General features: G+C 44.0%; 4 protein-coding genes across 10 annotated transcripts in view; 3 read left to right on the forward strand and 1 right to left on the reverse strand.

Moving 5' to 3' along the window:
• LOC135184475 (uncharacterized protein F13E9.13, mitochondrial-like) overlaps positions 1-11,498 on the forward strand; it is a 39,185-nt gene extending 27,687 nt beyond the window's left edge. For 3 of the 4 annotated variants that reach the window (XR_010306054.1, XM_064160289.1, XM_064160293.1), the window contains one exon: positions 1-1,409. This exon is cut by the window's left edge. Coding sequence is in view for 1 of the 4 variants with exons in the window: in XM_064160294.1 (XP_064016364.1) it covers positions 10,594-10,788 (195 nt within the window). In the remaining 3 variants the exon portion in view is untranslated. Of the gene's footprint in view, positions 1,410-10,593 lie in introns of those variants that run through there. The other variant, XM_064160294.1, reaches the window with a different exon arrangement.
• Positions 11,499-17,708: 6,210 nt separating this feature from the next.
• LOC135184476 (protein C19orf12 homolog) lies at positions 17,709-26,352 on the forward strand. Of its 4 annotated transcripts, none has more exons than XM_064160296.1 (3): positions 17,709-17,937; positions 24,206-24,381; positions 25,091-26,352. In XM_064160296.1, exons 2-3 carry the CDS (start codon positions 24,222-24,224, stop codon positions 25,354-25,356), a joined length of 426 nt encoding a protein of 141 aa, XP_064016366.1. In that variant the 5' UTR covers positions 17,709-17,937; positions 24,206-24,221; the 3' UTR covers positions 25,357-26,352. The 4 variants fall into 4 exon arrangements, with proteins under 4 accessions (XP_064016366.1, XP_064016365.1, XP_064016367.1 ...); XM_064160295.1 differs by having other exon boundaries at positions 17,712-18,088; XM_064160297.1 differs by lacking the exon at positions 17,709-17,937 and adding an exon at positions 18,111-18,256.
• Positions 26,353-26,450: 98 nt separating this feature from the next.
• Positions 26,451-34,530, forward strand: LOC135184477 (protein C19orf12 homolog). Its single transcript, XM_064160299.1, has 4 exons — positions 26,451-26,559; positions 27,396-27,605; positions 29,892-30,068; positions 33,605-34,530. Exons 3-4 carry the CDS (start codon positions 29,909-29,911, stop codon positions 33,868-33,870), a joined length of 426 nt encoding a protein of 141 aa, XP_064016369.1. The 5' UTR covers positions 26,451-26,559; positions 27,396-27,605; positions 29,892-29,908; the 3' UTR covers positions 33,871-34,530.
• A 9,466-nt stretch (positions 34,531-43,996) lies between these two features.
• On the reverse strand, positions 43,997-51,487 carry PLEKHF1 (pleckstrin homology and FYVE domain containing 1). Its single transcript, XM_064160300.1, has 2 exons — positions 51,312-51,487; positions 43,997-46,284 (listed from the first exon to the last, which is right to left on the reverse strand). Exon 2 carries the CDS (start codon positions 46,270-46,272, stop codon positions 45,451-45,453), a length of 822 nt encoding a protein of 273 aa, XP_064016370.1. The 5' UTR covers positions 46,273-46,284; positions 51,312-51,487; the 3' UTR covers positions 43,997-45,450.
• Between the last annotated feature and the right edge of the window lie 18,920 nt (positions 51,488-70,407).

Genomic DNA, 70,407 nt, shown 5'->3' on the forward strand with positions numbered 1-70,407 from the left:
CTCCAGGTTTTGCATAGTTGCTGTACTTGTGTCTATTCTGTGCTAAGTGGAAAAAACTTAGAAAGAGATTGTGAAAATAAACAGTTATTGCCCACAGCTCAGTTCCCTGATGTGCCCACCTGAACTTTGTTCATGGTTCTTGCTGTTCACTTACGAACCAGGAGAGAGAACAGAAGTGTCCGTTTGTGTAGCAAGATGACATTAGAAGAAGGTTCAGTATCCCCTTTGGTACAGGAAAGATACCTAGTAAAATGGGAGTCTCTTCAGTGCAACTGTAAATTAAGCTCACTGATAATAATAGACTTTGTGGTCAAAATCAATATATAAATCTCAATAAACCTTCATTCCATGGATAAAACTTAAATATTCTTATCTGGACCTAACAAGACATATTGTCTTACCTATTTTGGTGCTGAAAATATGTAAGCTTTTAAGACTTATGGATGATTTCCCAGTAGTTTCTTTGCTGTTTCATGTAGGCAGCTGATCCAGTTGCTAAGCCATTCTTTCATTTCATTATTTTGATTCTGTAGACTATGTAATTAGAAGTTGGAGTCCAGTTGGTGTTTCCTGCAGCTATTCCAACAAACTTCTCACTGGGGGAAAAAATGAGAAATATAAAGAAGTTACTGGCAGGTCCTGGCATAGCAGGAAGGCTGAAGGAAACCAAAATATTTGGATTTAGTAAAATCTCAAAGACCATGACAAATTGCTGTGTTGCATGGTTCTCTTGAGAGAAGTGTGTGGGGATGTTTGCTGTACTTTCAGGGTTTTTGCAGCCTCTTCAGTTAAGACTATGAGTTCACACTAAGGTTATGTTTCCAAGATCATCTCTGCTGCTATGTGTGCTTAGGGAGACATTTTTTCCTAAACAAAAGATGAAGTTCTGTGGGATAATTATGGTAATAAAGGATGATATCTGTAGCAAAATCCACAGCTCCTTGATGTAAGAACAGATTTAGATGTATGTATCTTCAGAAAGAAGCTATTAAAGGCATGCATTACAAGAACTTTGCTTGCTTCATGTACCTTTGCCTTTACATCCAGTCAGTGTTTGCTGTGCAGAGGAACTCTAGAAGTTGTGCTTAGGAACAGAACTGTCTGTGGCTTTTTTGTCTTTCACATTTGTAGTGCTCAAGTATGTGACCTAAATACTAAATTGTTCAGAAAGGCTGGAGAATTGGGCTCAGGTACTCTTTTTGTGGGCTAACATGCTATGGTGTGTACTAGAATTGAACTTCCACTCCACAGTGCAGCTGCAGAAATGCCATCAGAATCTAAAATCTTCCAGAGAGACAGAGCTGTATTCCTGCTTTAGAGCTGTCAGGGAAACCCATGGTGATTAGCTCCTTGCTTTTATAAGAACCAGTGCCTGTACTGGGGCTTGCAATAAATTGTTCACGTTCAGATATTATTGGAACTTTTCTCTGTTTCCCTGCTCTCCCTCCCCCTTCCCCCCTTAACTATTGTTCAACTCGTAGCAACAGGGATTATTTGATCCTTTGAACACTTGTTTTAGGGATTAAAAAAAACTGTACCACTTAGGATGTCTGCTAAAAACCTGTGCTCAGGCTAATAACTTTGATCACATTGTTCTAATATGGAAAAATCTCTACTTGGACAGTGTCGAAGAAGTTGCAGTTTCCTGACTGCAATCATATTCTGACTTCATCTGTCAAAAAGACTTTGACATTCCCTCACTCAGGTCCAGATAGGCCTATTAAATTCTTGACTTGGATTATTCTTCAGCTGGTAAAGTTACTATTTGCCTATGTGCTATCTCAGGCCTTGAGGCACTGAAATATTTCAGTCTTCATAGATGGCTCCCTTTCTGCCCTATGCTTTGCACACAGACAGAAAAACATTGGTCTTTCCTGTCAGCCTCTTTAGGTCTGCAGCAGATAGGGGAAGCAGAGGCAGCAGCTGAAATGAAAGCAAGACCAGATGGTTTCTAGCAAAATGTTTAGAGTATTAAATGCCTTTTCACCCTAATCTTGAAAAGCACAAATGGAAAAGCCTCTATTTCTTTGCTTAGAGTTTGAAGCTTAAAAGTAGTAAAGGTAAGAAGAGTCTAAGGTGTTTCTTGTTAAACACTTAAGGATAGGAAAATATGTGAGAGTAATTACCTTGATTAAAAATGTTGATCTTATTGACAGATAGGTTTCTTTCAAGATGTCAGAAGGGGATTTTGCTGATTTGGGGTGTAACTCTCTGTGTTTAACTTCTCTTTTTCCTGTCACTGTCAAATTTTCATTGTTTCACAAAGTAAATTCAGTGTCAGACAGCAAACAGTGTTTCATCATTTGATTTTTCCAGAGACATCACTCTTCTTGTGATCAGTGGGACAGAGATGCTGTTTGGTCGTGTAGATCACTGCGTTACTGAGAGCTTTGTATATTAAAATGCAGCTTCTACTTCTGTCCTACTACCTGTGCAAATGAAGAAGGAATACCCAGTGTAATGGGTAAGAGTTGATGTTTCAGTGGGTATTTAGGAATATTTTATTACTTAGTGAACAGCATTAAGTCTAAAAATGCAAGTTAAATGTACAATTTTTTTTTTAAACTTACATATCAAAATTTGCTAAATCTGATAAGAAATCAAAAATTCAAGGTAGAGTTCTTTGACTTTGTGTTGCAGTCTTCATGTTAGCTGTGCCATGTCATACTGCTGTCAGAATAGGGTCACAAAACAGAGGGCATTGAAAAAATGTTTTATACAAATGTAGGAGGAATCCTGAATTCATCTGTAAACACAGATGAGAAGGATGGCAGCGCAGTAAGGACAAGAAAAGATGCTCAAGTTTCCCACAGTTCCTGCCTCATTGTTTATTCCATCTTCCTGCTTTTTCAGTTTGCCTCTCAAGCCTTTCTTGTGCATGTACATAGATTATAGTATGCAGAAGACTAAGAATAAGCTGAAGGCAAAAACTGACTTAATGAATACATTCTTGTGCTAGAGAAAAGATTTTTTGTCCACAGATGCGCAAAGGAAAAACAGAAAAGCAGCTGCCCTTAGAAATGGAGTAAAAGTAGAGATGAGTGCCACGTCACGATGCTTTAGTCAGAATCCAATGTGTTTGAAGACTTTGAGGGGATCTGTACTGTTGTACAGAGATGTAACCAAGAGGAGAAACAATATAATTCTGGAAAAATATTGCAAGTCTCGTGTCTGAGATTCTGTCCTGAATAGTGCTGACTTTTTGTCACCTATCAGCTGGATAATAAGGATAAAAGGAAATCACTTTCAACCATTCTGTTATGGTTGATAATAATCAGTTGCATGTCAAAGTCTTTTGTTTTGCTTAACACCAAACTACAGAGTTATACTTGCATACTGTCATCTTTCAGAGGAAGACCCTGAAAGGCACTGAGATCCTCATTTCATTAGTTTCCATCTCTTCTCTGCAGGTAGTTTGTATTTTCTGAAAGCCTTTGTGGCAGAGACAGCAAAGAAATTTATGTGGCAAGTGGGAGAGTAGGTGAGATGAAGTGGAGTTGAGGTACTGCAAACAAGTGAAGGCTTCTTGGGTCACCTGGCCTGCAAAATTAGGAAATAAGAAGTGCAGTTGATCAGTAACAACTTACTACATTACAGAGTATCTGCAGGACACCCATGAGGTGGTGAGCACTGGAGTTTAGGTGAACTGAAATGGCTTATTTTTCTCTGTAGACTATTTAAAGTATCAGCTGAAGCATTCATGAGAGCAAATGCAGTTGGTAGCATTTGGCCTGTGAAAATTACAGTTTGTAATATTTTTCTAGTAGTGATTTGAGATCTTAAAGGATTGTATGAGTTATATTTCAGTCAGACACTGAAAACTTTCAAGTTGCAGGGAAGAATTTTTTTTACATAGCCTTGATCAAGTAGCCAAAAATAATACAGGATTCCTCTGAAGCACTAGCTGTGGCTACAGCAACACACCCAGTAAAATAGATCAGTGGTCCAATTTGCTTTGACAACTCCTGTGTAACTAAAAATAGGAGAAATAGAAGAGAAAATTTGTAGGGGTGGTAGTAGCTTGTATGTTTCTATAATTTATCAAGATTTTAGAGCATAGATTTCCTTTGGGAAATATTAGTTCTTAGGTTTACAAAGTGCCTCAGTTGTAAATACTCATAAAAATGACAATTTGGTAGGTCGTATTTATTCTTAGGCGGGTCAAAGGACATTAGCGTATTCCTACTAGATAAATCTGCCAAGTAGAGAATTTCTTTATGTTCCCAAATCACAAAAGTACCTCTTGTAGTCAAGGAGAAAATGTCACATTATTGCCAATCAAGGACAACAAGCAAGTATATCGATTTCTACCTAATAATTTTTGCTCTGCTCACTAAGTTTTTATCACTGAAACTGGACACATCAAGGGATTGAATTTAATATATACATATAGTGCTGATTTATTACAGGAGGGGAAATACAGTCTGGCCTTACTTCAGCTCAATATTTTAACACTTATTTTATTCCTTGCATGGAAGCTTGCAATGGCTTTCTACAGACAAAGCATATAACTTTCAGATATCCCTGGATGTGCACAAATCTTCAGCTTGCATACATACACTGGCTGTGAGATGTACGTGCATCCTGCATTTGGTGGTCTTTACAGTCTTGATTTAATTTAAGACTTTTTACATGTGCAAGTCTGTAGTAGGGTTGTCATTTCAGAGAGGCATAACTAATGGTAAACTTGGGGAGAGTGCAGTGGAAATTGGAGTGCATATAGAAACAAAAGGTCTAAGTGCTACTTGCTGAGCCTGGTCTGAAAATGTGTTGGCTTTCACCTAATCTGTGTGTATTTTACCTCAGCTGTGTATTGTTATGCCTTATATACAAGGGCTGTTCACACTGGAATCATAGAATCACAGAATCAACCAGGTTGGAAGAGACCTCCAAGATCAGCCAGTCCAACCTGTCACACAGCCCTGTCTAGTCAACTAGATCATGGCACTAAGTGTCTTATTTAGTCTTTTCTTGAACACCTATGGGGAGGGTGACTCCAGCACCTCCCTGGGCAGCCCATTCCAATGCCAATCACTCTCTCTGTGAAGAACTTCCTCCTAACATCCAGCCTATACCTCCTCTGGCACAACTTGAGACTGTGTCCCCTTGTTCTGTTGCTGCTTCCCTGGCAGAAGAGACCAACCCCACCTGACTACAGCCTCCTTTCAGGTAGTTGTAGACAGCAATGAGGTCACTCCTGAGCCTCCTCCAGGCTAAACAACCCCAGCTCCCTCAGCCTCTCTTCATAGGGTTTGTGTTCCAGGCCCCTCACCAGCTTTGTCACCCTTCTCTAGACATGTTCCAGTATCTCAACATCTCTCTTGAATTGAGGGGCCCAGAACTGGACACAGTACTCAAGGTGTGGCCTGACCAGTGCTGAGTACAGGGGCCACACTGTCCTCCAGGCCACACTATTCCTGATCCAGGCCAGGATGCCATTGGCTGTCTTGGCCACCTGGGCACACTGCTGGCTCATGTTCAGCTACAATGTACCAGCACCCCCAGGTCCCTTTCTGCCTGGCTGCTCTCCAGCTGTTCTGTCCCCAGCCTGTAGCGCTGCTTGAGGTTGTGGCCAAAGTGTAGAACCCTGCCCTTAGCCATGTTAAATCTCGTCCCACTGGCCTCTGCCCAATGCAGCAGAAGGCTAGCATCATCCTTCTTGGTCTCTTCTTGGTAAAACTTGACATTTTGTGATTGTTTTTTGTTGATAACTGCACAACACTGCAGAGGATTTGTCCCACTCCACAAATGCAGTGTCTTTGAACTCTCTGTATGCAGTGAGAACCATGGCTAGTGGTAGAGGTGCAATCCATGAATAACTTCTTGGAAGGCAAGTGTGTCTGAAAACTGAATGGAAAAATCTTCACCACAGAATTAGAGAATGGTGGAGGTTAGAAAGAGCACATCTAGGCCAACCCCCTGGTTCAAGGCAGAGTCAGACAGAACAGGTTGCCCATGGTTACCTACAGGGTAACCTGTGTTTCAGTGGTAAAGGATAAGGTCCTGAGTTAAAACACAGGTTAAGTGAGCAGGAACAGCTAATTTCATTACAATAAATGTATGGAGCAAGTACCAAGAGAGCAGCCTGTTCTGTTATCATGTAATTACAGGTTCTGCTGTCCTTTTCACCTGTCTGGGCGAAAGACCTGAATTTTGATAGCTCTTTGGCCTTTTAAGAACTGGCAGCCCTTCTGTAGAACAAATAGCTGTAGAAGCAGCTGATGGATCTGCTGCTCATGTTGATAATGGTGTGGAGAGGACCTAGGCTGTATTATTTTCTGATGGAGCAGTCAGAAGGATGTATGTTGAGTTTCTTCTGACGTGTCCTTCCCCAACCAGACATTTTGTCAGGAGGTTATATTCAAGGATTATGTCAAGATTTCCAGATGTCTAGTAACCCCAGCCTTTTCTCAGCATGTTAGCAAATCCTTTCTACCGTGCATGAAGAGCAAATCTGACACTTGCTGGGAATGCCCACTGCACGTGGTGTGCACGCATGCAGTACATCTGATATGGCTGGGGCTCTTGTGCTTGTGCCGTCCTGTGGATTTTCACCAGCACAACAAATTGAATGTATCCCAAACATCTTGGGTTTACTGTACATGTTAGACCATCTGTACAACACATGTGCCACAGGTCTAGCGATGCTTTAAGGGTCTGACACTGCATGCACTGCAGCTTCTGGTGATGCATTTCAGTATGGGAGGAGTTCAGAACACAATCATGGGACACTTGAAAATCAGGATTTTCACTAGGAAGCTCTAGGAAGAATTCTTCCATAGGAAGAAGATGACTTTTGGTTCTTCATTCTTCTGACTTGTCCTACTGTCAGTACACTTTCCTGTTGCACAGATTTCAAAAGGATCTGAGAAGGCACTGGTTTTCAGTTCTGGGGGGTCTCGTGTGTCTTGGTTGGAACACATTTTCTTTATCAATGGGAGTTCAAGCCAGAATACAGAAAGCTGTAGTTGGCAGAGCACTGATGAATCATGACTTCCTTCTACCCAAAAAGTCATGGTGCTTTTTTCCCTCCGAACATTTAACTTAACTTGCAGGGCTGACAGAAGCTGTAGACCTCTTTTTCTTTCTTTCTTTTTTTTTTTTTTTTTCCTTTCCCCAAATATCCATTTGCCTTTCCATTTATCTCCTTTGATCTATAAAGTATAGAACCTGATGGATGCCCTAGGTAAATCAAACATTTTCTGTCTGCCAAAACGGTTTTGCAAATGCTTATTTCATGCCATTACCATTTTTCTATTTCTAGCAGTAAATCAAAAAGTATCAGCCATTCATCCACTTTAAAAGTAATGCCTTGCCTTTGCATAATTACACATACCCAGTGGAGATCTGTATGCACAGTAAATCTATTCCTTTAAAAGGTTTCGCCTTAAGTACCACAGTGACATAAATTGGTGTAGCGCAAATTTATTTATTTAAAAGGTTTAATCTTTTAACTGCTTGGGTAACTGTTACACTTCCATTGTTTGATTTGGGCAGGGAGGGCTTTTATTAATGTATCAGATTTAATTCTGCAGCAGCTGTTTATGCAGAAAGGTCTCACGACTGACGAGGACTCGCAGCAATTGGTGTGTGTGTAAATTTATTTTCATTACAGGTCTATTCTTAACTGGTGTTCAGGGGTTCTTCACTGTATCTCCAGTAGATCCTTGAGAATTAAATAGCTTAACAAATGTAATGAGCAAACTTGAGAGAATTATCACAGGATGTCAGGGGTTGGAAGGGACCCAAAGAGATCATTGAGTCCCAACTGCCCTGCCAGAGCAGGACCATGCAATCTAGCTCAGGTCATATAGGAACGTATCCAGATAGGCCTTGAAAGTCTCCAGAGAAGGAGACTCCACAGCCTCTGTGGGGATCCTGTTCAGTGTTCTGTGTCCCTTACAGTACAGAAGTTCCCTCTTGTGTTGAAGTGGAACCTCCTGTGCTGCAACTTACATCCATTGCTCCTTGTTCTATCAGAGGGAGCAAGTGAGCAGAGCCTGTTGTCCCCCCCGACTCCCAGCCCTCAGATATTTATAAACATTTATTAAATCCCTTCTCAGTCTTCCCTTCTCCAGACTGAAAAGCCCCAGGTCACTCAGCCTTTCCTTGTCAGGCAGTGCTCCACTCCCCTAATCATCATTCTAGCCATCCACTGGACCTTCTCCAGCACATTCCTGTCCCTCTTCAACTGGGGAGCTAAACCTGAATGCAGTATTCAAGATGAGGTCTCACCAGGGCAGAGCAGAGGGGGAGGAGAACCTCCCTTGATCTGCTGGACACACTCTTCTTAATACACCCCAGCCAACCTGGTATATTTTCAAGTGAAGTAGAAAGAAAAAATATTCTTAATTGTTCTTCGTAATTTTAAGGGCAGGACTCTATGATGTACTTGTCTGTGTGACAGAGACTGGATTAGTAAGTGACAAAGACTCGGCTTTGAAACTTCTGCCTTAGAATATGCTCATGGGAGCTGCTAAGTGGGAGTGCTGGAGTCTGCAGCCTTTCCCACTGAAACAGCCTTCCCCCTGTTCTGCAGTTGGGAACTAAAGGAGCCACCTTAAAGGCTGTGAGAGTACCTCATCTTCCATACTGGTGCAATCTTTGTCTTCCCATGCTGTTTGCATCAATGCTAATCAATGTTAATTATGGTAGTGGGGCCTGTGATGTACTCATTATAAGAGCCATCCTATTTCTCTGTGCTTGTACAGTCTGTAAAACAATAGAGCCCTGATTGGGGTTCCCTAGATGCTACAAATAGTAATACAAATTGTTGTAATAATGAATACGTGGCTCATGGTGTAATACAACCAAACTCCGTTCATACAGCCTACTGAAGCATCACATGGTAATTCTGTCTGCTGCTACCACTACCTGTGGCATACTGGATATGTCTTGACAGTTGGGGCCTCAGTGCAGTAAACCATTTAAGTTCTTGTTAGTCTTTAAGTAGATGCATGTTTCTAAAATCTCCTTTCAGTCTGTGGTTGCTAGTGCAAATGTATGCTTAAAGCTAGGCGTGCGCATAAAAGCTCTTCTGGCTCAGCACCCTTGTTGTGCTAGATTTATTACCACTACTCCATGACTATACTGGAAGTTGATGGAACAATGTACAAGCATATATGTTTCCTTCATAGGCTGAGGGTTATAGATGCAAGAGTGGGAAGACGCTTCCTCCCAATATCTGAGCAGCTGGTTGGATTGCCACCTCCTGGAAGTGGGTGGAAGCCAACAACTGGGAGCTGACACTTTCCTTCCTCCAGAGGCTAGTCTCCTTCCCAGTGTCACTCCTTGCTGGGCATTCTTGTACTAAAAGCTGATACCTACAGGTGCAGTTTTCTGCTATGAATTTGCTTCAATTATACTGTTATCCATGCTGGGAATTTCAGCACCATTGTTTATATGCATTAATTGGTATAAATAATTGCTATTCATCCCCTGACTCTGCATCTGCAGGCCTTGTGACTTCCAGTGATTTAAACAGTCTCATAATTGTTTTTCAGAGAAAGTATTCCACAAAGCATCCCATATTGCTTGTTACCTGGTTTGTTATGAATATTGGTTCTAGTCCATTTTTTCAACTCCCAACAGACTGCATACCTGGGTTTTAGTTATCTGTGTGTTTGTTAGGTGTTTGCTTATCTGCCTGACTTCAGTTAGTTCTCTGTTGTGTATCACACTGTGTCTACCAAGCCTGTGGAACAAAAGTCTTTTACATTGTTAAGGTGTCATATTTCCCTTCTTGTGTGTGTGTTGTTTTAAAATGAATTTGAGTCAGTGCTGAGTTGCTTCTGTGTTTGTACTTAGTGTAAAATATTTGGTATAGCAGCCAGATTTTTCAGTTAACTTTGCTTTACTGAAATTTCATGATCTACAGCACACCCTAGTGTGTGTTATTTGGAAATCATAAAGTTCCACCTAGTAAATTTTACTTCCTTTATGGTGAAGCAAAATGTAGGATTCCAATAAGCTAAGTCCTGGGAATTAGATGCCTTGTATCCAAGATGGGAAGCAGGTTGAATCCCTTGATTTATGGAACAAAAAAACAGCCTTAGAAATCAAAACTATAAGACATTCTTTTATGAAGAAACCCTCTGTATCATGAATTTATCTGATTTGCAATCTGCAACGTTGGACATATTTTACAATAGACCATAAGGAAAAGCAGCCTGGGTTGTGTGAGAAAAGAGTATTTGTTATGTTCCCTTTTAGACTGGAGAGAGCATGGAGACAGAAGCCAGATGTAAATAAAGCATTGTGGAGGAAACCCACAGGCAATATTCACAGCTCAGAGCCTAAGTGACTGTTTGCTGTTTTATGGCCAGAACACTAGAAAAGTTTTCCACCTTTTATAAATGGTAAAGTCACTTGGTTTTTCAAGTGTTGGTACCTGTATTTTGTTTTCAGCAGCCAACAGGTCCTATGATATGATCCCGCAAAAGGGATGTGCACCTGCCTGACTTTTTGGCTATCTTATACTCACCCTTGTCTGGATTAGGATCTATATTTCAATAATTTGATTTTTTTTTTTAATTCTCCAAATGCACATAATGGCAAGGGTTCTGAATTGGATGCTGTCAATCCCTCCAACAGGGAAGAGAAGGGAAGAGAAGGGAAGAGAAGGGAAGAGAAGAGAAGAGAAGAGAAGAGAAGAGAAGAGAAGAGAAGAGAAGAGAAGAGAAGAGAAGAGAAGAGAAGAGAAGAGAAGAGAAGAGAAGAGAAGAGAAGAGAAGAGAAGAGAAGAGAAGAGAAAGCAGGTTTCAGAAGAACTGTGAGAAAGATATTTAATTACATAGTCAGGAAAGAGGCAGATATTTATCAGAGGTGAAATCAAATTGGTGATATGTGGATAATGCAGAAAGGAAGTGAAAACAATGTGAGCATCAGAGAAGAGCCTAAGCTTTGTAAGTTACAGTGATTGAAGTTAAATCTCATGAATTCTCAGAGAGAAACAGAGAATTAATCAAGAGAGATGAGAGTTAACAGTGTCCTAACCTCCCAGCATGTGAAAGCTGTACCCAGTGTACACTGCAGATGCCGCTGAGCACTCAAGCGGCTTGTGCAAGTTCAGTGTGTCTGTAGAGTTCTTGTTGTCATTGTTCACTGTGTGTGCTTAAGCCCCAAACAGCTGAGCTGCCCAGAAAAAAAGCACATTTGGCCACTGAATGCTGCATGCCAGCAGACAAGCAGTGCTGAAGCTATTCTTGTTTTCACAGAGGGCCACAAAACCCTAACAAGTACAAGACTGCATATACCCTTGACCATCTTGCAGCTCCAGCTTGGCTCAACTGAAAGATCTAATCCTGTATCTCTGTTAAATCTACAAAGCATTAATTGTCTATGTAAGACAAAGTTAAAGGTGGAGTTCTCCTTTCTGGCTCACTCACATATGAGAAATACCTAATATTTTGAGGAGACATAAGTTTCTTCTCAGACCTCTGGCATTTCACTCTTTTCAGATAATTCAATCATTAATGGAAATAAGCATTTTGTTTTATGTAAATAAAACCCAAAAGTTTGCAATAGCTTATGGTTTTTATTTCAATTACATGCAAATCACTTTGTGAAATGTAAGGGGGAAAGCAGCACAACTGGAACAGCACAATTGTTTCCAAGAACATTCATTTCAAATCCACATACAATATTTCATTCATGCTTAATTATTTCCCCAATGCTAGTCTAAGCATTACTAGTTTCCTTTGTCTTTCTGCTTTTGCATGCAGTGTGATTAGCAAAACTGCTTGTGCTCCACCATCTCCTGCACGTATGGGGTTTAGCCTCATTGTTCAAAGGGTGGAGCAACAAGCAATATGAACACTCATGCTGCCAAATTTGGCACACGTGAGCCCTCCAAAGTATACAGATATCACCCATTTCATTTAAATCCCTGTCCATATTTTGCATTGATACCATAATGGCAACTCCATTGTCTGGGTGTATTATGTGAAGCAGCTTTTCTCCCATTGTTTGTGCACTGTAATCCTTGAGGTTTCTGTAGTCATCGTGAGCAGCTTACTTGAAAGAAATCACTTAGCTCTCACAGATCGCTCCTCCTGAACCTGCTGGCAAAAGAACAGCCCATGACTAAAGCATGAGACCTGTGATCTTTCTGAAGAAAATCTCTTCAACAGAGTTTATAATTCGTTGCTTTCACGAGGCTCTGTTCTCAGGGTTTGGACTCAGTGTTATCTTTCGTCCCCCATGGATTTTTCTATGAGGCATGATGGGAGTGTAGGCTAAAAAAAGACTTAATAATGATGGCCATGAATGTGTACCCTAACAACATTTTACACACACTTCAAATACTGGCAAAGGGAGACATCTACTGTTTGACAGAAATTAAGGACAGTTGTTTATTCTAATTGCAGCAGAATCTTAGCCTTTTATTCTTCTTTGGTACAGAGAGTGGCACATCCTGCTGTGAGTCTTTTCAACAGACTTTTGAGAACTTAATGCTTGTCTGCTTAGGGCAGAATGAAAGATCCCCTGGAATTTATCATAGAGAAGGGGCTGCCCAGTTCTTTCTAGCATTCAGTCATCTTCTTGATCAGTGCCTTCTCCTCTAGTGGCACTTACCTCTTATGGTTGTGTATATGCATGCTGTTGTAGGTAAAGACATTTAGTATTATCTGTTCTTTATAAATTGTACCTTTTACTGGTTTTAATTGCACCTCAATTTAATCCTGAGACAGTAATTTATGACATTTTAAAGGCAGTGGTTCCCAAACTGAGGTCTGCAGAAAGTCAGCAAAAGGCTTCTTTGTAATTTGCAAAGTTTCCAGCTCTTTTTTCCAAAGTCTAGATCACATTATAGGACAACTATAAATATGGTATAACCACTGCTCTGCTCTTCATTTAGCTTAGCAATAGCTCTTTAGACAGCCCTGTTGTATCCACATAGGCATTATGTGTGGTCACAAAAGCTGACACCCTTGTGATTGCAAGTGAAACAGAGCAGTGACCCAGAAGGCAGTATTAATGTTATTATGCTAAACTGCATAAGCCTGAGAATCTGATTGTAACACACTGGAGAATCTGCAGTGACTTTTGGAAGCTTTGAATCTGATCCATTATTGTAGAGAGTGATTCAAATTCACCTTTGCATCTTCTTGCCTCCAACGTATCATGTGAGAGAAGACAATCAGACAATCTGTACAAGCTGGCTTCTTACCTTCCACCTTACTGCCTTTCTGACTGCAAACTCCACTCTTGCCTGCCGTGTGGTCAGAACTCAGACCCAAGAAAGCTGAAATAATTACTCTGTGGTCCCAGAAGAACAGGAAACTTAGTCCAAAGTTTTGTAAAATTTGGGCACTCACTCAGCACCCATGAAGTTGGTGTAAGGTTACAAGTGAAGTCAGCCAAGGACCCTTGACTTAGTGAGACTTATGTCAGCTTCTTTGTGCATACTCTTTGTGTCTACAAAGTAATGTATGTTTGGGGTCAAAATTATATGTAGCTGGACATTAACTGTTTTCAGACTCCATATGCACCAAGTTATGGTACAGATTTCTCACACCACTGAATAATATCAATCATGGAAATAGTATCAAGCAGACACTTTCAAATGTCATCCTTCTTGATACTAGAGTATTTTGTTCGATAGCTGATTTTACAACACACATTTTAGATCTGACTTTGAACTTCATCTACTTTATGCTAGCCCTTTAATTAGAGTTTAGAGAAAGCTTGGATTCAATTTTCTTAGATACATTCTGCAAAAGAATGAAGAGTGGAGGAAATGGTTGTAGGAGAGTCTCCCATTTTTAGCTCCTCTCTGGAAACCTTGGAGGTATTTTGTGAAGGTATTTTTTAACTGAGATTTAATTTCCTCTTCAGCATTCATACATGATGTAACATATAAACATGTAAGCTAATTTTAGGACTCTCTTAAATTCAGATTTGCTGTCGCTTTTCCTGAAGGGGTCACAAAATGGCAACTCTCTACCAGTAAACTGAATTAGGCTGCTCAGAAAGTAAAAAAAGCAGCATAAATTACTACCGTAATAAGAAGCTAAAATAGCAGAAGATGTTTGCAGTTAAGGAGCTCACTGGGATAGTGCTTGCTAGCAATCTATGTTTTATTCCAAAACACTAGCCTATATTTTTGGATCGTCTTTCAGGTCTGAGAGGGTACAAGGCCATTAACAGTTTTGTAACCTTCTGCACCAGCAGTCCATCTTTTTGGCACTGAAACTGATTTTGCTCAACTTGGCATTTTATCACCTGAGAGTGTGCAGGGAGACAAAAGAAACACTTTTTAGAGCAGCAGTGGAATGATTTAGTTCAGTCATACTGTTCTTCAAATTCAAACTGTTTCCTGCAAGCTGATGAGGCAAAAACTCCTATTTGCTTAATGCCACATAAGGTACATTGAAAGGCTGAGAAGAGACAGATGTGCTATATCTTCACTTCATATGCAAAAATCTGTTATATCCTTTATTTGCATTCAATTAGAAGTCAGACCCTGATGAATATCTAATGCAAGAAATGGGGAAAAGATTTGCCATCAAGCATATGCTTTGCTTGGGTGGGATCTCTGTAATCTACTGTTGTGTCTTCCTACAGTGATTAGGTCATTTTTATTGCATTGTTTACACCTGTGGTACAGAGGTGAAGAATGTTATTAGATGAAAATCAAAGTTAGGTACCTGGTTTTAGAAATGTTGTCTTTTTTCTTCATAGAGAGTTTTGGAGAAAGTGCTGTTTCTTTCAAACAGCCATTCTGCAGTTGCAAAATTTCCCTTACCAAGTGGCTTTGTTTAAGGATTTAAATGCTATAGCATTAATTTTATATTAATTTTCCTTTTCAGTATAGATTTGTTTGATTTTCCTGGTAATCCAGAGTATAATAGCAGGAATTCATAAGTTTTAAAACTGTATTGCTGTCAAGAAGTGAAGATTCAGATTATAATAGGAAGTAGAAGTAGCAGACGCTTTCAGAAGAGATGCTGCTACCCTGCGACCTGGGAGTTTATGGTATCTAATGAGAGAGAAAGGTAATACAGAGCCCTAGATGTTAGAGATAAGCAAAGCAGCTTTCCTTCACTGCAGCATAGTTTTCCAGACTTCTGTGGGAATTTAGGGAAATCTCTACCTTCCTAAACTTGGATATGATTAGACACCTGCTGTATTACATTTTATCCTCTTTCTTCTCTCTGGGCCACTTCCATCACACATTCTGGGGAACAAGTAACATTTGTTACTTTTGTTCCTCTTGTTTGGATGTGATAATGTAAATCAAACTATCCTTACCCATATCCAGGTTAACACATTGAAACGAAAGGGAAATCTCAGAGTATTTTTAGGTGCTTTGGAGACCTAGGCAAGTAGAACTGTATTACTTGCACAGGCTTCAAGTTCTGATTTCCCCCACCCGGCATTATGATAATAGGAAATGTAAAGTTTATTTAAAAAATTAAGAAGTGTAGCTAGGTGAAAAGACAGAACCAGCTCTTGTCACATACAGTTGCCTAATCCTTGTGTTTTCTCCAGGAATCTTTGACACAGAAGAACATTCAGAGAAACAGCTGTTCTCTGTCCAGCAAGATTAAATGTCTTGTTTTAACAAAAGCTGTCACAGTTATCTGTGAAGGTAGCAAGTATTTCTGATAACTACATCAAGTGGTTTGGGGCAGTTTCTCCAGAATGACTTGGGTCCTGGTGGCTGTTTCTGAAGACCCTGTAAGGAGCAAGACTGAAAGCCAGAACGCATCATTCTGTTGGTAGCAATAGCCTATCTCTGGCTGAAATCATTCCTAGTGCGCCTTGGCCTATCACCTAGTATGTCAAAACCTCTGAAAATATGCAGTGAACCCAGCACACTGAGGTCATGCTGAACTGGCTTGTGGTTATTTTGGGGTTTGCTGTATGTTAGGGAAGGGCTTGGCAGAAATCTGCCAAGTGTCTCCTCATGAGAATGCCAATGCACCGATCCTGTGGTTGATTTCTGATGCTTGCTTTTAACAGGTGACTTGAGGATTTGGGGCATGAAAGGGAATTTATTTTCTTAGTTTTTCAAAGGATACCATTCCTAGGAACCTGAAGAGGAATGTGTAAAACATCCTAATGAAGGAAATTAAATAGTGAATCAATGCTGATAAAGGGGACAAAGACAACTACGACACCAGAATAGCAATGACATCTAGTATTTTTAAGAGCCCAGCATACCACAGTGGATATGGTGAGGTTATTGGCAAGATCTGATTTACAGCAGGACTACTTCAAACTGCTCTTACTGCACCGGCAAGTAGAATTTAAAAGGTATGTGAACATTTATCTCAGGTACTAATTACTTGTTACGAGTAGACGCTGAAATGCATAAACCCACGCTGGAATTACACTGACAGATAAAACCAGACCACACGGTGCTGTACAGAAGAATACAGCCGGCAGAGCTGTCCCTTCTTGTATTGAGGATAACTTTTTCTCGAGCAGGCAGCATGGAGCCGAGCCCCTGCAGCGGCGATGGCCGCGGCGAGCTGCAGGCAGCCAGCAGGTGGAGCCACCGGGCAGCAGACGGGGCGGGAGCACGGGAAAAAGGCCTTCCCGCAGCGTGCGGTGGGATGCGTTGTGCTGACTCATGTGCAGCGGGCAGTGCTTACCGAGGGGAGTAACCGCCGTACCGTCAGGTGCTGGCTGGTTATCGTGTACGGAATCAAATCTTAATCCATCTGATTGCAATAACCACGTTCCCACTAACTTCAAGACTCAGGGTTCCTCTAGGAGTGTAGCATGATTCACAGAGTACTTAAGGGATGCGCTTTGCACTGTTATTTTACATTATCTTTTAGCCTACATTTTCATTTTAGTAACTAATATTGTTAAAAAACAAACCCAAACCACCCAGCCCACAAAAACTAATAAATAGCTGTTGATGCAGCCCCAATAACCTGCATTAATTGTTAAGCAGGGTAGTGATGCTTTGGTTTAGTGATAAAAATTCCTTTCTCTTTGATGGTTGGCAGACTTCATTGCTTTTAATTTTGCTCCTTGTAAATCTGCTTACAGCTGGAATCTGGGGTGTTACTTTTTAAAATGAACATGGCATTCTGGGTCTTTGCTCATTTTAGGAATTACATTTGCTTTTTACATCCCAATCATAAAAATCAAGAGCACCAGCAGACCTGTAACATTTTGAGTTGTTACACAGAGAGTTATTTTATGTAACCATATAAAGCATGGGGAGGTTAAGAAGTCCCCAGCGCAGCCACAGGAAAGGGACAGAAATTGTGAGTTATATTCTGTTTTCCTCATCGTGTTTTTCTATCTTCTCAACAAGAAACGACTGAGGAGAGATGGCTTACCTTAAAACAGAAACGAGCTAGCAAACCTCAAGACCTCTGTTAATAATTAATTCTCGGGGAACGGCAGAATTTTGAACATTAGGCAGTAACTTTTGGAAGAACTAGTGTTAAGGAGCAGTATGGTATTTCAGAGCCACATGTGAAACAGCTGTTGAACGCTGCTTCAGCGCACAGCTTGTCTGGTTATGACTGGTGCTCTACCAGCCTAGCATGCTGCAGTTCACCAAGCTGATGGCTGAAAAAAAAACTGGAAGTATACAAAAACATTCCCAGATTATTTTCTCAGATTAGGGCCAGGGACCTTAATGGCATTCTGTGGCAGGCAGTCCCTTCCTTCCTTTTGTAGCTGCTCAGCTGTGCTCCCGAGGTGCTCTCCAGAGCAGCATGCCTGGCAATGCTGTGACCCTTTCGCACTCTTCACAAGGGCCGTGCCCGTGCACCGCAGCAGCAGCAGCACATGCTCTCCGGGGCCTGTCGGGCTGTTCAAACGAGCACCGAGCTCCGGAGCGCGGGTACGCCGCGCCCGGCTGCAGCGGTGTGCGGATTCCGCCAGTCAGCACTGGCCCCGCGGGCTCTGCGACGGTTTGCTCCGAGTGCCACTGCGGGGGCAGGCGGCGAACGGAGGCGGCACGTAAGCACCTATTGCCTAACACCGCTCCGGGTTAGGCGTTTTCCCCGCGGAGCAAGCGCGGGAGCCGCTACAGGAGCCAGGCTGACTAGCGGAAGAAGCTGGGCCCGTTCTGTGCGGCCTGCCCTCGCCCCGCTCCCCGGCCGGCACGGAGGTGAGGCGGACTCAGCGCTCCCTCGCAGGGCGGCCACCAACCCCCGGAGGCAAACGGCAGGCCCTGGGGCGGCAGGCAGGAGGCCTGACTGCGCTCCTTCTCGGCGCCGCCGCCGGAGTCTTCTTGCTCGGCCTCCTCCGAACCGGGCGATGCGCGGTGTCGGGTGAGGTAGGCGGCCGGAGGAGGCGGAGGGAAGGAAGGTCCGCGGTTAGGGCTCGCCGCGGCCCTGCTCCAGAGGGCCGGGAGGCGCGGCGTGCTGGGACCCTTTGGCGGGGCGGGCCCCGCTGACTCCTTCACTTCCACCGCGGCCCGCTGTCAGCAGGGTTTGGCCTTGGCTTTGCCTTCTTGGGGCCGGGGAAGATTCCAGGAGAGGTCGGCTGCAGCTGTGTCAGCCGGGCTCTGTGGGGAGCGGGGTCCGTGGGCGGTGTGGGGCGAGAGGCAACGGGAGCCTGGGCAGGGCTGGGCGCCGGCTGAACCCAGGCAGACCGCTCTCTATCAGAGCCTGCGGCCGCCCTGGGTTGCAGAGCATCGCTTGGGTGCGGCGAGCCTTACAAATCTTTAACCTTCGCTTTCTGTTTTCCCCTAGTTACACTGCGGCTGTATCATCCTTTCAGCCATATTAATCCAGGAACTGGCGTAGAGAAATAAATTAAAGATAACTGAAGTGTAATTAAATTCAGGCTATTTGAAAGAGTTTAGAATTCCGGTTTTTGTGCAGCCTATTTTAGTCATAAATAAATTTTAAATCGTTCATAACGTTGAGCTGAAGTTCATACGAGGCTGGGCTCTAAAGATAAGATTTTCAGAAGGTGATGATGCGGGAGCAGAAATGCAGTTTGGGCCAACAGCATTGCATATGGGCTAATGGTGAGACCAGTACTGTGTAGTGACCAGTGCTCCTTTGCCTACTGGAGTATCTTCATTTCCTGCCTGTCTACCAAGTGTTACCCAAATAGTGAATGTCTGGCCTGTTTAATCATCAAGTCAGGTCTTTATGCTGTTAGGAAGTTCTGTTCTTTAGCCTATCTCAGTTGCTGTGCACTTTGCAATTGGTTTAGCCCTGACTCTGATCTCAAATTTGTTATAAAACAATTCAGATGACAGAGCTGTTTCTTCTGCCTCATCTGCACAGTAATTGTCCTGGGTTATCTTCTGGGTATCTGTGCTTGCATAAGTATTTGTTGTCTTGAAGTTTCAGATCACATTAGATGCTTTCTTGCAATTGTGTGGAGATTCTCATCCCATGTTCTTGCTTATCATCGTGTGGTGTCCACCAAGACAAAGCTGGTTCCTAGTGAGAGGATTTGGACCTATGTCTGCATTGTTCGGTAGATTTGGAGTTTGTCTTGTAGGTGACTTTTGTTCAATGTACGTGCACATTACAGTGATGTTTACTGGAGAGCATACATGTATATATGTGTTACCTCAATAGGAAATTATAAGAACAAGTGAGGACAGGTCAGAAGTAGTCCAGGCTGTGTACTGGTTAGACTATCTCTTGTGTGGACATTTGGGAAGGCATTAATTTTTCTATGAGTGGAACAGTCAGCCCATGGTCTAAAAATACTTTTGCCTGTGAAGGAGGGAGTAGGGCAATGGGATGGGAGTGTTAAACAAAAAAGAGATAAGATTACATTCCCACTACAGGTTAATCTGGGGACCATCTTTGGTTGTTTGCATTAATAGGATTTTCAGTGAGTTGGGTATGATGTGATCTTTTGGGCTTTTTTTTTTTTTTTTTTGTCATTCTCTCTATGGCATTTTTCCTTTTCATAGAATCATAGAATCAACCAGGTTGGAAGAGACCTCCAAGATCATCCAGTCCAACCTATCACCCAGACCTATCCAGTCAACTATTTCTGAATGTGCTTGTTAGAAAACCCCACTGGTTGTGGCTTCAAAGATGAGATACAAACACATGATATTTATCATTCTCTTTGGATAGGTAGAGCCAGATATTTTTTTTCCTTGAACTACTGAGCATTTTCAATGGCACATGCAATCGGCAGGAGCTGTGGGGACTCAGCCTCTCTAAAAGCCAGGCCTAATTTTAGTGGTCATTGATGTTTCTAATCCTCTGTTTGTACAAATCCAGTAGTTTACATTCCTAGTGTTTCTTAATGTTTGGGTGGATTCTGTAGAAAATAATTTGGAGCCAGAATCAACTTGCAGTTTTGTTTATTTATCAGTTACACAATCGAAATTGATAAATATTTTTAGCTGTTGTCTGTTTCTGCCTCTGACACCTAAAATTTGCAGCTCCTTCTAATCTGTGACAGGATTCTTGTTCCCTTGTAGTTCATTAGTGTTTTCAAATATGCTTAACTCTCTATTCTCCTCACCTAGTAATTGTGATCATTAGGTTTATATCAACTGCAACTTTGTGCTCTGCATTCTTGGAGTTGGCTTCTTTACAGACCTCACCAATCTGTGAGGAGCTGGAGGTTTGCAGCAGCAGAACTTTATAAGCAGTGTGAGACTAGTAGGCTATCTAGTGATATGTTTTTTGGTGGTTTTTTTTTTTTTTTTTATTGCCTGTTGGTTGGGATTTGTGTTTGGTTTGTTTTTTTTTTTTTCATGGCTGCATATCACACTAGCAGGTCAAACTGTTGTGTAGTCTCTGTGCTGCAACTTGTTCATGTATTGCAAAAGTGACTTGCTTTCAAGGCCTACAGTGTATGGCTAACAAAAAACGCTCAGTAAAAATTGTCTGATTGAGCACTTTGATTCTTTGTCAGAACCTGATATTTTCAAAGAAATTCATGACCATAGATGCCTTTGTAAAAGGTCTGTGCAGTGCTGGTCCACTAGTTTGTGTCTGCATTGAATGTAGGAATATCCAGGATGATTACTTTATGTGTATGTGGTTTGAGTTTTAATGGCTCACACTTGTGCTCTCTATGTACCTACTATTTAAAAAAGCCTCGACTTGTGTGTTCTGTACATCAGCTACTATATTCACTGCAATTCAGGACAGGACTTAAAACATAGTGAATATGCTAAGAAATCATAGAAATACTTGAAGGAGTTGAATAAGGGCAGTTGACCTTCTTGTAATTTGTTTGAGAATTCTTAGAGTGAATTCAAAATTAAGCAGGAATGGCTCTGCTGTGCCAAGAACCTTTTTCCACCAAGCCAAAACTTGGGAACTTGTGAGTAAAATAATTTAGTATGGAAAAAAAGACCCAAAATTGCTTAAGTTCATAGAATCACAGAAACATGCAGGTTGGAAAAGACCCTCAGGATCACCAAGTGCCACTTAGAACCCTACTGTACAAGATTCACCAGCTTCAGTGTGATTCCTGTTTTCATTATGACCTGGGAGGTTTTTTCACTCTTTAACGAATTTGCAGTTTAAATAAAACATATTTTATGACTAGATTCATTCAGAGAAGCCTCAGGGCAGCTGTTCACCTTTGCACTGCTCAAGAGGCCCCATCACTCTAAGGAAACTTCCAAGTATTGCCAGTATGGTGGATGGAGTAATGCAGGTGGATTTCTGTGGACAGTCAACTTCTATGCGCTACAGGAACGTTTTGGGTTTCTTTCTCTTGAAACAGAATTTCACTTACAATCAGATGAGTTTAGGAAATTGTGGAGGTCAGTCTGTTTAGTTGATGGAAATCATAATACTGCTATTAGTGAGAGTGGTGTTGTCTTTTCAGCTTGCCAAACTGTGTTGCTCAAACATGCCCCAGAGCCTCCACACAGAAGAGCTTTGCATGAAGTGCTTGCTGGATTTAGCCCAAAGAGAAGCAGCAAAGTAATTTCAGCACTTAGGTGGTGGGGTTAGTCCAAGGTCATGCTAAGCAGGCGTAGTACAAGCATGAATCCATTCCTATCTCACTTAGAGGAGGACCTGAATCCTGTGGGTTTTCTCAGTGCTGATGTGAATGTTACTCTGAATAGCAGTCTGCTCACCTGTTGTAAAGAATGTAAAAACAAATACTTTATCTTCTTGGTTTTTAGCAGCGTTGGGCTTGGCAGTGTTAGCTCTACCAGTTGTATATTTTGGGGTGGTTTGTTTCTCTTTTTTCCTACTTCTCTAGGATGAACAAGAGCAGCCATTCATTTATTACTCTGAGTTTGAATCATGCTGGATAAGATAATAGCCAACTCTGGAAGCAGAGTGTCACTCTGCTGTCAGTAACCAGCACACACTGCCTTTCTGATACATGCCTGTGTCATAAGCCTGCCAAAAACCCAAAAGCGGTGGTGGTGAAATGAAGAACTTTTGTTTTCCTTAGGCTTGCATGAAGATGAAAGAAGTAGTGAAAGAAGTGCAGCTGTTTAATGAATTTCCTACTGTGTCTCTGCAGCTACAGAGTGTATGTGGTCCCTTCAAAAAATCCAGATTTTTGTTTAGTGTCAGCCATACTTGGATACTGCAGTGAGGCAGCTGATGTTAAGTCAGACATTTTAGTGTGAAAGCATTCACTTTCACAATAGTTAATAATTAATAAGAAAAACTGTGTCACACATTGGTAGAAACTGTTTTAGAGTCTGAAAAAGCAAACACCTGTTCAGTAGTGCTAATATTATACATACAACAATAAATCTGCATTTTTTGTATATGTGTTTATAGTTTCAAACATATTTGTTACCTTTTGTTTCCCTGCAAGCCCTTTCCTCACTCCATGTGCTTAGTGAGGAAGCTTTTTGTTACTGTTGTGCCAAGACCTTGGGCCTTATTTTCTGAACACGCCTCCAACTCTGCTATGGGGATGGAGTTTCTTCATTTCACTTTATGGGATTTCCACTCATCTCATTGGTCTGAGTTAATGTGTTTCATTAGGAGTGAACCTATTTTTGAAAGATGAGGTGAAGTTTATTTTTAGTATCTCTTCCTATTTGTCTATCATTAAAGCAGTTGCTAAAGTCTAAAGTCTCCGCTTGCTTTGCCAAACAGAAAGCCACAGATGGATTTTTCAGTGCTTGGCATTGTATAACACTCCACTCTAGCAGGGCCACATTGGAATTCCGTTGTTACTTGGAGGGGACAGCATGTTTGCAAAGATCTGTCTCAGGCTGCAGGATGGGTGCCTGTGGAAGTTGGAGCATAGTAACTAAGAAGCTTAATTCAAGTGGCTGGCTTATCAGGAAGCAAATGGGAGAAACAAAATAAGGGGTAGAATACTGTTCTTCAGGTATATTTATTATGTAGAAATTCCCCAAAGGTGCTCTGTATTACTGATTTTTTTCACCAGGTCACACTCCTGGGGTGACAGCAGCAGCATTATGTAGCCGTGCTCCTTGTTGCCATCTGCAGAAGTGAGTGGGCTTAGGCAGCAGCAGCAAGTGAATGAGATGAAATAGGTTTGGTCTTGGAGGGATTGTGCTCAGCGTCCAAGTAATTGCCCCACATTGAGCCTTCTCACTGTGTCTCATCTCGCTGTCTTTTCATCTCACCTGTCTGTTCAGAGTCCTGCCTGTTGTACGCTTACATGCCTGTATTCCCAAGGCCCAGTTTCTAGAGCTCCCTGTTTATTCCCAGTCCCAGGTCTCCTACAACTCCTGAAATCTGTTCCATTCCTTAGGCTTTTCTTGAATCATCGAGGCAGCCTCTCACCTTCAAAAATCAGTGTAAATGTTTAAGTGTGTAACAAAACTGGGAAAACTCAGATCTGAAAACAGCAAGTGATTTGTGGCAAGACTTAGGTATTATCTCATTGTCCTGACAGATTTGTCAGTTACAGTCTGTTGGTTGTGGTGGAGTGAGGCTTTGCTTTGTCTTTCCCAGAGCTGACCACAGCGGTGAATGCACACAGCAATTGCTCTAGGCAAAAGGCAATGTACTGTAGAAGAAGACAAAAACTTTAAGTCTCATTTTGGATACCTGACCTTGTTGGGTATTCTGAGTTTGTCATAAAACCATTTTTTCTGGTGTATGCTGTGGTTTCATTTTCAGATTCAATAACCTTTAACTGTTTCCAAGTAAGTTTTGCTTTCTCTTTCATTTCAGTGAAAAGTAAGTTTTTTTGCGTATAGTAACTGTGTCTCTTTCAGTTTAGACTAACAGACTCCTGAATTATATTCCTTCCTAAAATCTAGCAGTAGAGACTTAGTTTCTGTTGCTGCAATCAAAATATAAATTATATTGTAAAAAATCTTTTCCAGGAGCTAACTCACCAAGATGCCCATCAACATCGACAATGTGATGCAACTTTTCTGCCATCTCTCTCAGGAGAAGGGGATGAAAGCTGCTGTCAAACACTCTGGTCGGGGAGCACTGCTGGCAGGTGCATCAGCATTTCTTGGGGGTCTGATGGGAGGTCCACCAGGAATTGCTGTAGGTAAGTGTCTTTTGTTTTAGGAAGAAAATGTATTGTTAACTCCATGAGTACAGAAACTGGGAAATCTATGTAGTGGGTGTGGGTTGAAGGTGGTCAGCTGTAGAGGAACTTTCTGCTGTTATCTTGGTGACTTGAAAGGCCTCTACTTACCAGAACCTTTCTTGGCCCCCCAGAGTATGTGGGGTGTTGATTTGGTAGATGAAAGCATGAATGTGTGCAACCCCAGAAACTGATGAGTTTGGTCTCTGGGAGGAATTTCTGAGGGGCAGACTTCATGGAAGTAGGAGGCTGCAACATGTGGTACTACAGAAGCAGAGAGCTTGGGCCCCTCTGGAAATCTGGCAAGAGACTTTTATCAGCAGAGAATGCAGTTGTTCGTTGGGTGTTTCCCTTGGGCATGGTTTCACTGAATGGTAGGGCTTGTCCTTCAGACACCAGAGCCCTGTGGAGGGTTAATTTGTTTCTGGTTCCTAGCTTGAAGCTATTGCCTTTGATTGTGTCAGGAGTTGCTTTGTGATTGCTGTGGATGTAAAAAGCTTTACAAATCCTTCTTGGTGCTTTGAGCATCATACATAAACCAGGTTAAAGCAGACACATGCACAGCTCTGCCCTGATTTCTAATCAAGGTGGGAACACTGCTGATGAAGGCTGTGGATAAAGGTTCATGTTTTAACATTAACAGGTAAAGACTAACATTTCTCTTTTCTAGGAGGAGCATTTGGTGGAATTCTTGGTGCCTGGATGACTGCAGGCCAGTTCAGGCCAGTCCCTCAGATTCTGTTGGAATTGCCTCCAGCTGAGCAGCAGAAACTCTATGATGAAGCTGTTGTTATTCTCAGGAACTTAGACTGGACCGATGTTGCTCAACTGACTGCTCTTGTAATGGGAAATGCTAGTCTTCAGCAGAAACTGACAGCAGTGCTGATAAATTACTTCTCCAAAGAGTTAAGAGCAGAGATACAATATGGAGAATAACCCTTTCCAGAGCAAGCTTTTTTCAGTGTAATGAAATGTAGTCCGACAGTTGCGATTCTTCAACATAGCAATTACTAGTTCTCAGTACTAATCATGAATACAGACTGATCTAAGTTTTATTTTGACTTCTGCATTTGGGGTTTGTTTGGGTTTTTTTTTTGTTGTTTCTTTTTGGTTTTGTAAGGATAGTGTTAGATTACTGGATTGTCCTGACAGTAACTCGCTGTGTAATTTTAAATAACTCTGCACTGGAACTGAATTTGGAGTCACTGAAGGAAATTAAGCTTCTTTTATGCTGATGTGCCACGAATTAAATTTTCATTGTCATTGTGTTTTGTTTAGAAGATTTAGTCCTATTTATGTAAGTGCTTTAAATTTCATGTCTGAATGACATGCAGGTGCCAAAGTAGCTAGGGCACTTGCAAGAATTTTACTTACTGTTTCAGGCAAGTTACAATAAGTAATGTTATTCTACTGTGAACTCAAAGGTCTCAAGTCTGACTTTATTCTTTATCATGTATTTATTACAGTTTTCAAGTTTTTATTCCTTTCTGCTAGAAGTGAAGCCAATACCTAAGCAAGTTTTAAGCCACAGTTAAACATAATGTACTCAGTTATTAGTTTCTGGTGTCCTGAAGTGTTAAAGCACAACAACAATACTCTTAAAAACTTTAAACAAGGGGAACTGAACTGTCCATCTTTATACTGTCCCCAGCAGTTCTCAGTTTTCATTTAAGTATTCAGCCTTGTAGTGGACAGCCTGCAGCTGGCACAGTGGTGGTGGTGGGATATGCCAGCTGCAGTTACCACTCCAAGCTCTAAATGCAGTGTTGCTGAATGTCCCAGCCAGTTGTTCATTATTTGTTTCAGAACACTTGTAAGACAAGTTCCTAAGTAGAGAAATGTGTATATGTGCCTTTTTTTAATGTGTGAAAACAACTAAAACTGTTCTGCTAACTTCATTTTCCCCCTAAAATAAAGATATCTCTCTGTGTACTGAGGTTTCCAGAATCTGGTTTTAAATGGTGAAGCTTTAAACTCAGAAGTTGCTATTGTATACATTTGATTAACTTACTTCTGCAGGTACCATTTGCCATTAATAAATTCCACGTGCTTTCCTGCTTGGAGTGCAAGGCAGTGATTATTCTTCTCATGGTTTGAAAATACTTTTTCAGTCATGAAAAAGATGAATGGAAGTGACTGGTAAGTGGCAATTCCTTGTGCTGTCATGGTTTTATAATTGTGAGCCTGAAATAAGTGCATTTTCAGTTCATTAACAGACTGCACATGCTGCAACTGGCTTTTGGAGACTTTACATACTCTGTATTTCCATTTAAAACTGCTATTTTTATGAATGCTGTTTCTTTTATTTGCAATTTTCTGATTATTTCACAAATTAAATTCACTCTTTCCAAAAATAACATACAGCAGCAGATGATCAAATGATACAGCAGCTTATAATCAGCTGCTCAAACACAGACATGAAAAAAAGTTGGTATCTAATTATAAAGCAGCCCACAGGAAAGATGTGCTTTCTGTTAATTTATAATAATATCCAGTATTTAAATGAGTACAAGCTTCAGACATCAATATCATGACTCCCCATTTTACAGGCATTCATAAATGTGGGTCAACACGTAGGTGGTGAATTGATTTTTGTTACTCATGTCAGTGTAATAGACATGACTGGAGCATAGATTATATGAGTTGTATCTTGTCTTCTTCTGCGTTATCTGTTTCTTAGGATATTCTTTCAAATGCTTTTTATTATGCCCTTAATAAACAAGTTAGAACTATGATCTTTTAGCCTTCACTGTGGTGTAAGGTGTCGTAAGGATATCAACAGGAAGTGGGAGTTCTGCTTGAACCAGTGTAGGTTGTGTTAAACCACACTGCTGCTGACCTGAGAACTCGTGTGCCACTGAATACCATGTCATTAGTCATAATAAATTTAACTTCCACAGATTTTTAGGTGATCAAAGTGGAACCAGGAGTAAATTAATTGAATTCTATTTGTTTTCTGTCTCATTATTCGACAGGTTTGATGCTTGTGGAACTTGGAAGGTGCCAGGTACTTATTTTCAAAATGGTAACAATAGATTTACAGTTTAGTCTGAAACACATTTTACTGCTGGTGAAAGAAGAACAGACCACAGCTCAGGTGTTCATCTCCAGTTGGACATAGGAGTTTGGACATTGGAAATAACCACTTCTGATTGTGGAGACCCTACCAGAGGTGGATGAACATGGTATTCCACAGTAGATTTGTTGTTTGTGTTTGGTAGTTTATGACAGTTCACACTGTTGAATTCTGTGGAAAAATCAAGTCCTACCTTGACTGCTCTCATTACAGCCCTATGCTATTGTATCAAGATCACTGTGACATTTGTTCCATGGCTTTATGCAGGGATTTGGGTAGGTTAAAAGGTCTCTTCTAATTCAATCATCTGAAGAAAAGGCTATCTGCATGAGAGTGTAGTAATACATGTCTGTGGCTGTTCTTTGGTGGAAACTTGGCTGTCCACTGCTCTGTCTTTTATTGGTATTGGAGACAGCCAGAAGGCAGGGACGCAATCTTCTGAAATCTGTTCCAGCTGCTTAATATCTGGAACTGAGTGTGAGGTGGAGTTATGACCTAGGAAACAAGCAGTTGCGGGAATCAGCTGAAAGAATCACTATGTACATGTTTATGTAAAGAAACCATCTGGGATGCTGGGTATTAACCTGGTTTGGTTGTGGATGTGGCACAATCAAGCTAGGTTTTCGCTGGTGGATTGTATATATTTAGTGTAAAATTGCCCCCCACCCCTTGTTTTTTCCACAGAATGTAAAGGGTTGGAAGTAACCTCAAAATACCATCTAGTCCAACCCCCATTCCAGAGAAGGATCACCTAGAGTACATCACACAGGAATGCATCCAGGCGGGTTTTGAATATCTGGTCCACAACCCTTCTAAGCAGCCTGTTCCAGTGTGGGTTTTGTTTGTTTGTTTTCAAGCTATCTGATTTAAAAACAAAAAGCAAATATGATTATAAAGTGTTCTGTTAGCAAAGAGGGAATCTATATATTTTTTTTCCTACAAAAAGAAAAGCTGTCCTGAATTCGGATAGATTAGTAATTGAGATGTGCCATCTAGTGGCCATCAGAGAATTTCTTAAATTCATGTAAAGGCAGCCTCATATGGATAACACTTTACATTTTTCCAAGGAGAGTAAGCTTAATTTCTATTTTCGCTCTTAATGCAGTTCAAATTCATCAAAATTAGCCATTTTATTATATTAGGAATACCAGGCTAGCCACAGACTAAACTAGAACTCGTGTACATTCCCTGTTTGAGTTTTTATCACCTTCAAATCTGGAGCTCGAAGTTTGGAGAGGTTCTTGCCTCCTCTGTGTGTCTGGCCATGTGTAACTGCTGCTTAAATGGGCCCTGCAGGACTGAGGAGTACCAACCCTAAAAGTTCTGTCTTTTGATAGGCACTGCCACAGCACAAACTTCCTAAAGGTCCTGTCTAAGCGGCATCAGAGAGGCTCCTAAGTCCTTTAGAGCAGCATAAGAAGGCAACAAAGGCCCTGAACAGGCTGATAGAGTGGTACACCATAGTTGCACACTATGATGCCCATGGTACTGCTTAATTAGTTGCTATGGTTCTTGTAATCTGGGGACTTTCCTTGCTGATCTTGGTGAGATCCTTCTGCAGTGGAAGGTAGTTCCATGTGATGCTTTTAGCTGACCAATGCTGAATTGACAGCAGGCAGTGAGAACCTTCCCAGCAGCAGTAATCTGTCCAGAATGTGATGGGACAGAGAGCTGCTTTGAACCTCAGAGCTGAGGGGTGTATGAAAGACCTTTGGACTGAGGGGGCCATGTAAATTGAACATTGGCTGAGCTGTCTGGCTTCTAGAGGCTGGTCAGTAAACAGCTGTCAGGCTGGTGTTGAAGGCCATTGTTTCAAAGGAGCTGGAGACTCAGCGTGGTTTCTCTGAAACTTGCTGCTGAGCAGACACTCATCAAGTGCCTTTCCCATTTATTCCCAGTCCAAGGTCTTCAACTCCTGAAATTTATTCCCTTCCTCAGCATCTTCTTGTTTCATATAGGCAGCCTCTTGCCTTCAGAAACTGGCATGGAAATGTTTAAGTGCATATCAAAATGAGGAGAAGTGAAATGTGAAAACACCAAGTGATTTGTGGCAAGACTTAGGACAAGGAGAAAATACATGACAGATTTGTCAGTTGTAATCTGCTGATTGTGGTAGAGTGAGGCTTTGTTTTGTCTTTTTCCCAGAGCTGTGCATGATGCCGAACACTCCTTTTGTTTTCTGAGTGTGTCATAAAAGAATTTTTCTGATCTGCTCTATTGTTTTCTTTGCATATCCGGTGGCTATTTCGAAATAGGAGTGGGTGGCTGGGAAATGAAAGCGAAAGCAAAATCAGTTTTGCCTTTTTTAGCTGTGCCTCTTCCGTTTTAGACTCACAGACACATCAGCTCGGTTCAGTTTCGGTTGCAGCAATCAAAACATAAATATCTTTTCCAGGATCTTAACTCACGAAAATGCCTGTTAATGTTGATGATGTGATCGTCCTGTTCTGCTGCCTCTCAAAGGTGAAGGGGATGAAAGCTGCTGTCAGCCACTCTGGCAGTGGATTGCTGATGGCAGGTACATCAGCATTGATTGGAGGGCTGTTGGGAGGTCCACCTGGATTTGTTGTAGGTAAGTGTCGTTTGTTTTAGGAACAAGAATTGTTGTTAACTCCCTGAGTGAAGAAACTGGAAAGTCTTATGTAGTAGGTGTGGGCTGAAGATTTTGAGAATGCATGTATCTGAGCTTGAACAAGCTGCCACTTATATGTTGGCATTTTAGAAAGGAGGTGCGAGTGTGTTAGTGTTTCCTTCTAGGAGTTAATAGCAACCTGACTTTGGTCCTGTGTGATAGATGGGAAGTCCTTTATAGGTCTGAGGTTATTGCTGTCTAGAACTACCTGAAGGGAGGTTGTAGCCAGCTTGGGGTCGGTCTCTTCTGCCAGGCAACCAGCAACAGAACAAGGGGACACAGTCTCAAGTTGTGCCAGGGGACACAGAGGCTTGATATCAGGAGGAAGTTCTTCGCAGAGAGAGTGATTTGCTATTGAAATGGGCTGCCCAGGGAGGTGGTGGAGTTGCCATCCCTGGAGGTGTTCAAGAAAAGCCTGGATGAGGCACTTAGTGCCATGGTCTAGTTGACTGGACAGGGCTGGGTGATAGGTTGGACTGGATGATCTTGGAGGTCTCTTCCAACCTGATTGATTCTATAGTGGTACCTTTGAAAATCTTTGAATAAGCTGTTAACAAATAGGGATTCTTTTTGCTGGGTAGAGCCTTGGTTCCTACCTGCTGAGGTAGACCAGTATCCAAGGTATGACACAAAGCAGAATAAACACAGGCTCTGAGCTCATCTGTGCAGACCCTACTCCAGTGCTGTGGTTGGGGAGGGAAGAGGAAAGAGTTGAGGTGGGAGCAAAGGAGCCCAAAAGATGGTGGTAGCAGTCAGGGGTATGTTAGTACCTGGTGACCTCAAAGAAAGAAATCTCGGGTGTAAAGCAGAGGTGAACAAGTTTCTTAGCATTAGCATGGCATAGGATTATCATCCCAATGATTTTGTTTCTGTACTTCTACCAGTACCTGTGTGATCTGCCTCTTGGTGAACTTGTTATTCCCTGTCACTTTGGGTCTTTGTCCTTGTGTGGAAAATAATGAGGAGAGATTCTAATAGTAAAGAGTAGTCTCTCCTTCTGTGTCTGTTGAAGTAACAGTTGTCTAGCTTGAAAGCTGCCTGGTCACTGAAGTCATGCGGGCCTTGGTCCTTGAATGCTCCTGACTCCTGCAAGCAGTTTCAGCAGTTTCTTGGGCTTACTGGTGTGGGAGTGAATTGCAGTATGCCTGTGTAAAGGCTAGCAAGATTGAGGTACCAAAAATAAGCAAACAGTATTATGTTACAGAAATACAAAATGAAGCTATGTATTTACTCCTGTTACGAGTGCAGAGATTAATAAATAGGTGAAAATAATACTTTGACAAATGTTTGACTGAGGTTACCAGGAAGAAAGACATGAAATTGAGCTTTGGTAAGAAATTTGTAAGCTGTAAATCAGAAATAAAAGTTAAAATTGGCTTAATTCTTGAGTGGGGTGATGTGAATCACTGGAGCTATTCTTGGATGTGTTTTCTCATTGTGTTTAAGTGTCTGTTTATAATATTCTCCACTCAAACTGAGTAGTCTTCAACCAGTAATGAAGGCACTGGAAGAAGGATACCTGTTATGTATTAGAGTATGCTTTTGGTGTTCAGTATACTAGATGTATACAGTAAGAATCTTAAGTATGGCAAAAGCCATATCCTGATTATAATGCAACTAAATCAGGAGACCCTTATTTAACTTTATACATTACAAAGAAAAATTACTCAAAGTCTTTAGTGGGGTTTAGGACAGTTGTAGGGACATTTGCAGTCCAGTGAGCTTTCACTTAGCCTGGATAGGTGCAGGACTGTGTTGCAGGGATTGTCCTTACTGCTGCACCAAGAATTGGAGGATGAGTTATCTGCCTTCCACAGCAGTCACTGCAGAAGCTTGCAGTGTTATCTTGCTTTCTGAGGACTGCTTGCTCTGAGTGGACTGTGCTTGTGGGGAGAAACTGGGACTGGGTAACAAATACTTGTCTCAACAGAAGTGGAACTTAGGCATCAATACTTCTAGTGGCTTTTGCATTAAGTACCCCCAAAATCAGATATTGATGTTCTCATAACAGTTTCTTAAAGATGACTCCAGCCCTTGTAGACTTTCAAGTATTTCTGTGGTATCATGGAAAAAAGTACCAACTGAGTAAAAGCTGATATTTTTTTTCTCTCTAATGAAAAACTGCATTCCTGTGAGTTTAGAAATGACCTTTTAGAAGCAGCTGCTGGCAGGGAGGAATTTTTGAAAGCAGGGTGACTTCCCACATTGCTCCATTCTGAGAATTCTGCTACTTTCTGCAGTCTGTGCCTCTGAGGAGTGGTGTCAGAATGGCTGTTGAGAGCACTGTGTTGCAAGTTAGACTGGTAATCCTTTGAAAGAAATCAGTCTGTAGGACTGTTGGTTCTTTCAGCTGCAAACACAATCAAATGTCAGTTGTAGAGGATCCCTCTGCTGTTATCTTCATAACTTGGAAGGCCTCTACTTACCAGAATCTATCTTGCCCCGCAGGGTATGTGGGGTGTTGATTTGGTAGATGAAAGCATGAATGTGTGCAACCCCAGAAACTGATGAGTTTGGTCTCTGGGAGGAATTTCTGAGGGGCAGACTTCATGGAAGTAGGAGGCTGCAACATGTGGTACTACAGAAGCAGAGAGCTTGGGCCCCTCTGGAAATCTGGCAAGAGACTTTTATCAGCAGAGAATGCAGTTGTTCGTTGGGTGTTTCCCTTGGGCATGGTTTCACTGAATGGTAGGGCTCGTCCTTCAGACACCAGAGCCCTGTGGAGGGTTGATTTGTTTCTGGTTCCTAGCTTGAAGCTATTGCCTTTGATTGTGTCAGGAGTTGCTTTGTGATTGCTGTGGATGTAAAAAGCTTTACAAATCCTTCTTGGTGCTTTGAGCATCATACATAAACCAGGTTAAAGCAGACACATGCACAGCTCTGCCCTGATTTCACAGTATCACAGTATCACCAAGGTTGGAAGAGACCTCATAGATCATCAAGTCCAACCCTTTACCACAGAGCTCAAGGCTAGACCATGGCACCAAGTGCCATGTCCAACCTTGCCTTGAACAGCCCCAGGGATGGCGACTCCACCACCTCCCCAGGCAGCCCATTCCAGTGTCCAATGACTCTGTCAGTGAAGAACTTTCTCCTCACCTCGAGCCTAAATCTCCCCTGGCGCAGCCTGAGGCTGTGTCCTCTCGTTCTGGCGCTGGCCACCTGAGAGAAGAGAGCAACCTCCTCCTGGCCACAACCACCCTTCAGGTAGTTGTAGACAGCAATAAGGTCACCCCTGAGCCTCCTCTTCTCCAGGCTAACCAATCCCAGCTCCCTCAGCCTCTCCTCGTAGGGCTGTGCTCAAGGCCTCTCACCAGCCTTGTTGCCCTTCTCTGGACACGCTCAAGCATCTCAGTGTCCTTCCTAAACTGGGGGGCCCAGTTTCTAATCAAGGTGGGAACACTGCTGATGAAGGCTGTGGATAAAGGTTCATGTTTTAACGTTAACAGGTAAAGACTAACATTTCTCTTTTCTAGGAGGAGCATTTGGTGGAATTCTTGGTGCCTTAAGGCCTTCAGGCCAGTTCAAGCCAGTCCCTCAGATTCTGTTGAAATTGCCTCCATCTCAGCAGCGGAAACTCTATGGTGAAGCCATGGTTATTCTCAGACGCTTCAACTTGGTGTATGCTGTTGATTTGATTTCTTTTGTAATGGGAAATTTTAGTCTTCAGGAGGAACTGACAGCAGTGCTTATAAAATTCTTATCCAGAGAGCTAAGAGCAAAGATACAGTATGGAGAATAACCCTTTCCAGAGCAGGCTTTTTACAGTGTAATGAAGTTCAGTCTGACAGCTGCACATAGCAATTACTAGTTTTCAGTATTATGAATCTAGCCAGCTCTAAGTAGTATTTTGACTTTTGGTATTTGTTTTATTTTGCTTCTTTGGTTGGTTTGTTCTGTTTTTGAGATGTTTGGGTTATTTTTCGGTACGAATAATATATATTACTGCATTGTCCTGAGAGTAACTTGCTATGTGATTTTGAACTACTCTGCACTAGAAGTGAGTTCAAAGTCACTGATGTGCCTTATTTTTTTTTTATATAATCATGTTTTATTTAGGAGATTTAGTTGTGTTTGTATAAGTGCTGTAAGTTTTCATCTCTGAATGACATGCAGATGCTAAAGTAGCTAGGGCACTTGGAAGAATTTTACTTACTCTCTGTTACGGTCATACAAAAGCATGTTATAAGAAATAATGTTATTCTACTGTGAACTCAAATATCTCAATCCTGACTTTATTCTTTGTCACATTTATTATAATATTCAAGGTTTCATTCCATTCTGTCAGAAGTGAAACCAATGCCTAAACAGGATGTAAAGCACCAGGTAAACGAACTGTTTGTTTTGTAACTAAATGACCACAGTTGGATTGCCAAGGCAATAAAGAGTAATTGCTTGTTTATTGGAGAGTTACATTTCTTTGGTTTTATCAAGTCTGCACTGCAGCACTTCTACCTGGGCTCACTCCACCTTTGGTGAGGTTCTTACCCACTGTGTGTGATTGGGCACGTGTAGATGCTGCTGATGTGGACCCTGTAGGACTGAGAAGTAACAGCCCTAAAAATTCTGTCTTTTGCTAGGCACAGCCACAGCAGAGACTTTTTAAATTTCCTGTAGCATCAGAGAGGCTCCCAAGTCCTCTGGAGGAGCATGATAAAGCAACAGAGGCCCTGAACAGGTAGGGAACGGGCTGATAGTTTGGTACACATGGTGGCACACTATGATGCCCATAGTACTGCTTAATTAATTGCTATGGTTCTCATTACTTGAAGGACTTCTCTACAGGATTTTTGTGAGATCCTTCTGCAGTGGAAGATAGTTCCACATGTGGACCCACTGACTCCAGAGAGCAGGAAGAACTATAAGAGCAGCACACTTCTGAGATGCTTTTAGCTGAATAATGTTGAGTTGAGAGCAGGCAGCGAGAGCCTCCCAGCAGCAGTTATCTGCAGAGACCTGCTTTGAACTGGAGACCTGAAGTTCTGCAGAGTAAGGACATTCCTCCCCAAGGGAGCATCTGGTGGCTCTTGTCTCGGCCTTTTTACATCATCTTTGTATCTTCAGCTCTCAACTCTTACTCCAGCATGGAAAGCACCGTGGATTAACGTTGTGTGGACAGTTTTTGTAAGAGAAGCCCCTCTCACTTCCAAGGCTGCACAGCTGCAGGTACAGAGGCCTTTGGTGGGGAAGAACGTTCTCAAAACAGACAGTCTCCGTCTCTCTCAAAGAGGTCTCCCGTGGGCTGCTGGCAGGAGGAGATGCTGTGCAACCATCTATGTGGGGATCCTTGCTTGCCAGGGTAAGCCAGTGGCTGTTGTTCCTCTGTTGGCTCCTGCTCCGCTGCTGGTGCCTGCAGGCTCTGAACAGAAAGACATCTTGGAGAGGTGCTTTTCTGTCCCACAAATGGCAGGATTCTCTCCTGCAGCAGTAGTTTGCTCTAGTGATCTGTCCGGGATTTCTAATGACCTGTCCAGGATTGCTTATGTGCAACATGGAGGACAAGTCAGATTGTCACTTCATCTCCTGGGTTCTTCTTGATTGTTAATGGTGAACTAACATTTTGGACAAATCTTTTATATCCTTTAAGATATCTTTTACATTCTACTTCTCTTGACTTCCTGCTTGCCAGATGAGTGATCAGGAGAATTGGCACGTGGGATTTGCTGCAACTTCCACCACTGTCCTTCTGTCAGTGCAGGGTCTTTCTGTACTGTAGTCTCACAAGCATGGGGTTCTAGGTCTTGATAGCAGCAATACATCCTCCATGTGATGACGTGGCATCCCTCACTATCTACATAGGTTTCTCTTGTAACTGCTGTTCTGGAGCCTTCACATACACAGATTTCCAGTCATACATAATTTTTACCAGTTTAAATATTTCTGTTAGAATCCAGGCAGATTCATGTTGAAATTATTTTTCCCCCTCACAGTGTTGCAGCAGGCCCAGTAGCGCTCATTACTAAAATACAGGCAGACTCAGGGGTTTAATCCTGCATAGCTGCAGTGCTGGAACCTGCTGAGTTCAGTCTTCAACAGCTCAGTAGCCCTGGTGCAGCTAGAGTATGCACAAGCAATGCATTTGTCGTGAGATTTGAAGTTTTTATGGAGAAAGCAATAACTTTTTAGGCTGACATTGCTTGAACAGCTGATGCTTAACTCCAGACTAACTGAATAGCAGCCTTTCAGCTGGGTTGGAAGGCTTTTTAAAAAGCAAAGGTGTTTGCATTACAGTGAACTAAGGCTATTAGCCTCTAATTAGAACATGAGGTTTCATCTTTACCTTTCTAGAGATCACATAGAGAAACCTATGTATTTTCAGGCTGCAAGCCAGAAATCAGACATTCATCACGTAATTGCTGTAGATGTGTGCTAATACTTCTCATTAAGTGTGATTTATGAATTCGAGAAGATCCTGTGAGGTAAATACCCACAATTATTCTGAAGACTGCAAAAATGAAGCATTCTCTTTTTTTGGATGACTGTGCAGCAGGAAAGGTTTAGACAAATGTAAACATTCCAGCTTTCAGCATTTGGTAAAGACACTGCAATCCAGCACCAGTACCTCTGCAAAACGTGGCACTGGTGATCTTTCAGCAAAGATGACCCTTCAGCTGTCAGCATGGAAGGCATTGTGGCTTGATGGAAAGCCCATTTTGCTGGGCTTCATCTTTGCTGCCTCTCTTGCTTGTTTGCTGGGTGGCCTGGAGTAATTTTCTGTCTTTGTCCAGAACAGGGAATTATATTTAAAAAATGTGATAGTAGTATTATGTAGTTAATCACTGTCTAATCATAGAGTTGTTTAGTTGGAAAAGACTTTTAAGATCATTGAGCCCAGCCATTACCGAGCTTTACCAGATCTGGTGCTAAACTGTGGCCCTCAGTCGCACAGATCTGCACCTTTTAAACACCTCCAGGGATGATGATTCAGTCACCTCTCTGGGAAGCTTTGTTCCAGGGTTTAAGAACGCTTTCAGTGAAGTTTCTTCTAATATCCAGTCTAAACCTCCCCTGGGGCAACTTCAGGTCATTTCCTGTCATCCTATCACTTGTTACTGAGAAGAGACCAACACCCACCTCCATACAACCTCCTTACAGATAGTTGTAGAGTGAAAAGGCCTCCCTCCTTTTCTCCAGACTAAACAACTCTAGTTCACTCAACTGTTCCTCATAAGACTTGCTCTCCAGACCCTTCACCAGCTTCACTGCCCTTCTCTGGACCTTCTCCACTGTGATCCTGCAGTCAGGACAAATGTAATAAGTGTTGGGAGAGATTCAGAGCAATTGAGGTGAAGAAGAAACTATTAGATTGTGAAACGTGCAGGAGAATAGAAGCTTTACAGTGGTGTTTGACCTGAAGTAATTAGACCCTGCACAGGAGTGTCTAACAGGATGCATGTCTTGTATTCCTTATTTCCTGCTCAGCCTCAGTGGGCAGAAGTAATTTAGGGTGAAATTAATTTTTTCCTGTGCTCTGACATGCTGCTTCAGTGTAGAGCACTGCCAGATACTCCCTTACACATGTAATCTGAAGGCAGCATGACAGGTTTCTTAGTTCTGTATCAGTCAATAAGATATGATGAATAATATTTATAAACTGTCATCAAAACTGATCTAACAAAACAAAACCTTTCAAAGTCTTATGTTTACCTGAATCCACTGCAGCTCCCTGAGCAGCAAATAGTGTTAGAATACTATGAGAAAATAATTGGAGAATCTCCCAGCTGAGTCAGAGACAGGAGCAACCCCAGTGAAGAGACATCAGGGAGCCAGGGCAGGTATTTGGCCTCACCTACACCTTTCCAGGCACCAACATTCCCTCACAGCTGAAGCATGTGAGCCCCTGGGTAAAGCCTGCTCTGGATGCAGAACTGTTGGTGAGCTGCTGCTTCTTTTTATTGTCACTCAGCTAACTGTGCCCCTAGATTTCTGCCCTCTCCCTAGCAGGCAATTCTACCTGATACTAATGGAAGTTCTCTGCAGGGAGAAAGGAGGCCAAGGCAGCTCTTACTTCTGACTGCCATCAGCATTTCCTCAGACCTCTCTCATTCTAACAATCTGCTCCTACAAAATGAGGACAAAAATGAAGAGGCCATCTGACTTTTCTACCTTGCTGTTCCAGGTTAATTTTAACCCCTACATAACTAAACTTTTAAAAATCCTAAATTAAACCCTCACTCCTTTTTAGAGCAGCAAAGAATACAAAAGATGCAACAGCCAGTTTGGGATTGAAAGATTACAAGAGCAAATTGCTGAAGTTACTCAAGAAAGCAGGGGACAGGGACAACAGTTCAGCAAATACTGAGTTAAAGCAGACTTGCTGGAGTGTCAGTAGGAAGCAGCTGCCTGCCTCTTGCCTGTCTGTGAGCTAAAGTTCATGCAGCAGACTTCTGGCCAAGCTACAGTTTATTAATTGCTTATGCAGGAACGAATTCACTCATAAAAAGTTAAATAGGGGGTGCTGCAAAGAAGGCTCTTTGGTCTGGTTTTGTTCGTTTCCATAAAAGGCGCTTGCTTGGGTTTTTTTCCCCAGCCACCCTCTTCAGGAATCTGTGTATAAAAAACCCCAGTGAACAGCCTTCCTTTGCCAAGCAGCTGCCTGCATACTTGAGGCTTTCTGCCATTTCTGAAGTTTAACTCTGCAGAAGCCTGTGCTAACACCGACCCTAATCCTCAATTCAGGATTTCGTGTCTCCAGTCTGGCCCTGTGAGACTGGGGCTGCTGACAATTGTGGCAGCACACACCCAGTGAGTACAGGGCAAAGATGATCCTTCCCTTTGCACCACTAATGGTAAGTAGCAGTGAGGGTAATAAGGAGCAGACTTCCAGAGTGCTCTGCTGATACTAAGCTGCCCCCCAGCCTTTCCACAAAGATATGTGTTTCTGCTGTGCACAATTTAACTGCTCTGTGTTGTCATGCAATAGGATGCAAAATTGGATGGTGTCTTCAGATGGCAATCAGGAAGTCAATTAACCAGCTGCTGGTGGCTCAGCCCGAACAACTGAGCCAGCTTCAGAGCTGCCCCGTATCTTCAGGTTAGCCTTGGTGCGTCTTTGGGAACCTCAAATATTCGAGCAAAGTGACACAATGCCAAGTGTTTAACAAAGTGGCTCCAGTGTTTTGGCAGCAGCTAAGTTTCTATCCTTTAACTGCACCCAGAGGATTCAGTCCCAGTGCCACATAGTTAAACACAGGCACTGCTGTGCTAAACTGAAGTTTCTGTGGTGCTGTTTTCTAAATACAGTATCCTGCTGATGTGTACTGGTCACAAGGAAAAGATCACACTGTGCTGTGCAGACTTGTCAAGGAATACAGTGAATGCTCTGCTTTAACTGCAAGGTTTCAAAGCCTTTCTGGGCAGCAGAGTCACCTGCCCACAGCATTCCAGCACTTGACATCAGCTATTAGAATTGACATGAGCCAGTGGTCAGTAAAACAGTAGATATTGGCTAGTATGGGTAAATACCACCAGAAGAAAGGCACTGCTGATGATATTGTCAGAGCTGGGCTCCAAATGGCATGTGTGCTGCCAAGGCAGCTGCATTCTGAGAACAGCGTGGAACCCTTGGTATTGTATGAAAGGGTTTTTCTGTGAAAGGGAGGACCTGCCCATTTACCTCTGTGCCTCTTATCCAGCTCAGAGGTGGAGCGTTCCTCCTTGAGTGCTTTCTTGTCTACAAACAAGTGATTAAGCAGAGCTAGGAAGAGCTAACTTCTTGTGATCCTTGAGTTGCAATCAGTTATTTCATGTTCTCAAAACTACAAAACCAGCTTAAAACTTAACCTAAATGATTTTTATTGCTTGCACCAAACACAAAATATGTCTGCCACCAGAATCAAGTTGCTAGGCAGGAAATCTCCTTTCCTCCTGTTCACAGCCACGTATAGTGGAAGTTATATTAAGACGTGGCCATGCTATTGTTTTGTTTTGCAAAAAGAGTTCAAGTGCTGGTGGGTGGGAGGCAGAGCTGTACTGGAGGCTATCAGACTGCTGAGTTCCAAACAGCTGTTAATGCCACATCTGTTTCTGGAGCTGCCTGTGAAAGCTTATGTCTGGGGAGCTGCATTACTCATGCTTGGGTAGCAGCCAGCTTCTCTGCCTGCTTCCAAGACAGGACCCTTCCCCATCTCCCAAGGGGAAGAGTGGTTACAATCCTCTGCAAGTCTGGAGGCTTCTGCCTTCTCGTGCTTTGTGGATTGATGGTTCTGAGTGGTGAGGGTGCTAAAATGGGGGTGGGAGGGCTGTGTGGCGCAGTAACCCTGTTTTTACCAGTTTGTCTGTAGCTTGTAAGACCTAAATCAACAAACATACTTTTTAGAATCCCATCTGTGCCGCAGCCATATGCTGGACTTTGGCCACTGGCCACTGTACTCTCCTAAGGAGAGAGAGGAAATGTCAGTGGTGTGAAGCATGTTTGCCTGGTGATTGCCAAGCTGCTTGCAGTGCCACTGCTCCAGAAAGGGATTCTGTGAGGAGCTGCCCTTGTTTAGGGGCTACACCAGCTGCATCACAGACCCCTCTTTTAATGAAGACAATCTACTGCTACTGCTTGAGACAGCCTCCTTTTGTCATCCTCCCCACAGCTCTTTAACAGCACAGACGAAGAGGCTCACTCAGCCTGCTGGCCTGTGGGCGTTGTATGTGTAGCATCTGCCTTGAATGGGGCAATAGTAGAAAGAAGAAAGGTGGCTGCAGCCTGATATCCTGTGGGATAAGTTCTCCTCCGGCGTTTTTAGTCCTTACTGGAAATGCAGTCAAATGCCAGCTTCAGAGGGGCTCTTCTGGTGTTGAGCAGCAGTTGATAGCAACTCCCAGTCTGCCTCATCTCCTCTTGCTGCTGTCTCAGGACAGTAACACTGACAGATGTGCTGTCTGGGCATTTTATAAGCAAGTGCCCAGGCAGAAGAGGGTCCTTCTCATACACATGCATGGCACTGGGATTTTTTCTGCTGTGGTGTGCAACGTAAAGCAGACTTGGCTGTGTATTGCCACCACAGTGCTTTACACCATGGTGAGCAGCCTGCCTTTCCCTGAAGTGCTGCCCACCCACTCTAGGTGCTCTAGAGAGCATTTCCAGTGCTTAGGTCTTCAGGTCTACATTGTGTTCACTGTGGAAGTGACAGTAGTGTAACATTTCCTGTCAACTCCTTTCTTGAGAGTCTATGGGCTGAAAGTCAGAAAGAGAAGCCTGTATTTTTTATAGGAGACACATAGCTTTAAAGCCCAGCAGTAGCCAAGACCATCTGTGCTCCTCAGTTCCTTATCCTGACCAAAAGACCCAGGCTGAGGAACATGAGAAACTGCCTTGTGGCATTAGTGAGTCAGAAGAGGCTGTGGACTTTGGCAGGGCCAGAACTTCTGCTTGAATAAAAATGGAGTGTTTGAGTAACCGGGAGCAAGACTCTGACTGTGAAGCTGGCTGGTTTCATCCTGCTGCCTCTGAATGCTTGTAAGTGCTGAGTCAGCACCATCTTCTGGACCTGGTGGTGTGCCTTCAGATGGCAGAGTATGCTCCTTACAACCACTTTGATCCTTTTCAGTTTATTCATGGAGCAAATCTCCCTGTTCATTTGGCTCTGTGACTGGCTGCTACAGCAGTGCCATTCTTCTCACACAATGTCAGGGGCTGGAAGGGACCTCGAAAGATCATCCAGTCCAACACCCCTGCCAGAGCAGGATCACCTATACCAGATCACACAGGAACACATCCAGGTGGGCTTTGAATATCTCCAGAGAGGGAGACTCCGCAACCCCCCGGGCAGCCTGTTCCAGTGTTCTGTCACCCTCATAGTGAAAAATATCCTCTTCATGTTTACATGAAACTTCCTATGCCTCAGCTTCCACCCACTGCCCCTTGTCCCATCATTGGGCATCACCCAGCATAGCCTGGCTCCAGCCTCTTGGCACTTACCCTTTACATTGATGTGGTCACCCCTCAGTCTCTTCCAAGCTTAAGAGCCCCAGCTCCCTCAGTCTCTCCTCATAAGAGAAATTCTCCATTCCCTTCATCATCTTTGTGCCTCTGCACTGGACTCTCTCAAGCAATTCTATGTCCCTTTTCAACAGCAGGGCCCAGAACTGGACACAGTACTCCAGATGTGGCCTCACCAGAGCAGAGGGGCAGGAGAACCTCTCTCAACCTACTAGCCACAGCCCTTCTAATTTGCCCCAGAATGGCATTGGCCCCCTTGGCCACAAGAGCACATTACTGGCTCATGGTCAACTGATCTCCACACATCACGTTTGGGAGACTTTCAGGATGGTGTCACTCTGCAAAATCCCCAGCCTGCAGATGTTTTTGTGAAGTGAGCATTCAAGCTACTGCTCTTCCTAGTCCTATGGGTTTGAAAACTGCAATGAATCCCTGGTAAGACATTTAGTTCAAAAAAGGAAAAAGCAAACAAGCAAACCATTGGGAAATGCCCTATTAATGCACTGGAGACAAAATCAAGCTGAAAAACAAGGCTGGACTGCAACAGCACAACCCATGATCTGAACTCCATGTGTTCAGCAGGCCAGAAGCCAAGAGCTTCAGGCTCTAATCCCAGTATTGAGCTCTCTAGCCTGGCTAATAAAACTACAGGAAGGGGAGGAGAAGCTTTGCTTAATTTCCCCATGTTTTCCTGGGCAAGCTCCTTTAACCATATTTATGAAGTTTTAAGAGTTGGTAAGTTATGTCTACCTTCCATGTGTGATATCTCCTCTAACCTCAGACAATTCAGGCCTTTCCAGGTCTTCCCACTCAGCAGCAGCTGCAGCATGATACCTTTCGATGCTGCCTGCACAGCTGCAAGGTTAGGAACACCACCAGCACCTGGCTGGCAATCAGCATGCTCTGGGAGAAGGCACCGAAACACACAAGGCAGCGTGCAGGTAAGAAGCCTCTGGAAGTGCAAAGTACTCATCTCCACCTCCTCACCTCCAACCATGTTTCAAAACAGCAGGGTGTGTATTGTCAGTTATCACAAGTGTTGCAGCTTTTCCACCCTTCTTTCTTCTCCATTCCCACCTCCTGTAAGGAAAGGGGATGGACCAGTTCCTGGAAGCTGTGTTTCCAGAAAGGCCATCAACTACAGTATACACAATAAAAAAGGGCTGGGTTGGAGTTCTTTTCTTGCTGTGATTAAGAGAAGCTCTTTCTCAACACAGAGGCATTTGTTAGAGGCATGCCTGTCCTTCACTGCTGGATAAAACCAGTCCATAGCTCTTGGGGCTGATAATAGTAAGACCTTTGGACACAAAGGATAACGAAAATCTGATCTCTTAAGAGAACTAAGTTCAAAACCGGAATACATTTCTGGAGCCAGTTACTAGGAAGAAACTGTGAGTTCAACCTCAGAAGCTTGGAACTGAATACTAGCTGTGGATGCAGATTCAGCAGCTGGGCTATTTTTGGCTTGTGAACCATTCTAGTGGCTGTTTATTTTTAAGGTCATTTTCTGTTAGCATACCATGTACACCCTTTTGGTGGGTGGAAGCCATTATACAAACAATCACTGCTGTGCAGAGTCACGAAATAAGCTTGGAGAGGCATGGATAAAACAGAACTTGGTGTACTTATTGCTTTAATACTCTGAAATGTCTGCTTAGGTCGTAAGGTTTGTTGATCCACACTAAATTGTGCCCCCACTGGAAAAAACAGTATTTCCGTTCATACAGACTACTGCAGGGGATTACAGAAGATCTGGGAAAACTCAGAAAGGAAGCATCAGACTTGGCTTTGTCTTTTTTCACTCACTCTTAGCTTCAAGCAGCAAATAGAAACCCACAGCATTCACCCCACAGCTGAGGAGTCAGAACTCATGCTGACTATCCAGGCCTGAATCTCAGCCTTGCTTAAGACTCTTGTTAAATAACAACACGCTTCATTGTCAGATTTTCCTGGCTTCTTCCTGCTGGCCATATCTTTATTCACACACAGTCAAGTAATACAAATTCATCAGAATAGCGGCAGTTTACAAAAAAAAAAACAGTAAGAATGATTACTTTGAACTGAATTAAAAAAAAACAAGTCTGGCCATCTGGCAGGCAGTGTAGTTTTTGGAACAGGTCATGGTGAGGAAACAGTTTATAACACCGGCAGTGTACTCCCAGCCATGTTTCTTTTCCACAGCATAAAATGCACAATATACTAAAAGTAATTACAGAGTTTGTGGAAATGTCTGCTGCAAAACAATTGCTGTTGTCTGATTTTCAGTATATTTATTCCCCTGCTGTATCATGACAGAATACTTGAAAAAACACTCATGAACATTCTTACTTAATTTGCACTTTACAGCTAATTTGAGATCAACTTTAAAGTCTTGGGCTCCAATCTTGGAAGTACATAAAGGACCTTAACTTTGCAGTCGTGAGAGCGACAGACAAGAGGCGATCCCACAAGTGAACATTTAATACCTCAGGCTCCTGCTCAGTAAAGAAGTGAAAGGTGAAGTCCTCTGTGTAGTAGGATCTAAATTTGGGGCATTTTCTTGGATTTTTCAAGACCTTTTCCAAGTCTCCCCTGAGCTACCCTTTTATCCAATAGGCCTGAGTTCATCAAGTTGCTGATAATCTGGTGGAATGGCCTGTTTTTGAGATCTGGGGCTCTGCACTTAGTTTAGTCAACTGTGGTGAGTCTCTCCCCTCCCTATAACACTCTTCTGTGTAATTTCACCAGCACCTCTCCCCTCTCCTTCTCCCTTCTGACCCAGTACCACCAAAGTGGCCTCTTTCCACATAAGAGAGATGGATGTTTCGGTGCATCATATGAGGTCCCTGCATTCAGAGCACTGTGTTTCCAAAGTTGAGAGACTTGGGTGTAGAAACAGAAGCCTGTGACAACCTTATCCTGCAGAGATGGATGACTATCTCCTCAGGGTGGCACACTTGCACTCCTGATGTAGGTGCGATGCTCCTGCAGCATCTGGAGTGCCCCATGCCATGACAGATGAATGCACTGCTGGCAGACTAGCATGTTTAACTTCAAGATTTCCTGCTCCTTTTTCTTCCAAGAGCCATCTCAAAGAATCTGAGAAAAGAGATTAGTATTGCTCTGTTTTTGCAGATAGGAAGACTAAGGCACCAAAGGGTGGACTTGTTTGGCCAAAGCTGATCCACAGGTCTCTGCCCCAGTCTGCACTTTTTGCTGAGCTTTTGCTCCTGTTGTATGAGACGCACTTTCAGAGGGGCAACCCCATCTCTGCTTACCATGCAGACACCACACACAGGAGACAAAGATCCACCTTCACAGGCACAGTCTTCAGAGAAAACATCAGTAAGGGCATGCACAGGAAGCCAGAAGTTGGCTTTCCGATGTCTAAATGCCACTCGACCAAGGAGGTCAGCTATGGAAAGCTGACCAAGATACTTCTGAGGTATAAAACTCTGTGTCTGCTGGCCACTGCTCAGTTTTATCATCGTCAGACTTGTCACTGTCATCACCACTGGAAGGTTCATAGCCTGGGATAGCAGAGCAGATTGGCTCTGGCTGTCTGCGATCTGCTTCTGCCTCTTTCTTCTTGTCTGCCAGCAGCTGCCTGTAGCACAGGTTGCAGACCCTCAGGGGCTTGGGAGACAGTCGGGGCATGAGGAACCTCTGCCTGGAGCAGTCTGCACAGACAACAAAGCCACACTTGCGGCAGTGGTGCCTTCGTGTGAGTGTGGAGAACTTGGTCTGTGTGCAGCGCATGCAGATGTCTGTTGCCTTGTCTGGGATCCAAGGAGCTGCATGCTCTGTGGAGGGCTGCCGGCCCATCTTCGTCAGCAGGTGCCTGATGCACTCCTCCAGGTGGCTGATCCACTCCTTCCTCTCCGTGAGGGAGGCTGCAGAAACCACAAAGGACTTCTTGGAGGTTTTAATCATCCAGCGGTTCTTCATCTGCAAGGTGTCTGGCAGCGTCTCCAGAGTGACATCTTCGAGGGGAATGATGTGCTGGGAATTGTACTTCCTTTTGTTGATGACTATGCTGCCATAGACGAGGATGTCATTGAAAAGGAAGAATATGCGAGGCTTTGGTTTCTTGCGGCATTCTTTGGTTAAAATCCCTTCTCCTAGAAGGACCCTTCCTGGCACAGCTAAGGGTTGTCCAGAAGCCCCAAAGCAGTTTTCCACAGCAGCAATGCGCTGGCTGTTGATCTCAGTGTTTACAAGATGGTCCACCATCTCCGGCTCGCTCTGAAAAGGGGAAGGCAAACAGCACAGTGGTGAAGCTGCAAACACCTGCACTCAGGTGAGGCCGAGTAGCCAATGTATGCACAGGTGAGATGTTCTTAATGCAACCTCAGGTTACAAGTATCCTCCTTACCCCTCCTCACTTTAGAGCGTTACATTAATTTTCCACGCTGAATTTTCAAACTTCCTAGCCTGACTTTGCAACACCCCTGTCTACACTGGGACAATTCACTTGGCAGCAGTGGAAGCCCCTGAAGCAGAAACAGCTCATCCATTACAGTTGTTCTTTTTAGCACTATAATTGCATGTCCACAGTAAAGGAACTGGTTGATCTAAACCTGCTCTTATGTATAAGTACTTGCTCAGGAGATGCCACACTGTGACAGCTAAAGAATAACTGGACCTGTCCCATTCTATCCTTCTTGGAGCTAACTGATATTGGTCTAGATGCAATCTCAGAGAGGGGATGTGTAGTCTTGGGAACAAGCCTCCCAGTTCCAACTGCACACCTGCTTTCCTTAACATAATGCCAACACATTCACCCCACAAGGCCATTTTGTGCCAGATCTAAGGCAGGAAAAAAAAAAACAGTGTGGTATCACTTGTTTCCACTGGTCCTACTTGCATGATAAAGCAGGTTAAAAATCTCAACAACAAACAAACAAGAAATAAGCACCTGCTACGTGAATGAGCCCACAAGTCCTTCCTCCATTACCCCAGTTACCCTGGGGCTGCTCATGCTTCCAGTTACGAGACAGATGATTCTGAAAATAGTCTGACCACTGCTGAAAGGGAAGTTGAAGGCAGCACGCTCATCCCTTCCCACACCTCTGTGACGTACTGCTCACACAATCTGGGGTTTCAATAACTTGTTGGGGTTTTGTTAATAGTTACAACAGTAACTCTGAAATTAAAGCAGAGATGTTACTAGTAAGGAAGTTTGCAGTAGTTTGCAGTAAGGAAAATGCTCCAAGCTCTTAAGTCCATTTTTCATCTCACCTTAGCCCCTCGTGCCCTGAAGGGTGCTGCCCTAGGCCAGCCAGCCATGGGAACGTTAGTCACTTCCTACCAGGGAGGTAGCTCAGCCATCACGAGGTGGCTCCGAGGTCACAAGGATGTGTGTGTTGCCCTGGTTGCCATTAGCAGTGCATCAAATCACTAATGCAGAGCCACTCTGACATTTTCCCTGTCCTCCTTCTGCAGAGTCTCTGCAGCCATGGAGGCTGGAAGAGGAGGCAGACAACCCCAGGTTCTGTATGTTTGGGATAATGATGATTTACATTCTTCCTTTGCCCTTCATCCCTAATTATCCCTTCAGTATGCTAGAAGTGAAACCACAGAGCTGCTGCTCCATTTACATCTTGCCTGAGCTATCTGGTAGACTGACTAGTCAGTCCCTCTGAGTTCCCAGAATTTTCTGTTTCAGAGCAGGCCAGGGTACAAAGGTGCAAAACTAAGAGACAGGTTCAGCTCTAGAAGACATAAATAATCTATCCTGCAGAAATAGTTTTCATGTTGAGTGGCCTGTGCTCTTCAAGATCTGGCTTCTTCAGAGTCTCCTTTGAACTAGAGGGAGGTCCCAAGGCTTCCAACTCCCTTCTGGCAGGATGTGTCTCTCCAAGGCCTCAAAGGACCAGAATGGATATGATAGAGTTGGATAGTGTTAAGCATATCCACTCATGGTGGGGTACTCCAGCACGAAGGGCAACTCACCATTAACTGCAACGCTCCAACTGGAGGCCGTGCCACACCCAGATGGCCAGAACACAGGGAACCAACACCATTTGCAGTGGCTGAAGGAATATCCCAACCAACCTGCCATTTCACTACAGACATGTAGAAGTTGTGCAAAGGGATTTAGTACTTGCTGTCAGCAGAAAAGAAATTATAGCTTGGGAAGCTGGGTGTGGAAAGACTCTGAATGCAACAAAATACTGTCAAGAATTTCTGGAACCAACACTACCAAGTAGGATAAACTGAAGCAGTTAGTCCTGCTTCTACTGGTCTTGCTTACTCTTGTTTCTGGGTTATGCATCCCAGCTCTTAGCCTGATTATTTTATGTATTTTAGAAGCAGAGTCCAAACTCTCAAGCAAACATGATATGAGACAACTCTATGTCTAGGGCTCTCCATGTACCAGATCCTATTGGAAATGAAAATGTTGTGTCTGATATAATGACTGTGCTTGCAAAGAGCTAGGAAACATAGGCACATTTTCAAGGAGAAGAGCAAGCCCTGCTGCTGTGAAAGCTTTAGCTGTTGCACTGATTTGGGCCCCTGCACAGACCAGAAAGCTCTTGGATGTCCTGTGTAGAGCTGAGGGAGAACAGGCTGGACAGGGGATGGACACAAGCATGCAATATGAAAGAAATGAAAGTGAGCTCTGAGGCATCACTTTTCCACCTGCAGGAGTATGTCCTTAATCCACCCTCTGGTTTGTTAACCTAAAGTGACATGAGATAAATAAAAAAACCCAACTGTTTTAGGAAATATTCCCTGCTAAGGCTATCCCAGGGCATTTCTCAAAGGAGTTTTCCCAGGGAAGCAAAAGCAGAGTCTTTTCCTTCCATCCCTCTCTGGTACAAATGACTGAGAACAGCACATACACATATTAAGCAGTAAAAACTCAGCAGAGGTGGCATTCACATTGCCCACATTTATACTTGGACAACTAACTCTACCCCTCTACACATTCCTTTTTTAGTTAGAGAAGGAGGAACAGCCATCTGCAGAAGGTGATTCACCTTGCCCCACCACACATCAACCCTATCCAAGTTTTAAGTAACACTCAGCTCCAATAACCACATACAAACCCATTTCATCTTAATATTGTGACTCACTATGAACAGTATTTTAGAAAGAAATTAGTGTGTGAATTTGGTAAAAAAGGATAGCCACGAGCATTACTATGTCCCCCTTTACTGTGAGGCAAGAGCCTCTTCCTTTGGAACAACAGTGGTCAGTTATAAAATCGAGGATACAAATTCTAATCTAACTTACTCATTTTGGTATTTTTTTTCCCATTTGTTCAGGTCTCTCCTGTCAGGTCAGCAGTGTCACAGGGCTTATTACCAAGTGACACATATGCCCTTGCACCACCTGCAGCAGAAGCTCACACAGTTGAAATAAGGATGGGAAGAGACACTGTATTGGCATGCTACTTTTCACGTGAGTCTTTTAAAATGGGTATGTTTGGGACTGATTTTTTTCATTGGGATCTGTTGCTTCTGCACGTGATCAAGTATTATGTAGTGAATATATCTGAGTGACTATGACTGGTATTTAAGCAGAAAACAACATCAACTACAAAGTATGTGGCACCCCACTACAGAAGTAGGCAAGCCAGTTCTTTTAACAATGACTGCTTGTTCACTTACTATAAACAGCCATGTTGATGCATGCCAGGCAGAGCATTTCAACTTAACCTCCTGGGTCAGTGAGTCTAGGGTATGTTTGACAAACCTGTATGTATCTAAGGCTTAGGTGTAGCAATATAGTGAGCTGTTTTACCTGATTCTTTCACTCCTGCTGTCAAACAGAACTGACACTCTTGGTATCCACTGTATGCCTAATGCATACCACATGCAAGGAATGGCCCATAAGCATCAACACAGAAGTGTGACTGCTGATGTATGTGAGCAGAAAACGCCCGGAGCCTCAACTCTTACTCCCTCTCTGCTATGTGAAGCTCAGAGATCTCTCCTGGAGTCAAGGCTGGCATAAGCTCTTCTTCATCAAACACAGTAAGCAAGATGCAGTCACCTTTTAGCCAGAGCAGGCATTAGGAGCAAGAAAAAAAAACATCCTTTTTTTTCCTGCTGGAGCAAATTTGAGCTTGCCTTTCTGTGTCTTCTGGCATACTATAACTGCTGGGCCACAGGGGTAACAGGGGCCAGCTGTGGCAAATCCTCTCCAGCCAGGCTCACAAGAAACCCAATTCAGTACATGTACATTCTGGGGCTGACTTGACATTAGGCCTTTGAGAAATGCCACCAGTTCCACCAGGATATGGACTTACTGAGCTTCTTGCCACTACTGTCCAGCATGCCCAGCACTTCTGGCATGTAAGACCGCAGTAGGAGAAGAACTGTGAGGTGGTTTGTAAGAAGCTCTGACTGATGCTACTACAACTAGGAGTTGGCAGCCCAAAGTCATCTGTGGCTCTTGCATGCGCTAACCATGCTCTGAAGTGTCCAAGTAGCTTTGTATCAAAGAAGGAAAACCTGCAACTCTAAGAGCCTCCCCCACTCCCTCTTCTCCACTCTCTGTCCGTGCACATATCCTTGGGCAGTGCAGCTCAGCAGTGTTCCACTTGCACCTCTTGCTCCCCACTCTGCTACTCATCCTGTCAGCCTGGCGAGTGGGCATCAGGAAGAGACCTCTCAGGCTTTGGAGCTGGAGGTGACAGGACTAAGGCAATTGCATACACGCTCAGGCTGGACAAGGGCTCATGACAAAGGACAAGCAAAGATTTGCTGGTGAGATAAACTATCTCTCCCGTGTCTGAAAACCCACATGCCTTCTAAAAGAAGGCCAAAGGTGGAAGATTCCTCCTACAGCTCCGCAGCGGGACCGATTTCTCTAGCGTTGTCAGTTTCTGTAGTTGTGGTGTGGCCAAACTTGGCAACCTAAGAGGCTCTTCAAAACAACATCGTTACTGTATGGAGCGCTTGGGCCACGAATAGCTGCGGAACGCGGTGCTTATTCACTACTGACCTGCTCTCCCGTGAGCAGGGCACCGCACACGCGTGGCAGGACACCCGTGGGTGGGCGCAGGTCCCAAACGGGCAGGGCATACATCCCCGCAGGGCCCAGCATTACCGGCAGCGAGAGTGGCTTCCCCCACCCCTCTCTCCCGCAGCGGGCTGAGCGCAGCCGCCCGGTTCTCGGCCGGCACACCGGCCCGGCGTCGAAACCTCTCGACTTCGGCGTCGAAAGCCCTCGACTTCTCCAAAACTTTCCCCTTCCGCACAAGCTGCCCGCTCAGCCGCCGCGCCGAGCCCCCACCGCAATCCCGCTGGACCCCGTACCTCCGTGGAAGACCCTAGCCGCCCCCGGCGAACAGTCCCCGGCCGCTCCGCGCCAGGCGACTCCGCTCCACCGAAGTCGGGCTGCACTCCCACCCACCCGTGTCCCCGACTGCCACCGGCCGCCGGCCGGACTCGACGCACCGCGGGGAGCCGTGCCCCGTCGCTGGTCGGCGGCCAATGGCGGAGCCGGGCAGGCGGCGGCGGGCGGGGCGGGGCGCCGCCAGGGGGCGCCCGAACGCCAACTGCTGCCGCTCCCGCGGCGGGCGGCGATTAGGCTGCCGGGGCTGCCTGGCGACGTGCGGGCCTCCGGGCTTCTCCTGCCGCTATCCCTCAGCCTGCACCCCGTCAGCCTGGGCCCGCTGCCCCACAGGATGCCCTGGGGGCGTCTCACAGACTCACAGCATGGTTTAGGTTGAATGTGACCTTGAAGATCACCCAGTTCCAAGCCCCCTGACATGGACAAGGATGCCTTCCGCTGGACCAGGTTGCTCAAGGCCTCATCAAACCTGAACTTGAACATCCTCAGGTAGGGAGCACTCGTGACCGTCCTGCGCCACCTGTTCCAGTGTCTCACCACTCTCACTGTAAAGAATTTCTTCCTAAGACCTTGTCAGCATCTACTCTCCTCAAGTTTAAACCCATTCCCTCTTCATATCACTACAAGCCCTTGTAAAAACTCAGTTCCTGCCTCTTTTATAGGCTGCCTTCAAGTATTGGAAGCCTGCTATAACGTCTCCTCTGAGCCTTCTTCAGGCTGAGCAGCCACAACTCTTGCTGCCTGTCCTCATAGATGAGGTTCTTTATTCCTCTGACCATGTTTGTTGGCCTCCTCTGAACCCACTCTGGCAGCTTCATGCTGGGGGACACCAGAGCTGGATGCAGTACTCCAGGTGACCATCCTGACAGTCATGCTTCTTTTGATGCATCCCAGGACATGGTTTGCCTTCTGGGCTGCAAGCACACATTGCCAGCTCATGTTTAGTCTGTTATCAGCTGACACACCAAAGTCCTTCTCCTCAAGGCTGCTTTCAAGCTTGTGCCTGAGATTGCCCCAGCCCACGTGTACAGGTACCCAGGACCTTACACCTGGCTTTTTGGAACTTTCTGAGGTTGGCTTGGGCCACCTCGCAAGCCTTTCCAGATTGCTCTGGCTGGCATCTCTTCCAGTGTTTGAACTGGGCCACACAGCTCAGTGTCATCTGCAAACTCGCCAGGGGTGCACTCAATCCCGCTGTCCATGTCACCAACAAAGATGTTAAACATCACTAGTCCCACCACCAACCTCTGAGGGATGCCACTCGTCACTTGTCTCCATCTGAACATTGCACTCTTGATCACAACTGAGTGCAGCCACCCAGCCAATTCCAGGCACAGTCATAGTCTCACTGTGTCTATGTCTTCCTGGTAGCTCATGGGCCTCTGAGTGCCCCTCCTGCATGTCACTGATGTGAGGGCAGGACAGGTGAGCAGAGCCTGTGGGTGCCCTTTGGCATCTGCTGCAGGTGCTCAAGGTCAGAGGCATGGGTGAGCCAAGCTCTGCACCCTGCCTGGTGCTGTAAAGCAAGCCCCAGCTAACCAGGCCCACGCTGATCTATAATTCAGGTGATTGTTCACTTTCTGTAATAGCTTTTCTATTTTTAATGGGAACTGATGGACCTGTCAAGGTATTAGAAATGTTTTCTTTTCCCTCAGGTTTTCATTTTCTTTGGTAATAATAATGTGGTCTGGGGAGCTCATGGGGAGCTTTTAGACCTAAAGTACTTTGGGCAGTCATGAGTGTTTCCATAAGACCTTATTTCTTCATACTTTATCTTTGTGCCAAATAACAGATGGACAAGAACGTAGACTAAGTTAATTGCACTTATGCAGCTGCCTGGCAGTTTATGAGGAAGGGTCACAGAATGGACCATTGGGTCACCAAAAAAACTGGGAAAAGAGAATGCACCACGGAGAGCAGGCTACTGGGCTGAGCAGAGATGTTCAGGTTATTGCTAGAACTTTTGGTGGGGGTCTTTTTTGTCCTTGTGGGAGGGCAGGACTGAGTGGCCTGTTACTAGAAGGAGAAGCAAATCCTTTGCAGACAACTGGGAGCTGTTTTGTGTTGAGCTCGGACACCAGCTGTCTCTGCCTGGGCTTTCTTGAGAGCGGTCTTCAATGTCTGGGGAGATATGCCCATCTTTAAAATTAATCCTTGGCAAAATACCTTTTTTAATGTAAAACTAACTGTAAATACATAAAGCACTGAACTAAATATGTCAGCATTTGTCTTAGCAGACAAAATATTTGAGATCTAACCAGCCTTTGATTATTCTTCTGAAATGGTTATTTTCCCATGTGCTAAAGTTATTTGGAATTTGCTTTCATGTTGTTGTAATCATATTCTTTACCACTGAGATGCAGTACTTTGGTTTATTTTTCTTGCTGTTTCTCAATATGCTTACCTAGGCAATAATTATTACATGTCAGCGCAACATAGCATTGGGTTAGCCAAGCAGCCTGAAATTTGAGGGTTTTTTATATTTTCTCTGCCTTGAGGAGGGGAGGTGTGTTCAAGCAACTGCTGCACGAAGGGAGGGGAGCCTCATAGTGCAGGCTGGGCTCGTATGCAGTTGGTATTAAGTAGTTGCACTCAAGAGATTACTTTCTGTTGGTACTTTGTTTGTATTGGAAGCTGTTACACCCTTGTTTGAATGCCTTTTTGAGATACAAACTCAGAGGTTAACCAGTAATTGTACGAGCTGTTTGATAGGCAGGCTCAGGAGCTCTTTTTACCTGGCCATAAAAGCAAAACAGTTGTGGGACCACCACAGAAATCTGCATCAAAAACTATCAGCTTTTAATGCAACTGGAGCGAGGTAAAGAGACTACCTGATCTATTGCCTGTGGCATTTTCTCCAAACCCACTTGTTTCTTGCTAGCAGAAATACCTTGCCCAATTGGGATGCAATCATTTCAAAGCAAGGGAAGGAAACTGCAGCTGCTCAGCTGAGTCAGCCAAAGGTAAGCTCTGCAGGGGAGAAAATGGCTTTTTATTATCTTCTAGAGGCAAAATTACTACAACAGCCTGCAGGAAAAAAGATTAGATTGTAACACTAACAAAAACATCTGTTAAATTCTGAGCTCGGTGTATGCTTAGTGCATGTGTTTTGTTGTTTGGTGGTTGTTTGTTTTTTTTTAACCCAAACATTACAGTTGATAAAATTATTTTGGATAAACTCAGTATTGAGATTCAGTTTAGGATGTTAGGAACCCACTGCAATCAAATGATAGAGAGTGATTTTAACCAATGAATACATGGGGCATTTCCTCAGTGGACAATACAAGACATTTTGTAGCTATGGAGGTTTTACATACTTGAGCTTGGAATACTCCTGTTGCTTAATGAGGGAATAAGTCAATGTGTGTTCATTATACAAATTACCTGTAAGCATGAACAACCTCTGTCTTATGCTCTGTGAGAGTGTAGTGTGCATGGAGAGGTGAATGTTGGTCTGATTTGGCTCCAGCTGATTTGAATTCAGCTAATCAGCCTGTTGAAGAAATGTATGAATCGCTGTGATTGATTTGTGTCTCTGAAACCATAGCAATATTGTTTGCATGCTTTTGAAATGAGTTGTTTCCAAGTCTGATTGTGCAGAAACCTGAGCTCTGCTCATCTCATTCTGGAACTTCAGAGCATCAGTTTACAAAACATCACTAGTCCACATGCCTTGAATACCGGGCAATCCTGTTTCAGAGGGTCGTTATGTCCTTGGGGTTTCTCTCAGCTCATGTGTGGGAAGTTACTCACTTGGGGCCTGTCTGCATAAGGATTGTCAGAGGGATGAAATTATTCCTGAAAGCAACCTTGAGACTTGCTTGGTACTCTGCTGTTTGCATAAGGAAGCCATATGCAACCAATGTGATTTTGTTTTCACAACGACATTGCTATGCTTTGCATGTGGGCAGCACTTTATTCTAAGGATCTTGAAGGGCAGCATAAATCGAGAGGGCTCATTACCCTCGTCACAGAGAGCAAAAATGAAACTTGGAGTGTTACCTATGGTCTAGTTTGACCACTGGAATAGGAATAGTAGACTATTTGCTACTCTTTTCAGCATTAATGGGCTCTGGCTCAGAGTCAATAACTTGGGAGGGAGGCTGAGAAAAACATCCCCAGAGCTCCTGACTCACCACCCCGTGTGCCTCACCACAGGGTCATGTCCCGGCTCAGAAGTCTCAGTGGTTGTTAGAAAAGCTGTCATGTCCAAGAAGCACGAACCCGCTCACGTTTGCAGGTTTACATCCTAAGAGACTTTGTCCAGGATGGTTGGACTTACTTTAAACAGGAGCTCTTGAAGGCACAGGAACTGGCAGTTCCCACATGCCGAAAGATGAGCCGCAGGGGGAGGCGACCAGCCTGGATGAGCAAAGAGCTCCTGAAGGAAGTGGGGGAGAAAAAGAGGGTGTATCGCCTCTGGAAGGAGGGGAAGGCTTCTCCTGATGTGTTTAAGGAGGTAGCCAGACTATGTAGGAGAAAAATTAGAGAGGCTAAGGCTCAGCTAGAACTTAGGCTGGCCACTTCCGTGAAATTTAACAAAAAACACTTTTATAAATTTATCAATGCTAAAAGGAAGGGCAAGAAGACCCTCCACTCCTTACTGGACCAGGAGGGGAACACTATAACTGATGATGAAGCAAAGGCAGAGGTCCTGAATGCCTTCTTTGCCTCAGTTTTCAACAGTAAGGAGAGAGGAGGAGGATGCAAATGGCCTCTTAAACTGGGGGATGGGGTCGGGGAGCAGTGTGTTCCCCTGGAAATTCATGAGGAATTAGTTCAGGACCTGCTGAGCCATCTGGACACCCACAAGTCCATGGGACCAGATGGGATCCATCCCAGGGTGCTGAGAGAGCTGGCAGCTGAGCTGGCCAAGCCACTCTCCATCATTTTCCAGCAGTCCTGGCTCACCGGAGAGGTTCCAGGAGACTGGAAAATGGCCAACGTGGTCCCCATCCACAAAAAGGGTCGGATGGAGGAACCTGGGAACTACAGACCCGTCAGCCTGACCTCAGTGCCAGGGAAACTGATGGAGCAGGTTCTCTTGGGGCCAATAACTGCGCACCTGAGGGATGGCAAAGATCTCAGGTCCAGCCAGCATGGGTTTAGGAAGGGCAGATCCTGCCTTTCTAACCTGATCTCCTTCTATGATCAGGTGACCCGCTTGGTGGATGTGGGGAGGCCTGTGGATGTGGTCTATCTGGACTTCAGCAAGGCCTTTGACACTGTCCCCCACAGCAAACTGCTGGCTAAGCTGTCAACCCGCGGCTTGGATGGTAACACTCTGTGCTGGGTTAGGAACTGGCTGGAGGGCCGGACCCAGAGAGTGGTGGTGAATGGTGCCACATCCAGCTGGCGGCCAGTCACTAGTGGTGTCCCTCAGGGATCAGTGCTGGGCCCCATCCTCTTTAACATCTTCATAGATGATCTGGATGAGGGCATCGAGTCAGTCATCAGCAAGTTTGCAGATGACACTAAGCTGGGGGCAGATGTGACTGAGCTGGAGGGCAGAAGGGCTCTGCAGCGGGACCTTGACCGCCTGCACAGATGGGCAGAGGCCAATGGGATGGGGTTCAATAGCTCAAAGTGCAGGGTGCTGCACTTTGGCCACAGCAACCCCATGCAGAGATACAGGCTGGGGTCGGAGTGGCTGGAGAGCAGCCAGACAGAGAGGGATCTGGGGGTACTGATTGATACCCGCCTGAACATGAGCCAGCAGTGTGCCCAGGTGGCCAAGAGAGCCAGTGGCATCCTGGCTTGTATCAGGAGTGGTGTGGTCAGCAGGAGCAGGGAGGTCATTCTGCCCCTGTACTCTGCACTGGTCAGACCACACCTCGAGTACTGCGTTCAGTTCTGGGCCCCCCAGTTTAGGAAGGACACTGAGATGCTTGAGCGTGTCCAGAGAAGGGCGACGAGGCTGGTGAGAGGCCTTGAGCACAAGCCCTACGAGGAGAGGCTTAGGGAGCTGGGGTTGTTTAGCCTGGAGAAGAGGAGGCTCAGGGGTGACCTTATTGCTGTCTACAACTACCTGAGGGGCGGTTGTGGCCAGGAGGAGGTTGCTCTCTTCTCTCAGGTGGCCAGCTCCAGAACAAGAGGACACAGCCTCAGGCTGCGCCAGGGGAAATTTCGGCTCGAGGTGAGGAGAAAGTTCTTCACTGAGAGAGTCATTAGGCACTGGAATGGGCTGCCTGGGGAGGTGGTGGAGTCGTCGTCCCTGGGGCAGTTCAAGGCAAGGTTGGATGTGGCACTTGGTGCCATGGTCTAGCCTTGGGCACTGTGGTAAAGGGTTGGACTTGATGATCTGTGAGGTCTCTTCCAACCTTGGTGATACTGTGATACTGTGATACTGTTTGTGGCTTTCCCTTTGTAAGGGACCGGAAATTCTTATGGACGTGGCTCAGAGTTGTTGGGAATATCGTTTGAGACACAGTGAGCCCGGCCGCAGCCCCCTGGGGTCGACCCGAAGGGCTTCGGGACCCTGGAGACTCCCCGGCGACGGCGTCGGCTGAAAGACTTCAGAACCCTGGGAGCGCCCCAGTAACGACCCCCGGCATGCGTTCGGTTGCCGAAGCGGCTCGGGTCGCTGTTTTTAGCAGCAATGGGAAGCTATAAAAGGCGCCACAGTATGGTGGAGGGAGTGAATCGGGAACCGGCGAGTTGGCTGCTAGAGACTTAGGATCAGCTACGGGGCAGTTAGATACCGAGAATCAGCTAGCTAGGCGCCGAGGGAGAGGAGCTGCCGGAGGAGTTTTGCTGTTGGAGTCCGCTGGGAGCCCGCCGCACCAGGGCTTTGCCGAGAAGCGGCCGGGAGAGCTTCCTGCGAGCGGCCGCCCAGCTCATGTGGCCGCAGGGCGCACTCCCTGCGCATCGCACCACAGCCACTCCTGCTGCTGCTAAATGAAGCTTCTTCGCTCATGGGCAGTGCTGTGCGTGGCCTTTATGTAGAGTTGGAACTGAAGTCTTGGTCAACCAATAATTACCAAGCAGGCAAACAGCAGAGGCTGAATGTAAGTGTTGTGTATAAATACACAGTAAGTATTTGCTCTTAGTTGAGCACCAGAGAAATGAAAGATCTCATCAGTACAAAAGATGTCTGCTTGTCAGCATTATGAGAAGGGTTTGAAATCCTTGAGGCTCAAGGTAACATGATTTCAAACCCTTCTCAATACTGATATTTGAGTTAAGCTGTGACAGTTGCTTGTGGATCTCAGTGAATCATAGAATCAACCAGATTGGAAGAGACCTCCAAGATCTTCCAGTCCAACCTAGCACCCAGCCCTGTGCAATCAACTAGACCATGGCACTAAGTGCCTCATCCAGTCTTTTTGAACACCTCCAGGGACGGTGATTCCAGCACCTCCCTGGGCAGCCTGTTCCAATTGCAAATCACCCTCTCTGGGAAGAACTTCCTCCTAACATCCAGCCTATACCTCCCTTGGCACAACTTGAGACTGTGTCCCCTTGTTCTGTTGCTGGTTGCCTGGCAAAAGAGACTGACTACTACCTGGCTACAGCCTCTCTTCAGGTAGTTGTAGACAGCGATAAGGTCACCTGAGTTTCCTCTTCTCCAGGCTAAATACCCCCAGCTCCCTCAGCCTCTCCTCATAGGGTTTGTGTTCCAGGCCCCTCACCAGCTTCATCCCCTTCTCTGGTCACGTTCCAGTATCTTAACATCTCTCTTGAATTGAGGAGCCCAGAACTGGACACAGTACTCAAGGTGTGGCCTGACCAGTGTTGAGCACAGGGGCAGAATAACCTCCCTTGTCTTACTGGCCACACTGTTCCTGATACAGGCCAGGATGCCATTGGCTCCTGGCCACCTGGGCACACTGCCAGCTCATGTTCAGGTACTATCTACCAGCACTCTCAGATCTCTTTCTGCCTGGCTGCTCTCCAGCCACTCTGTCCCAAATCTGTGTGGATTGATCAAGTACATTGGTCCCTGTGAGTCTCCAGGTTGCACCCAAGAACTGCCCAGTACAGAGATGAACAGCAAGGAGAGCTCTGAAATATGTTCTTATCAGAGGAGAGGAGTGGGTGAGTATGCAGTGACAAACAAGTAGAAGGTTTTGTGTGCTGCCAGACCACTATTTCTGAGTAGTGTTCCTCAGTAATGAGAGCATGTTCTAGTCAATATGCAAAAGGAGGTGAAGAAGAGGTGAGGTAAAAGAATGCAAAATGCCAGAACTGTGAGCAGCTGCAGACATTCAGTGCAGAGAGGGGTGTAGTATTAAAGGAAAATATAAAATTAATGTTATGAAAAAGAGATGTGCATAAAAAAGCTGCTGAAAGCATATAGCAGCCTGCTGTGGCAGAGTACTGCACTTCTTGGCCTCAGCCTTCCTTTCAGAAGAACACTACTCTGTGCATGATCCTCATTTGAACTCTTTTTCCTACTATTCCTACTCTCTTTAAACGATGATCTCACAATCAGACTGTGCTTTTATTGCACGAGATAAATCATGGTGAACAATCAGATATTTCAAACACTAAACTTAGGTAGATTAGGCATTTCAAATATTAAAGTGAAGAAGAAAAACACAGGGAACAAGGGTGTGATAACCATCAGTTAATTTAAAAAGATGTAAATGTGTTCACCTATGATTGACTGATTAGTAAAAGACAGATAAGAGAATTTCATTTATAAACCCCATGTTGCTCCTGGATATAGCTTCTATTTATGTGAAGAACATGTTTTGGTGTTGTGCCTTTGGAACTGCTGCCTGATCTGATTGTAGAAAGGAAAAAAATCATCTCTTTGTAAGGGACCTGTGCCTTGCCCCACACCAATGCCTTTTGTGCAGGAAGGCATCTGTTGTGATTGCCTGGGGAAGTTCTGTGCATCAAGTGTATAGTTGAGAGAGCTGTGTGAAAGGGAAAGGACAAAAAAAGGAAATCCACATTCCCTTTTGTGTTCTTAAATATAAGAGAAAACAGTCAGTGTGGTTTTTTTTTTTTTCATGATGTCCTGCTGATATCCTGGAAAACAAGAGAGCAAACTCCAGCTTGGCTGGAATCTTCACCATTGGTGTGCTGGATCTATAAATGGAGTGGTGCTGAGCTGAAGGAAGAATCATGGGGATTTATTACTACATGGAAGAAGCTTATTGGCTTTTAGAGAGTATATTGTTTGCCTGGGTTGTGTAAAGGTGTGGAGATGTGGCACGGGATAGGGTGTAGAGGATGTGTGAAGGTTCACACCTTAATTTGTGAGGTGTAAAAATGTTGCTTGCTCAAGAAACCAGAGGGATTTTACATAATAAGAGATGTGTAGTGGGGTGTTGAAAGATGCAGGAAGCTTTGTGTGTTTGTTTGTTTGTTTGTGGTGTTGTTGTTGTTTGTTTTGTTTTCTAGTTTCTGGTTGTGGTTGTGGGGTTTTGTGCATCTCAGAATGAAGTATATCTTCTCTAACCTCAACCCTGAAGAGCAGTTGGGGGCTTGCAGGGGAAGGTACTGCAGTTTGGCTGTATCATTTTTGGCTGTCTGAGGAATCTGAAGATAAAAAAGTCCATGGGACCTGATGTGATCCATCCCAGAGTCCTAAGGAAATTATCTGCTGTAATTGCCAAGCCAGTCTCCATGATATTTGAAAAGTCCTGGCATTCAGGTGAAGTCCCTGGGGACTGGAAGAAAGGAAACATTACATCAATTTTTGAAAAGGGTAGAAAGGAGGAGCCTGGGAACTACTGGCCTGTCTGCCTCACCTCTGTGCCTGGGAAGATCATGGAGAAGATCCTCTTAGATGCTATGCAAAGACAGGGAACCAAGACAGCCAGCATGGCTTTACTAAGGGCAAATCTTGCCTGGTGGCTTTCTGTGATGAAGTGACTATGTCAGTGGACAGGGAATGACCTATGGATGTGATCTGTCTGGACTTCTGCAAGGCCTTTAACACAGTACCCCACAACATCCTACTTGCCAAGTTGGAGGGATATGGATTTGATGGGTGGACTGTTCAGTGAATAAGGAATTGGCTGGGTGATTGCATCCAGAGGGTAGTGGTCAGTGGCTTGAAGTCCAGATGGAGAGCAGTGGCAAGTGGTGTCCTTGAAGGGTCTGTACTGGGACCTGTACCCAGGCTGGGGCATGAGGTGATAGAAAGCAGCCGTGCAGAAAAGGACTTGGGGATGCTGGTGGATGACAAGCTGGGCATGAGCAGACTGTGCACTTGCAGCCCAGAAGGCAAATCACATCCTGGGCTGCATCAAAAGAAGCATGGTCAGCAGATCCAGAGAGGCGATTCTGCCACTTTCCTCTGGTGAGACCTCACCTGAAGTGTCCGGGTCTGGAGCCCTGAATACAGGAAAGACATGGACCTGATGGAGGGGGTCCAGAGCAGGGCTATGAAAAGCATCAGGGGGCTGGAGCACCTCTACTATGAAGACAAGCCAAAGGAACTGGAGTTGTTCAGCCTGGAGAAGAGAAGGCTCCAGGGATACCTAATCATGACCTTCCAGTACCTAGAAGGGGGTGTGCAGGAAGGCTGGAGATGGACGGTTTGTGAAGGCCTGCAGTGACAGGACAAGGGGCAATGGCTTCAAACTACAAAAGATTCGCTTTAGATTGAATGTTAGGAAAAAGTTCTTTACAGTGAGGATGGTTGAACACTGGAACAGGTTGCACAGTGATATAGTTGAGGTCCCATCCTTGGAGATAGTCAAGGAGAGGCTTGATGAGGCTCTGGGCGACCTGATCTAGTTGAGGATGTCCCTGCTTACTGCAGGGGGATTGAATTAGAACTTTAGAGGTCGCTTCCAACCCAGGTGATTCTATCATTCTGTTGGAATTCATTAGCTTAGAAGCTCCCACAAATGCCTCAGGCTGTGTACCTCCTCATCCACTCAGTTTGGGAGAATCTCTTACCATTAGTGCATCCATTAGCCTTCATTAATACAATTAGCATAATAGCAATTAAGATTTATTATTCCCTACAAAAGGATAAACCCAGTAATACATATCTCAGACTCAAATTCCTCAGTGCCTTGTTTTCAGATTATTTTGGAGTTGTTTGCTCTTTATATCCTTCTATTTCCTAGGAAAAAGGAAAGCCACTTAGTTGTAAAATTGTTTGGGTCAATGAAATGCACTGCAGTGATCTTTCATGCATGCTAAATAGGTGAATTGATCTATGGTACCCATACAGCTCAGACAGCCACTCAACAGTCCAAACTGCAAACTTGTCTTCTTCAAGCAAAAAAGCTACTTAGTTTACCCATGTTGAAGACATTTTATAATAGCAATAAGACAACTCTAGAGAGAACCATCTAATATTAACTCCAGGGAGTAATCATCTAATCACAATCTGGGGGTGATTTGAAGCACTCATCTGGACCAAATGCCTCACAACACCCCAGGAGTGGTTTTATTGCATGATAGCAGTACCCCATTGAGCCTTATTGCTTAATTAAAAACAAATTCCCAAGTAATTTTTTTGCCTTTCCATAAAAACACAGTAGTACATAGCATGTATAAAACATCCATTAAATGATGGTAGATGCAAATTTACATTGTGAGATACAATCCTTTCTTTACCACTTGGGGTTGAAGTTAAATGTAAAACCATTTCCTGTAATCTGTGCACTGCTGTGTTTAGAGAGGAATAAATATGGGAAAGAGAGGTTCATTGTAGGATGCCTTGTTTTTATTAACTGATATGTTTGGTCTCCTTACAAAGGAATTAAAATTTCTCATCCATCTTGCAGACACAATAGTCAGTCTGCTTCCTCCTGGAGATTTCCTCAGCCTGCAGTCATTTCAGTAGGAATCCTGTGTACCCATCCAGGATTTCCATTTCTCTCTGAGCAGAGAGAACACAAACAGTGCAGGTGATGTATTTGGGACACATCTAGCATGCTCTACAAGTAGTACCTGGGTGTCCTTCATGGGTTTTGTAGTCTAATGCAAATTAAGCCTAGTAGATGCATAGTAGAGCCACTTTTCATGGGTTTGCTGCACAGCTGACCTCTGCCTGCAGTGGGTGCATGGCTGAGATGTCTCCACCAGCTGCAGATTGACTGGGACCACTGCTGCAAATGTGGCTGCTTTGGAAGAGTCTCAGACCATGAATAGGAGGAGTATAAAAATACTTTTCGTTTGTGTTGAGACATGCCTGAGTGTCCCAACCCATAGCTCTTTTCCACCTGTACAGAATGCTTTCATAGCACCAAAGTGATTCCCAATGTAATGCTCCCTTGAGGACTCTGAGTACTGTTTGTATATTACAGGCAAAGGAAGCAAATCCAAGTTTTTAAGTCTTTGTCCAAATATCATAGAGAGTACTGGAGGCACATCTCAGAAATCCTGGCAGCCAAAGCTGTAATTTGACTTTCAGACACTGAAGTAAATGGAGGAGAAAGGGCTGGTATGACATGTTCTTGACTTGTTGGGCTGTGTTTTGTTAATTGGTGAACCCAAGCTTGCAAGTACCTTGTTCTTTTTAAAAGAAAAGCTGAGGATTGGTAGTAGTTAGTTGTTCCACGTGTGGAAGCTGCTTTGTGGTACCTACAAGCTCAGGATAGAGGCTGACACTTCTGCCAATCTGTGGGCTCCACTCAGTGCTACTCACGCCCTTCTGTTTCTTCCCATCAAATGGTAGTTGACAAAGGACTAGTGAGAGCTGAAGCCATGTGAATATCTACTCCTGATAGCAGCATTTGGGCATCATGCTTTGTTCCTTATTTAGATTTTGCAAGTTTTGGTGTTTGGGGTTTTTTTTTTGTTAGGTGAAGCACTTCACTAGAATGTCTTGCTGACTTAATTTTTAATTTGCCATTAGAGAGATGCTAAGCATTGTGGTGAAAGATTTATTATAAAGAGGTTACAGCATTGTACCTGGGAAATGAATGAGAGTAAAACTAATCACCTGCATCTGCTGCCTCAGATCAGTCTGAAAGGGTGGCAAAAAGAGTAATTAAGCCTGTGTATTTAAGAGTTCTGTCGTACTTGGGACAATGCTAGGTCAGGAAAAGACATGAGAGGATCCAGTAGTGTTCTTGAATTATAAACATTTTTACCTGAAAGATCTGTGCTGGCTTTATTAGGAGTGCCATTATCTTGCTTTGATCTGACTCTCTAGGACTGGCTGCTCATACAGCTGATACAGAACAAGTAGCCAACAAAGGATAACCCCAATAGGCTTTAACACCTTCAGTGAAGGATTTGTCTTCCCCTCAGATAGATGTATGTAATTTTACAAAGGCTTTTATCTTGATGTACTCTGGAGATCACCATATGCAATAGAATCAACCAGGTTGGAAGAGACCTCCAAGATCATCCAGTCCAACCTATCTCCCAGCCCTATCCAGTCAACTAGACTATGGCACTAAGTGCCTCATCCAGTCTTTTCTTGAACACCTCCAGGGATGGCATGCTCTACTGGCTACAGGACAGGGTTTTAGCAGACTTGCTGTCAGACTTGCCCAGTCCCATTAATATGCGTGGAGCTGCAGGGAGGTCAGCAGTGCTTCTTGTCTGCCCTGCCTGTGTTGCAGTGTTCACTGGCACTGCTACATTCTGGATGCATCTGTAGGGCAGTAGATGGGAGCCACCCTGGAGCAGGGCTTGAGGGAGCATCCATGGTAGAGCATCTCCCACTCTATAGTTAGGGTTTTTTTTTTTTTAGCAAGTAGATTTTGAAGAAGAACAGGGAATTCACTGGTCTTCGACAGAGTGAGAAAAAACAGCTGTGCCCTACCTTGTGGCAACCAGTTACACTGGGCAGCATCATGCTGCTGGGGTGGCAAAGACTTGCCTCAGCTGCATCAGATGTGTGGCTTGCTCTGAGTGACTGCAGCAGTGCTCAAGAATTTGCAGAGTACAAACCTAGCCTGTCCAGAAAACGTATTTGCAGTAAGGAGAATTCAGTTGTTATGGAAACATTCGAGAGAGGCAGCTGACACAGGCTGATGCATGCACTAGATTAGCAGTACGCACAGATGCAGTTAAAAGGCAAGTTCATGTAAGGTAAGGGAGCAGTTTCTAGGTACTGTCTGCTTCATGGGTGCTTTTTTTCTGTAGGAACATGAAAAAAACGCACTAAAACACTTTAAAACTGTGAGCATGTGGCTCCATCTTGTGGCATCAAGGCAAAATATGTTGCTCTTGGCATAGGAGGCGAAGGGATTTTTCTGTTGGCTGCTACAAAAGCAAGAACAAAAAGTGACAGCAACAGTATTAAATGCGTGTGCCTCAGAGCCAAGCCACAAGTTATTAATGTAGTTTTCCTGAAACGACAGACCATTCTGCTGTGTAGAAAGCAAGCTACCTCCAAAGTGGACTGTTTGCAAAAGCATGGTACTACTCTCCTACAAAATAACAGCCTTTGATCAGAGCATGACCTGTACCAGAGACTCTTGGTGCCTGTGCAGGTGCTATTATTGCCTCCTCCTTATAGCTCTAAGATGTTTTTTCTTTGATTCCTCCACCCCAATAAAAGCAGCTAAGATTTGTGGTGTGTCTTCATGGAAATGCTGTCTGGCCAGGAGTAGGAGCAGGAATGGTCAGTTCTTTAAATTCTCAAGAATTTAGTGTCCCCAGTGCTTCTGCCCATACTTGTGCCACCCCTCCAATAACACAGATGATGGCTTTTACGTGTGCACCACTTATTCACAGGGAGTGTTGTGTAGAGACCTGCTTGGAAAGAGTGTGTCCATGTCAATCCATCTCCTCTATGGCAGGGAATCATATCACAAAAAGCATCCCAAAAGTAAGCACTAGCCAAGGCTTTTCATTGTGGCCTCAGCATAGCTGTGAATTGAAACCAGAGGTAGAACTCTTCAGTGTGGTGCTTTTAAGACCCCATACAGAGGGAAGCATTTTAAATGGTCACAGGCTGTGCTGATTAATATGATTGCATCCTCCATGGCTTGCATTTAGTGTTCCTAACCTGCCCTGCAGTCAGAGAGGATTGGACTTTGGAAACTTGAGGTTTCATTCCTATGATTTTTTTAAAGTTTTCTTTCTCTCTATATTTAACCTTCACCTTCATCCTGTTTCATTTCATCATGTTAACACATTTTGATTTGTAGGGTCTCCATTTCCTGTGGGTTATTCTAAGGGATGTACTCAGTTTTTCTGAAAGGTGTCACAAAGGTAACACCTTTCACTGACACTGATAGAAAATAAAAAGTACAGACCTCTTTTATTAGGAAGTACAAACCCACAACAAATCCTGCCTGGAGCGTGTTTGATAAACCAGATCTTTTGCAAGACATCTGGAGATTGTGTTTGCAAATCCCCAGCCAGCTTGTTTTGTAGTCATTGTTACCATAATTCAGGTTAATGTTGTTGCCACTTTTTACTTGCTAAAACACATGTGGTGCTTTATTACTGAAAAAAAGTGGCTGCCTTGGAACAGAAGTTCCTTTAAAACCCTACTTGGAAGTTTGCTGTTTGGAGAAGCAAATGTCAGATCCATTGTCCTAGCTCCACACTGCCATTCTGAAAATGCAGCTGTGAAAAGAGATTACTTGGGTACTGTGATGGGGTGCATGTTAGAATCTGAATTGAGAATTATGTAGCAATAGATACCTAAAATAACAAGTGGAACAAGGAAACTTTTAGCTTTTCCTGGAAAGATTTGATTAAAAAATAGTAGAACCCAAGTGAGAATGCTCATGCCATGCTCTGAATCTCATTTGAATTTTTATAGCTGTTATAATCTTTGATATATAATCTTGGAAATAGGGTCTCAGAAATGCTGAGTCTCTTGACTATTGCCTCACAAAAAAAGAGTTGCTGCAATAGGATACATTTCTGAGACAAGTTTGCAAGGCTGGCTTATGTCTGCACATCATCACTCAACTAGGTCTGTGCTGGGCTTTTTGCGTTATTTGGGGGTATTTGTGTGTGTACGGGATCAGCTGCCTGCAGCTGTTCCAGTCATGTCAGCCTTCTTAGTGTAACAGGCACAATCCAATGTATCCTTATCCACTGAAATGTTGCCACAGGACGAGGCTCAGGGCTTGGACACACTGTCATGCCTGGAGGAAAGGAAAATCAGATGTAACATTATGGCTCTCCGCAAGTACTTGTAAAGAGGTTGTAGCAAGGTGGGTGTCAGTTTCTTCTCTGACATACTAAGCAATAGCAGAAGAGGAAAGGGCCTCTGGTTGCACCAGGGGAGATTTAGGGTGGATATTAGTTAAAAAAAAAAAAAAAAAATCATCCTCAAATAGATTGTTGATCCCTGGAACAGGCTGCCCAGGAAACTGGTTGGGTCACCATTTCTGAAGGTATTCAAAAGATATGTAGGTATGATATTGAGGGACCTGGTTTAGTTGTAGACTTTGCAATGCTGAGTTATGGTTGTACTATGGAAAAGACTTAAAGGTCTTTTCCAATCTAAACAATCCTATGAAAAATAACAAATAGCTCCTTCCCCCCACCCCCCATCCTTATTCTTCTGTATTTCTGTGCAATGGAAATGGAAGTTCCCAAGGATCCTGGGCTACAGGATTCTATGTGCCAGTGCTCTTTTCCCTCTCATTATCATATGCTTGCAATCACACTCTAATTTTTGAAATAAAAAAACCTTCAGGATTCTTTATTGGGACTATTAAACCTTCAATCTTCATTATTTAGGATGGCTACTTACCTTTTGCTTGATGAAGCCATAATGCAACTGCTCCTATAAAAACTATCAAAATGGCTGCTGTGGCAGTGAGTAGATTTTCCTCCGTGTAAAATAATCCTCTGTGAGTGAGACATAACTACCATTTACATTAATTAGGCAGCCATATAATGGGGTCTTCAGTAGCTATTACATCATTTAAATTCTTCAGTGAGCACCTCAGCCACCCAAGAACTATCCAGCTGAACATTTCTGAGTCCATAATTTTGAAATAGTCCTTTAGAGGAAGAATATGCATGGCAGAGTGTGCAGACAATTTTGCACCAAAAAAAAAAATCATTTTATTCAGATTTATGGGATTATTTTAACAAGCACATAACCTTATTTCTCCCTCTCAGAATAATAGTGCTGTTCCTTCATTTTGGGGCAGAAATGGTGTGTGCAATAGTGAATGGCCAAGGAAGTTGTAGCCAGAGGTCTGCATTAGCAGTCAGACTCACATACACAACAAATCTGCTTCCTTAAACATTCTCTTACAACTCTGCAGCCTGAGAGCTATGTGGCTCTGTTGAGAAGATCTGACTCATGGATAAGTGAGTATAGTTTGGCTTTGTTTTCAAAGTCTAAACGTTTGCCTTTAACAAGTATCTGAAGACTTTAGCATTTATGTTTAATTTTGGCTATTGATTTCCATTTTGTGAGATCAAGCCAAAGGTTTAAGTCAGTGTCGTTTGGTTAGGTACTATGGGAAGAATTTGTAGCAGGATGAAAAAAAAGTACTAGCCTGGAAATAAAATGGGGATAGGGCATTACAGACTGTAAAGTTTAAGTTGTGCCTTCTCCTTCTGCATCCTGGTTCAAACCTATCAGTTATATTATTATAGTCAATTGTTCATTTCCCCCCTCTTAATGGTTATAAGATACTGTCCCTTATTTGGTTAATTTAATAATAGAATGCAGCAGACAGCTCTCTTAACAGGGAGAACTCTTAATTTAGTGTTAAATGTTACTGGGTTCTCTGTAGTTCTCTTTCTCTGTAATCCCTGTCCAACTGGCAGAATGAGCATAGCTAAGTGTGAAAACTCCTCTGTAAGTAGCATGCCAGGTACTGCTTTCTTCTGCAGCCCTGGAGATCATGTGTACCAGATGTAACTGCTTCTCTCAGCAGTGGTGGATGTGTGATCCTCCATTTTTCATGTTCACTAATTTAATTAAACCAGTACAGAGGAAAATTTCTACCTTACCAAAAAATACATTTTCATCACATGCTGTAGGGAAAGACTGACTCAGAATTGAAGTTGCTTAGCACACTAATGATAGCATTATGGAAATGGGAGCATGGGACAAAGGTGTGTCAAACCTCTGGAACTGGCTAGTGTTGATGTACAATTTAACTTTCACATAGGATTATGGCCTGGTGAATGTTGTAGCGTGACAAGCTTTGTAAATCCCAGCTTTGTTTGTCGAACAAGACGAATAAGGTGAATGTTTGTTATACAGGTTAAGTAAGGTGCCTTACTTACCAAGATCCCTCGTGCTAATGAGCTCACCTCGAGTGCAAGAATGCAGTACAGCTGGCATAAGAGGTGCACCTGACAGAGATTAGTCTCTCAAAGTACTCAGGTGTTTTCCATAACAAGAGAGCTTGTTTGGAGTTTCGGTTTTGCTGAAGAGGCCAGCTAGGAATTTGCCTCAGCTGTGCTGGTGCAGCAGACTGCCCTGATGCAGCTGTGATTGGCTACTGGGGACCTTCTATTCTGCCAGTACAGCTCAAACCTCACTTGGTGTGTGGGCTAAAGAAAATGGAGCTGTTGGAGTCAGAAAGGAGAGCTTGTGGACTGATGAAGCCTTATACTTGCACCATCTCTGGTAAGTTCAATGTGGAGGCAAGGGAGATTAATTAGGGAAATTAATTAGGGGAAAGGGAGTGCATGGTTTGGGGACTTACTGCTGTCTACAACTACCTGAAGGGTGGTTGTGGCCAGGAGGAGATTGCTCTCTTCTCTCAGGTGGCCAGCGCCAGAACGAGAGGACACAGCCTCAGGCTGTGCCAGGGGAGATTTAGGCTCGAGGTGAGGAGAAAGCTCTTCACTGAGAGAGTCATTGGACACTGGAATGGGCTGCCCGGGGAGGTGGTGGAGTAGCCGTCCCTGGAGCTGTTCAAGGCAAGGTTGGACGTGGCACTTGGTGCCATGGTCTAGCCTTGAGCTCTGTGGTAAAGGGTTGGACTAGATGATCTGTGAGGTCTCTTCCAACCCTGATAATACTGTGATACTGTGACTTGTACCTGGAGAATGGGCACATATAACTGCTTTAGTAAAGGGCTGAGGAATTCCTCTGTTTAAATAGTGTCACCCTGTGTTTGTGAAGACATTGTTCCTGTTTCCTGAAAGCATACCAAAGTGAGGTTGTGAATAGAGTTTAATCTAGCTTGCAGCCAGTCAAGAGTGGTGTTCCCCAGGGCTGATCTTTATCATCTTTTTGTCAGT

Source organism: Pogoniulus pusillus, chromosome 20 (assembly GCF_015220805.1).
Source record: "Pogoniulus pusillus isolate bPogPus1 chromosome 20, bPogPus1.pri, whole genome shotgun sequence".
Classification (NCBI taxonomy): Eukaryota; Metazoa; Chordata; class Aves; order Piciformes; family Lybiidae; genus Pogoniulus; species Pogoniulus pusillus.

Bases quoted from the DNA above. Each gene is read 5' to 3' on its own strand.
- LOC135184476 (XM_064160296.1), top strand. From the start codon at position 24,222: ATGCCCATCAACATCGACAATGTGATGCAACTTTTCTGCCATCTCTCT. The intron at 24,382-25,090 runs GTAAGTGTCTTT...TCTCTTTTCTAG, and splicing joins TCCACCAGGAATTGCTGTAG to GAGGAGCATTTGGTGGAATT.
- LOC135184477 (XM_064160299.1), top strand. From the start codon at position 29,909: ATGCCTGTTAATGTTGATGATGTGATCGTCCTGTTCTGCTGCCTCTCA. The intron at 30,069-33,604 runs GTAAGTGTCGTT...TCTCTTTTCTAG, and splicing joins TCCACCTGGATTTGTTGTAG to GAGGAGCATTTGGTGGAATT.
- PLEKHF1 (XM_064160300.1), bottom strand. From the start codon at position 46,272: ATGGTGGACCATCTTGTAAACACTGAGATCAACAGCCAGCGCATTGCT.